The sequence below is a fragment of the Rhipicephalus microplus genome, chromosome 3, assembly GCF_043290135.1.
Source record: "Rhipicephalus microplus isolate Deutch F79 chromosome 3, USDA_Rmic, whole genome shotgun sequence".
Classification (NCBI taxonomy): Eukaryota; Metazoa; Arthropoda; class Arachnida; order Ixodida; family Ixodidae; genus Rhipicephalus; species Rhipicephalus microplus.
In genome coordinates, this window is record NC_134702.1 from 291,895,146 (window position 1) to 291,967,234 (window position 72,089).

Sequence of the window (72,089 nt, forward strand, 5' to 3'; positions counted from 1 at the left end):
AAGCAACACACCACTCCCGGGAGGGCTCGAAACTCCAACCTTTCGGTCAACAGCCGATCGCGCTAGCCCATTGCGCCACGGAGACAGTCTCTCTCCCTTCTCACCACCATCAGAACATAACTTCAAAGCCATCAGCCCAAAGAAAAAAAAGCACTGCACCACCACCGTGTGGGCTCGAACCTCCAAACTTTTGGTTAACAGCCGATCGCGCTAGCCAATGGCGCCACGGAGACAGTCGTGCTTCACTCTCACCACCAACAGAGCATATCTTCAAAGCTATCAGCGCAAAGAAAAAAGCAAAACACCACTCCCGGGAGGGCTCGAACCTCCAACTTTTCGGTTAACAGCCGATCGCGCTGGCCAATTGCGCCACGGAGAAAGTCCTGCTCCACTCTCACCACAGTCAGACCATTTCTTCAGAGCTATCACCCCAAAGAAAAAAAAAGCGCCGCACCACCACCGGGTGGGCTCGAACCTCCAACATTTCGGTTAACAGCCGATCGTGCTAGCCAATTGCCCCACGGTGACAGTCGTGCTCCACTCTCACCACCATCAGAACATATCTTCAAAGCTATCAGCCCATAGAAAAAAAAGCGCCGCACCACCACCGGGTGGGCTCGAACCTCCAACTTTTCGGTTAACAGCCGATTGCGCTAGCCAATTGCGCCACGGGGACCGTCCTGCTCCACTCTCACCACCGTCAGACCATTTCTTCAGAGCTATCACCCCAAAGAAAAAAAAAGCGCCGCACCACCACCGGGTGGGCTCGAACCTCCAACCTTTCGGGTAACAGCCGATCGCGCTAGCCAATTGCCCCACGGAGACAGTCGTGCTCCACTCTCACCACCGTCAGAACATTTCTTCAGAGCTATCACCCCAAAGAAAAAAAGCGCCGCACCACCACCGGTTGGGCTAGAACCTCCAACCTTTCGGTTAACAGCCGATCGCGCTAGCCAATTGCGCCACGAAGACAGTCCTGCTCCACTCTCACCACCATCAGAACATATCTTCAAAGCTATTACCGCAAAGAAAAAAGCAACACACCACTCCCGGGAGGGCTCAAAACTCCAACCTTTCGGTTAACAGCCGATCGCGCTAGCCCATTGCGCCACGGAGACAGTCTTGCTCCACTCTCACCACCATCATAACATATCTTCAAAGCTACCATCGCAAAGTAAAAAGCAACACACCACTCCCGGGAGGGATCGAAACTCCAACCTTTCGGTCAACAGCCGATCGCGCTAGCCCATTGCGCCACGGAGACAGTCTTGCTCATCTCTCACCACCATCAGATCATATCATCAAAGCTATCAGCCCGAAGAAAAAAAAGCACCGCACCACCACCGGGTGGGATCGAACCTCCAACTTTTCGGTTAACAGCCGATCGCGCTGGCCAATTGCGCCACGGAGACAGTCCTGCTCCACTCTCACCACAATTAGAACATATCTTCAAAGCTATCAGCCCAAAGAAAAAAAAGCGCCGCACCACCACCGGGTGGGCTGGAACCTCCAACCTTTCGGTTAACAGCAGATCGCGCTAGCCAATTGCGCCACGGAGACAATCGTGCTCCACTCTCACCACCATCAGAACATATCTTCAAAGCTATCAGCCCAAAGAAAAAAAAGCGCCGCACCACCGCCGGGTGGGCTCCAAACTCCTACCTTTCGGTTAACAGCCGATCGCGCTAGCCAATTGCGCCACGGAGACAGTCCTGCTTCACTCTCACCACCATCAGAACATATCTTCAAAGCTATCAGCCCAAAGAAAAAAAAGCGCCATACCACCACCGGGTGGGCTCGAACCTCCGACCTTTTGGTTAACACCGATCGCGCTCGCCAATTGCGCCATGGAGACAGTCCTGCTCCAGTCTCACCACCATCAGAAGACATCTTCAAAGCTATCAGCCCAAAGAAAAAAAGCACCGCACCACCACCGGGTGGGCTCGAACCTCCAACTTTTCGGTTAACAGCCGATCACGCTAGCCAATTGCGCCACAGAGACAGTCCTGCTCCACTCTCACCACCATCAGAACATATCTTCAAAGCTATCAACCCACAGAAAAAAGAGCGCCGCACAACCACCGGGTAGGCTCCAACCTCCGAATTTTTGGTTAACAGCCGATCGCGCTAGCCAATTGTGCCACGGAGACAGTCCTGCTCCACTCTCACCACCATAAAAACATATCTTCAAAGCTATCAGCCCGAAGAAAAAAAAGCGCCGCACCACCACTGGGTGGGCTCGAACCGCCGACCTTTTGGTTAACAGCCGATCGCGCTAGCCATTGCGCCACGGAGACAATCCTGCTCCACTCTCACCACCATCAGAACATATCTTCAAAGCTATCAGCCCAAAGAAAAAAAAGCGACGCACCACCACAGGGTGGGCTCGAACCACCAACTTTCCGGTTAACAGCCGATCACGCTAGCCAATTGCGCCACGGAGACAGTCCTGCTCCACACTCACAACCATCAGAACATATCTTCAAAGCTATCAGCCCAAAGCAAAAAAAGCGCCACACAACCACCAGGTAGGCTCGAACCTCCAACTATTCGGTTAACAGCCGATCGCGCTAGCCAATTGCGCCACGGAGACAGTCCTGCTCCACTCTCACCACCATAAAAGATATCTTCAAAGCTATCAGCCCGAAGAAAAAAGCAACACACCACTCCCGGGAGGGCTCGAAACTCCAACCTTTCGGTCAACAGCCGATCGCGCTAGCCCATTGCGCCACGGAGACAGTCTTGCTCATCTCTCACCACCATCAGATCATATCATCAAAGCTATCAGCCCAAAGAAAAAAAAGCACCGCACCACCACCGGGTGGGCTCGAACCTCCAACTTTTCGGTTAACAGCCGATCGCGCTAGCCAATTGCGCCATGGAGACTGTCTTGCTCCGCTCTCACCACCATCAGAACATATCTTCAAAGCTATCATCGCAAAGAAAAAAGCAACACACCACTCCCGGGAGGGCTCGAAACTCCAACCTTTCGGTCAACAGCCGATCGCGCTAGCCCATTGCGCCACGGAGACAGTCGTGCTCCACTCTCACCACCGTCAGAACATTTCTTCAGAGCTATCACCCCAAAGAAAAAAAGCGCCGCACCACCACCGGTTGGGCTAGAACCTCCAACCTTTCGGTTAACAGCCGATCGCGCTAGCCAATTGCGCCACGAAGACAGTCCTGCTCCACTCTCACCACCATCAGAACATATCTTCAAAGCTATTACCGCAAAGAAAAAAGCAACACACCACTCCCGGGAGGGCTCAAAACTCCAACCTTTCGGTTAACAGCCGATCGCGCTAGCCCATTGCGCCACGGAGACAGTCTTGCTCCACTCTCACCACCATCATAACATATCTTCAAAGCTATCATCGCAAAGTAAAAAGCAACACACCACTCCCGGGAGGGCTCGAAACTCCAACCTTTCGGTCAACAGCCGATCGCGCTAGCCCATTGCGCCACGGAGACAGTCTTGCTCATCTCTCACCACCATCAGATCATATCATCAAAGCTATCAGCCCGAAGAAAAAAAAGCACCGCACCACCACCGGGTGGGATCGAACCTCCAACTTTTCGGTTAACAGCCGATCGCGCTGGCCAATTGCGCCACGGAGACAGTCCTGCTCCACTCTCACCACAATTAGAACATATCTTCAAAGCTATCAGCCCAAAGAAAAAAAAGCGCCGCACCACCACCGGGTGGGCTGGAACCTCCAACCTTTCGGTTAACAGCAGATCGCGCTAGCCAATTGCGCCACGGAGACAATCGTGCTCCACTCTCACCACCATCAGAACATATCTTCAAAGCTATCAGCCCAAAGAAAAAAAAGCGCCGCACCACCGCCGGGTGGGCTCCAAACTCCTACCTTTCGGTTAACAGCCGATCGCGCTAGCCAATTGCGCCACGGAGACAGTCCTGCTTCACTCTCACCACCATCAGAACATATCTTCAAAGCTATCAGCCCAAAGAAAAAAAAGCGCCATACCACCACCGGGTGGGCTCGAACCTCCGACCTTTTGGTTAACACCGATCGCGCTCGCCAATTGCGCCATGGAGACAGTCCTGCTCCAGTCTCACCACCATCAGAAGACATCTTCAAAGCTATCAGCCCAAAGAAAAAAAGCACCGCACCACCACCGGGTGGGCTCGAACCTCCAACTTTTCGGTTAACAGCCGATCACGCTAGCCAATTGCGCCACAGAGACAGTCCTGCTCCACTCTCACCACCATCAGAACATATCTTCAAAGCTATCAACCCACAGAAAAAAGAGCGCCGCACAACCACCGGGTAGGCTCCAACCTCCGAATTTTTGGTTAACAGCCGATCGCGCTAGCCAATTGTGCCACGGAGACAGTCCTGCTCCACTCTCACCACCATAAAAACATATCTTCAAAGCTATCAGCCCGAAGAAAAAAAAGCGCCGCACCACCACTGGGTGGGCTCGAACCGCCGACCTTTTGGTTAACAGCCGATCGCGCTAGCCATTGCGCCACGGAGACAATCCTGCTCCACTCTCACCACCATCAGAACATATATTCAAAGCTATCAGCCCAAAGAAAAAAAAGCGACGCACCACCACAGGGTGGGCTCGAACCACCAACTTTCCGGTTAACAGCCGATCACGCTAGCCAATTGCGCCACGGAGACAGTCCTGCTCCACACTCACAACCATCAGAACATATCTTCAAAGCTATCAGCCCAAAGCAAAAAAAGCGCCACACAACCACCAGGTAGGCTCGAACCTCCAACTTTTCGGTTAACAGCCGATCGCGCTAGCCAATTGCGCCACGGAGACAGTCCTGCTCCACTCTCACCACCATAAAAGATATCTTCAAAGCTATCAGCCCGAAGAAAAAAGCAACACACCACTCCCGGGAGGGCTCGAAACTCCAACCTTTCGGTCAACAGCCGATCGCGCTAGCCCATTGCGCCACGGAGACAGTCTTGCTCATCTCTCACCACCATCAGATCATATCATCAAAGCTATCAGCCCAAAGAAAAAAAAGCACCGCACCACCACCGGGTGGGCTCGAACCTCCAACTTTTCGGTTAACAGCCGATCGCGCTAGCCAATTGCGCCATGGAGACTGTCTTGCTCCGCTCTCACCACCATCAGAACATATCTTCAAAGCTATCATCGCAAAGAAAAAAGCAACACACCACTCCCGGGAGGGCTCGAAACTCCAACCTTTCGGTCAACAGCCGATCGCGCTAGCCCATTGCGCCACGGAGACAGTCTTGCTCATCTCTCACCACCATCAGATCATAACATCAAAGCTATCAGCCCAAAGAAAAAAAAGCACCGCACCACCACCGGGTGGGCTCGAACCTCCAACTTTTCGGTTAACAGCCGATCGTGCTAGCCAATTGCGCCATGGAGACTGTCTTGCTCCGCTCTCACCACCATCAGAACATATCTTCAAAGCTATCATCGCAAAGAAAAAAGCAACACACCACTCCCGGGAGGGCTCGAAACTCCAACCTTTCGGTCAACAGCCGATCGCGCTAGCCCATTGCGCCACGGAGACAGTCTTGCTCATCTCTCACCACCATCAGATCATATCATCAAAGCTATCAGCCCAAAGAAAAAAAAGCACCGCACCACCACCGGGTGGGCTCGAACCTCCAACTTTTCGGTTAACAGCCGATCGCGCTGGCCAATTGCGCCACGGAGACAGTCCTGCTCCACTCTCACCACAATTAGAACATATCTTCAAAGCTATCAGCCCAAAGAAAAAAAAAGCGCCGCACCACCACCGGGTGGGCTGGAACCTCCAACCTTTCGGTTAACAGCCGATCGCGCTAGCCAATTGCGCCACGAAGACAGTCCTGCTCCACTCTCACCACCATCAGAACATATCTTCAAAGCTATTACCGCAAAGAAAAAAGCAACACACCACTCCCGGGAGGGCTCAAAACTCCAACCTTTCGGTTAACAGCCGATCGCGCTAGCCCATTGCGCCACGGAGACAGTCTTGCTCCACTCTCACCACCATCATAACATATCTTCAAAGCTATCATTGCAAAGTAAAAAGCAACACACCACTCCCAGGAGGGCTCGAAACTCCAACCTTTCGGTCAACAGCCGATCGCGCTAGCCCATTGCGCCACGGAGACAGTCTTGCTCATCTCTCACCACCATCAGATCATATCATCAAAGCTATCAGCCCGAAGAAAAAAAAGCACCGCACCACCACCGGGTGGGATCGAACCTCCAACTTTTCGGTTAACAGCCGATCGCGCTGGCCAATTGCGCCACGGAGACAGTCCTGCTCCACTCTCACCACAATTAGAACATATCTTCAAAGCTATCAGCCCAAAGAAAAAAAAAGCGCCGCACCACCACCGGGTGGGCTGGAACCTCCAACCTTTCGGTTAACAGCAGATCGCGCTAGCCAATTGCGCCACGGAGACAATCGTGCTCCACTCTCACCACCATCAGAACATATCTTCAAAGCTATCAGCCCAAAGAAAAAAAAGCGCCGCACCACCGCCGGGTGGGCTCCAAACTCCTACCTTTCGGTTAACAGCCGATCGCGCTAGCCAATTGCGCCACGGAGACAGTCCTGCTTCACTCTCACCACCATCAGAACATATCTTCAAAGCTATCAGCCCAAAGAAAAAAAAGCGCCATACCACCACCGGGTGGGCTCGAACCTCCGACCTTCTGGTTAACACCGATCGCGCTCGCCAATTGCGCCATGGAGACAGTCCTGCTCCAGTCTCACCACCATCACAAGACATCTTCAAAGCTATCAGCCCAAAGAAAAAAAGCACCGCACCACCACCGGGTGGGCTCGAACCTCCAACTTTTCGGTTAACAGCCGATCACGCTAGCCAATTGCGCCACAGAGACAGTCCTGCTCCACTCTCACCACCATCAGAACATATCTTCAAAGCTATCAACCCACAGAAAAAAGAGCGCCGCACAACCACCGGGTAGGCTCCAACCTCCGAATTTTTGGTTAACAGCCGATCGCGCCAGCCAATTGTGCCACGGAGACAGTCTTGCTCATCTCTCACCACCATCAGATCATATCATCAAAGCTATCAGCCCGAAGAAAAAAAAGCACCGCACCACCACCGGGTGGGATCGAACCTCCAACTTTTCGGTTAACAGCCGATCGCGCTGGCCAATTGCGCCACGGAGACAGTCCTGCTCCACTCTCACCACAATTAGAACATATCTTCAAAGCTATCAGCCCAAAGAAAAAAAAAGCGCCGCACCACCACAGGGTGGGCTCGAACTTCCAACTTTCCGGTTAACAGCCGATCGCGCAAGCCAATTTTGCCATGAACACAGTCCTGCTCCACTCTCACCACCATCAGAACATATCTTCAAAGCTATCAGCCCAAAGAAAAAAAAGCGCCGCACAACCACCGGGTAGGCTCGAACCTCCAACTTTTCGGTTAACAGCCGATCGCGCTAGCCAATTGCGCCACGGAGACAGTCCTGCTCCACTCTCACCACCATAAGAACATATCTTCAAAGCTATCAGCCCGAAGAAAAAAGCAACACACCACTCCCGGGAGGGCTCGAAACTCCAACCTTTCGGTCAACAGCCGATCGCGCTAGCCCATTGCGCCACGGAGACAGTCTTGCTCATCTCTCACCACCATCAGATCATATCATCAAAGCTATCAGCCCAAAGAAAAAAAAGCACCGCACCACCACCTGGTGGGCTCGAACCTCCAACTTTTCGGTTAACAGCCGATCGCGCTAGCCAATTGCGCCATGGAGACTGTCTTGCTCCGCTCTCACCACAATTAGAACATATCTTCAAAGCTATCAGCCCAAAGAAAAAAAAAGCGCCGCACCACCACCGGGTGGGCTGGAACCTCCAACCTTTCGGTTAACAGCAGATCGCGCTAGCCAATTGCGCCACGGAGACAATCGTGCTCCACTCTCACCACCATCAGAACATATCTTCAAAGCTATCAGCGCAAAGAAAAAAAAGCGCCGCACCACCACTGGGTGGGCTCGAACCTCCAACCTTTCGGTTAACAGCCGATCGCGCAAGCCAATTTTGCCATGAAGACAGTCCTGCTCCACTCTCACCACCATCAGAACATATCTTCAAAGCTATCAGCCCAAAGAAAAAAAAGCGCCATACCACCACAGGGTGGGCTCGAACCTCCGACCTTTTGGTTAACAGCCGATCGCGCTAGCCAAGTGCGCCACGGAGACAGTCCTGCTCCACACTCACCACCATCAGAACATATCTTCAAAGCTATCAGCCCACAGAAAAAAAAGCGCCGCACAACCACCGGGTAGGCTCGAACCTCCAACTTTTCGGTTAACAGCCGATCGCGCTAGCCAATTGCGCCACGGAGACAGTCCTGCTCCACTCTCACCACCATAAGAACATATCTTCAAAGCTATCAGCCCGAAGAAAAAAGCAACACACCACTCCCGGGAGGGCTCGAAACTCCAACCTTTCGGTCAACAGCCGATCGCGCTAGCCCATTGCGCCACGGAGACAGTCTTGCTCATCTCTCACCACCATCAGATCATATCATCAAAGCTATCAGCCCAAAGAAAAAAAAGCACCGCACCACCACCGGGTGGGCTCGAACCTCCAACTTTTCGGTTAACAGCCGATCGCGCTAGCCAATTGCGCCATGGAGACTGTCTTGCTCCGCTCTCACCACCATCAGAACATATCTTCAAAGCTATCATCGCAAAGAAAAAAGCAACACACCACTCCCGGGAGGGCTCTAAACTCCAACCTTTCGGTCAACAGCCGATCGCGCTAGCCCATTGCGCCACGGAGACAGTCTTGCTCATCTCTCACCACCATCAGATCATATCATCAAAGCTATCAGCCCAAAGAAAAAAAAGCACCGCACCACCACCGGGTGGGCTCGAACCTCCAACTTTTCGGTTAACAGCCGATCGCGCTAGCCAATTGCGCCATGGAGACTGTCTTGCTCCGCTCTCACCACCATCAGAACATATCTTCAAAGCTATCATCGCAAAGAAAAAAGCAACACACCACTCCCGGGAGGGCTCGAAACTCCAACCTTTCGGTCAACAGCCGATCGCGCTAGCCCATTGCGCCACGGAGACAGTCTTGCTCATCTCTCACCACCATCAGATCATATCATCAAAGCTATCAGCCCAAAGAAAAAAAAGCACCGCACCACCACCGGGTGGGCTCGAACCTCCAACTTTTCGGTTAACAGCCGATCGCGCTGGCCAATTGCGCCACGGAGACAGTCCTGCTCCACTCTCACCACAATTAGAACATATCTTCAAAGCTATCAGCCCAAAGAAAAAAAAAGCGCCGCACCACCACCGGGTGGGCTGGAACCTCCAACCTTTCGGTTAACAGCCGATCGCGCTAGCCAATTGCGCCACGAAGACAGTCCTGCTCCACTCTCACCACCATCAGAACATATCTTCAAAGCTATTACCGAAAAGAATAAAGCAACACACCACTCCCGGGAGGGCTCAAAACTCCAACCTTTCGGTTAACAGCCGATCGCGCTAGCCCATTGCGCCACGGAGACAGTCTTGCTCCACTCTCACCACCATCATAACATATCTTCAAAGCTATCATCGCAAAGTAAAAAGCAACACACCACTCCCAGGAGGGCTCGAAACTCCAACCTTTCGGTCAACAGCCGATCGCGCTAGCCCATTGCGCCACGGAGACAGTCTTGCTCATCTCTCACCACCATCAGATCATATCATCAAAGCTATCAGCCCGAAGAAAAAAAAGCACCGCACCACCACCGGGTGGGATCGAACCTCCAACTTTTCGGTTAGCAGCCGATCGCGCTGGCCAATTGCGCCACGGAGACAGTCCTGCTCCACTCTCACCACAATTAGAACATATCTTCAAAGCTATCAGCCCAAAGAAAAAAAAGCGCCGCACCACCACCGGGTGGGCTGGAACCTCCAACCTTTCGGTTAACAGCAGATCGCGCTAGCCAATTGCGCCACGGAGACAATCGTGCTCCACTCTCACCACCATCAGAACATATCTTCAAAGCTATCAGCCCAAAGAAAAAAAAGCGCCGCACCACCGCCGGGTGGGCTCCAAACTCCTACCTTTCGGTTAACAGCCGATCGCGCTAGCCAATTGCGCCACGGAGACAGTCCTGCTTCACTCTCACCACCATCAGAACATATCTTCAAAGCTATCAGCCCAAAGAAAAAAAAGCGCCATACCACCACCGGGTGGGCTCGAACCTCCGACCTTTTGGTTAACACCGATCGCGCTCGCCAATTGCGCCATGGAGACAGTCCTGCTCCAGTCTCACCACAATCACAAGACATCTTCAAAGCTATCAGCCCAAAGGAAAAAAGCACCGCACCACCACCGGGTGGGCTCGAACCTCCAACTTTTCGGTTAACAGCCGATCACGCTAGCCAATTGCGCCACAGAGACAGTCCTGCTCCACTCTCACCACCATCAGAACATATCTTCAAAGCTATCAACCCACAGAAAAAAGAGCGCCGCACAACCACCGGGTAGGCTCCAACCTCCGAATTTTTGGTTAACAGCCGATCGCGCTAGCCAATTGTGCCACGGAGACAGTCCTGCTCCACTCTCACCACCATAAAAACATATCTTCAAAGCTATCAGCCCAAAGAAAAAAAAGCGCCGCACCACCACTGGGTGGGCTCGAACCGCCGACCTTTTGGTTAACAGCCGATCGCGCTAGTCATTGCGCCACGGAGACAATCCTGCTCCACTCTCACCACCATCAGAACATATCTTCAAAGCTATCAGCCCAAAGAAAAAAAAGCGACGCACCACCACAGGGTGGGCTCGAACCTCCAACTTTCCGGTTAACAGCCGATCACGCTAGCCAATTGCGCCACGGAGACAGTCCTGCTCCACACTCACCACCATCAGAACATATCTTCAAAGCTATCAGCCCACAGAAAAAAAAGCGCCGCACAACCACCGGGTAGGCTCGAACCTCGAACTTTTCGGTTAACAGCCGATCGCGCTGGCCAATTGCGCCACGGAGAAAGTCCTGCTCCACTCTAACCACCGTCAGACCATTTCTTCAGAGCTATCACCCCAAAGAAAAAAAAAGCGCCGCACCACCACCGGGTGGGCTCGAACCTCCAACATTTCGGTTAACAGCCGATCGTGCTAGCCAATTGCCCCACGGTGACAGTCGTGCTCCACTCTCACCACCATCAGAACATATCTTCAAAGCTATCAGCCCATAGAAAAAAAAGCGCCGCACCACCACCGGGTGGGCTCGAACCTCCAACTTTTCGGTTAACAGCCGATTGCGCTAGCCAATTGCGCCACGGGGACCGTCCTGCTCCACTCTCACCACCGTCAGACCATTTCTTCAGAGCTATCACCCCAAAGAAAAAAAAAGCGCCGCACCACCACCGGGTGGGCTCGAACCTCCAACCTTTCGGGTAACAGCCGATCGCGCTAGCCAATTGCCCCACGGAGACAGTCGTGCTCCACTCTCACCACCGTCAGAACATTTCTTCAGAGCTATCACCCCAAAGAAAAAAAGCGCCGCACCACCACCGGTTGGGCTAGAACCTCCAACCTTTCGGTTAACAGCCGATCGCGCTAGCCAATTGCGCCACGAAGACAGTCCTGCTCCACTCTCACCACCATCAGAACATATCTTCAAAGCTATTACCGCAAAGTAAAAAGCAACACACCACTCCCGGGAGGGCTCGAAACTCCAACCTTTCGGTCAACAGCCGATCGCGCTAGCCCATTGCGCCACGGAGACAGTCTTGCTCATCTCTCACCACCATCAGATCATATCATCAAAGCTATCAGCCCGAAGAAAAAAAAGCACCGCACCACCACCGGGTGGGATCGAACCTCCAACTTTTCGGTTAACAGCCGATCGCGCTGGCCAATTGCGCCACGGAGACAGTCCTGCTCCACTCTCACCACAATTAGAACATATCTTCAAAGCTATCAGCCCAAAGAAAAAAAAAGCGCCGCACCACCACCGGGTGGGCTGGAACCTCCAACCTTTCGGTTAACAGCAGATCGCGCTAGCCAATTGCGCCACGGAGACAATCGTGCTCCACTCTCACCACCATCAGAACATATCTTCAAAGCTATCAGCCCAAAGAAAAAAAAGCGCCGCACCACCGCCGGGTGGGCTCCAAACTCCTACCTTTCGGTTAACAGCCGATCGCGCTAGCCAATTGCGCCACGGAGACAGTCCTGCTTCACTCTCACCACCATCAGAACATATCTTCAAAGCTATCAGCCCAAAGAAAAAAAAGCGCCATACCACCACCGGGTGGGCTCGAACCTCCGACCTTTTGGTTAACACCGATCGCGCTCGCCAATTGCGCCATGGAGACAGTCCTGCTCCAGTCTCACCACCATCAGAAGACATCTTCAAAGCTATCAGCCCAAAGCAAAAAAGCACCGCACCACCACCGGGTGGGCTCGAACCTCCAACTTTTCGGTTAACAGCCGATCACGCTAGCCAATTGCGCCACAGAGACAGTCCTGCTCCACTCTCACCACCATCAGAACATATCTTCAAAGCTATCAACCCACAGAAAAAAGAGCGCCGCACAACCACCGGGTAGGCTCCAACCTCCGAATTTTTGGTTAACAGCCGATCGCGCTAGCCAATTGTGCCACGGAGACAGTCCTGCTCCACTCTCACCACCATAAAAACATATCTTCAAAGCTATCAGCCCAAAGAAAAAAAAGCGCCGCACCACCACTGGGTGGGCTCGAACCGCCGACCTTTTGGTTAACAGCCGATCGCGCTAGCCATTGCGCCACGGAGACAATCCTGCTCCACTCTCACCACCATCAGAACATATCTTCAAAGCTATCAGCCCAAAGAAAAAAAAGCGACGCACCACCACAGGGTGGGCTCGAACCTCCAACTTTCCGGTTAACAGCCGATCACGCTAGCCAATTGCGCCACGGAGACAGTCCTGCTCCACACTCACAACCATCAGAACATATCTTCAAAGCTATCAGCCCACAGAAAAAAAAGCGCCGCACAACCACCGGGTAGGCTCGAACCTCCAACTTTTCGGTTAACAGCCGATCGCGCTAGCCAATTGCGCCACGGAGACAGTCCTGCTCCACTCTCACCACCATAAAAGATATCTTCAAAGCTATCAGCCCGAAGAAAAAAGCAACACACCACTCCCGGGAGGGCTCGAAACTCCAACCTTTCGGTCAACAGCCGATCGCGCTAGCCCATTGCGCCACGGAGACAGTCTTGCTCATCTCTCACCACCATCAGATCATATCATCAAAGCTATCAGCCCAAAGAAAAAAAAAGCACCGCACCACCACCGGGTGGGCTCGAACCTCCAACTTTTCGGTTAACAGCCGATCGCGCTAGCCAATTGCGCCATGGAGACTGTCTTGCTCCGCTCTCACCACCATCAGAACATATCTTCAAAGCTATCATCGCAAAGACAAAAGCAACACACCACTCCCGGGAGGGCTCGAAACTCCAACCTTTCGGTCAACAGCCGATCGCGCTAGCCCATTGCGCCACGGAGACAGTCTTGCTCATCTCTCACCACCATCAGATCATATCATCAAAGCTATCAGCCCAAAGAAAAAAAAGCACCGCACCACCACCGGGTGGGCTCGAACCTCCAACTTTTCGGTTAACAGCCGATCGCGCTGGCCAATTGCGCCACGGAGACAGTCCTGCTCCACTCTCACCACAATTAGAACATATCTTCAAAGCTATCAGCCCAAAGAAAAAAAAAGCGCCGCACCACCACCGGGTGGGCTGGAACCTCCAACCTTTCGGTTAACAGCCGATGGCGCTAGCCAATTGCGCCACGAAGACAGTCCTGCTCCACTCTCACCACAATTAGAACATATCTTCAAAGCTATCAGCCCAAAGAAAAAAAAAGCGCCGCACCACCACCGGGTGGGCTGGAACCTCCAACCTTTCGGTTAACAGCCGATCGCGCTAGCCCATTGCGCCACGGAGACAGTCTTGCTCCACTCTCACCACCATCATAACATATCTTCAAAGCTATCATCGCAAAGTAAAAAGCAACACACCACTCCCAGGAGGGCTCGAAACTCCAACCTTTCGGTCAACAGCCGATCGCGCTAGCCCATTGCGCCACGGAGACAGTCTTGCTCATCTCTCACCACCATCAGATCATATCATCAAAGCTATCAGCCCGAAGAAAAAAAAGCACCGCACCACCACCGGGTGGGATCGAACCTCCAACTTTTCGGTTAACAGCCGATCGCGCTGGCCAATTGCGCCACGGAGACAGTCCTGCTCCACTCTCACCACAATTAGAACATATCTTCAAAGCTATCAGCCCAAAGAAAAAAAAAGCGCCGCACCACCACCGGGTGGGCTGGAACCTCCAACCTTTCGGTTAACAGCAGATCGCGCTAGCCAATTGCGCCACGGAGACAATCGTGCTCCACTCTCACCACCATCAGAACATATCTTCAAAGCTATCAGCCCAAAGAAAAAAAAGCGCCGCACCACCGCCGGGTGGGCTCCAAACTCCTACCTTTCGGTTAACAGCCGATCGCGCTAGCCAATTGCGCCACGGAGACAGTCCTGCTTCACTCTCACCACCATCAGAACATATCTACAAAGCTATCAGCCCAAAGAAAAAAAAGCGCCATACCACCACCGGGTGGGCTCGAACCTCCGACCTTTTGGTTAACACCGATCGCGCTCGCCAATTGCGCCATGGAGACAGTCCTGCTCCAGTCTCCCCACCATCACAAGACATCTTCAAAGCTATCAGCCCAAAGAAAAAAAGCACCGCACCACCACCGGGTGGGCTCGAACCTCCAACTTTTCGGTTAACAGCCGATCACGCTAGCCAATTGCGCCACAGAGACAGTCCTGCTCCACTCTCACCACCATCAGAACATATCTTCAAAGCTATCAACCCACAGAAAAAAGAGCGCCGCACAACCACCGGGTAGGCTCCAACCTCCGAATTTTTGGTTAACAGCCGATCGCGCTAGCCAATTGTGCCACGGAGACAGTCCTGCTCCACTCTCACCACCATAAAAACATATCTTCAAAGCTATCAGCCCAAAGAAAAAAAGCGCCGCACCACCACTGGGTGGGCTCGAACCGCCGACCTTTTGGTTAACAGCCGATCGCGCTAGCCATTGCGCCACGGAGACAATCCTGCTCCACTCTCACCACCATCAGAACATATCTTCAAAGCTATCAGCCCAAAGAAAAAAAAGCGACGCACCACCACAGGGTGGGCTCGAACCTCCAACTTTCCGGTTAACAGCCGATCACGCTAGCCAATTGCGCCACGGAGACAGTCCTGCTCCACACTCACCACCATCAGAACATATATTCAAAGCTATCAGCCCACAGAAAAAAAAGCGCCGCACAACCACCGGGTAGGCTCGAACCTCCAACTTTTCGGTTAACAGCCGATCGCGCTAGCCAATTGCGCCACGGAGACGGTCCTGCTCCACTCTCACCACCATAAGAACATATCTTCAAAGCTATCAGCCCGAAGAAAAAAGCAACACACCACTCCCGGGAGGGCTCGAAACTCCAACCTTTCGGTCAACAGCCGATCGCGCTAGCCCATTGCGCCACGGAGACAGTCTTGCTCATCTCTCACCACCATCAGATCATATCATCAAAGCTATCAGCCCAAAGAAAAAAAAGCACCGCACCACCACCGGGTGGGCTCGAACCTCCAACTTTTCGGTTAACAGCCGATCGCGCTAGCCAATTGCGCCATGGAGACTGTCTTGCTCCGCTCTCACCACCATCAGAACATATCTTCAAAGCTATCATCGCAAAGAAAAAAGCAACACACCACTCCCGGGAGGGCTCGAAACTCCAACCTTTCGGTCAACAGCCGATCGCGCTAGCCCATTGCGCCACGGAGACAGTCTTGCTCATCTCTCACCACCATCAGATCATATCATCAAAGCTATCAGCCCAAAGAAAAAAAAGCACCGCACCACCACCGGGTGGGCTCGAACCTCCAACTTTTCGGTTAACAGCCGATCAAGCTAGCCAATTGCGCCATGGAGACTGTCTTGCTCCGCTCTCACCACCATCAGAACATATCTTCAAAGCTATCATCGCAAAGAAAAAAGCAACACACCACTCCCGGGAGGGCTCGAAACTCCAACCTTTCGGTCAACAGCCGATCGCGCTAGCCCATTGCGCCACGGAGACAGTCTTGCTCATCTCTCACCACCATCAGATCATATCATCAAAGCTATCAGCCCAAAGAAAAAAAAGCACCGCACCACCACCGGGTGGGCTCGAACCTCCAACTTCTCGGTTAACAGCCGATCGCGCTGGCCAATTGCGCCACGGAGACAGTCCTGCTCCACTCTCACCACAATTAGAACATATCTTCAAAGCTATCAGCCCAAAGAAAAAAAAAGCGCCGCACCACCACCGGGTGGGCTGGAACCTCCAACCTTTCGGTTAACAGCAGATCGCGCTAGCCAATTGCGCCACGGAGACAATCGTGCTCCACTCTCACCACCATCAGAACATATCTTCAAAGCTATCAGCGCAAAGAAAAAAAAGCGCCGCACCACCACTGGGTGGGCTCGAACCTCCAACCTTTCGGTTAACAGCCGATCGCGCAAGCCAATTTTGCCATGAAGACAGTCCTGCTCCACTCTCACCACCACCAGAACATATCTTCAAAGCTATCAGCCCAAAGAAAAAAAAGCGCCATACCACCACAGGGTGGGCTCGAACCTCCGACCTTTTGGTTAACAGCCGATCGCGCTAGCCAAGTGCGCCACGGAGACAGTCCTGCTCCACACTCACCACCATCAGAACATATCTTCAAAGCTATCAGCCCACAGAAAAAAAAGCGCCGCACAACCACCGGGTAGGCTTGAACCTCCAACTTTTCGGTTAACAGCCGATCGCGCTAGCCAATTGCGCCACGGAGACAGTCCTGCTCCACTCTCACCACCTTAAGAACATATCTTCAAAGCTATCAGCCCGAAGAAAAAAGCAACACACCACTCCCGGGAGGGCTCGAAACTCCAACCTTTCGGTCAACAGCCGATCGCGCTAGCCCATTGCGCCACGGAGACAGTCTTGCTCATCTCTCACCACCATCAGATCATATCATCAAAGCTATCAGCCCAAAGAAAAAAAAAAGCACCGCACCACCACCGGGTGGGCTCGAACCTCCAACTTTTCGGTTAACAGCCGAACGCGCTAGCCAATTGCGCCATGGAGACTGTCTTGCTCCGCTCTCACCACCATCAGAACATATCTTCAAAGCTATCATCGCAAAGAAAAAAGCAACACACCACTCCCGGGAGGGCTCGAAACTCCAACCTTTCGGTCAACAGCCGATCGCGCTAGCCCATTGCGCCACGGAGACAGTCTTGCTCATCTCTCACCACCATCAGATCATATCATCAAAGCTATCAGCCCAAAGAAAAAAAAGCACCGCACCACCACCGGGTGGGCTCGAACCTCCAACTTTTCGGTTAACAGCCGATCGCGCTAGCCAATTGCGCCATGGAGACTGTCTTGCTCCGCTCTCACCACCATCAGAACATATCTTCAAAGCTATCATCGCAAAGAAAAAAGCAACACACCACTCCCGGGAGGGCTCGAAACTCCAACCTTTCGGTCAACAGCCGATCGCGCTAGCCCATTGCGCCACGGAGACAGTCTTGCTCATCTCTCACCACCATCAGATCATATCATCAAAGCTATCAGCCCAAAGAAAAAAAAGCACCGCACCACCACCGGGTGGGCTCGAACCTCCAACTTTTCGGTTAACAGCCGATCGCGCTGGCCAATTGCGCCACGGAGACAGTCCTGCTCCACTCTCACCACAATTAGAACATATCTTCAAAGCTATCAGCCCAAAGAAAAAAAAAGCGCCGCACCACCACCGGGTGGGCTGGAACCTACAACCTTTCGGTTAACAGCCGATCGCGCTAGCCAATTGCGCCACGAAGACAGTCCTGCTCCACTCTCACCACCATCAGAACATATCTTCAAAGCTATTACCGAAAAGAAAAAAGCAACACACCACTCCCGGGAGGGCTCAAAACTCCAACCTTTCGGTTAACAGCCGATCGCGCTAGCCCATTGCGCCACGGAGACAGTCTTGCTCCACTCTCACCACCATCATAACATATCTTCAAAGCTATCATCGCAAAGTAAAAAGCAACACACCACTCCCAGGAGGGCTCGAAACTCCAACCTTTCGGTCAACAGCCGATCGCGCTAGCCCATTGCGCCACGGAGACAGTCTTGCTCATCTCTCACCACCATCAGATCATATCATCAAAGCTATCAGCCCGAAGAAAAAAAAGCACCGCACCACCACCGGGTGGGATCGAACCTCCAACTTTTCGGTTAACAGCCGATCGCGCTGGCCAATTGCGCCACGGAGACAGTCCTGCTCCACTCTCACCACAATTAGAACATATCTTCAAAGCTATCAGCCCAAAGAAAAAAAAAGCGCCGCACCACCACCGGGTGGGCTGGAACCTCCAACCTTTCGGTTAACAGCAGATCGCGCTAGCCAATTGCGCCACGGAGACAATCGTGCTCCACTCTCACCACCATCAGAACATATCTTCAAAGCTATCAGCCAAAAGAAAAAAAAGCGCCGCACCACCGCCGGGTGGGCTCCAAACTCCTACCTTTCGGTTAACAGCCGATCGCGCTAGCCAATTGCGCCACGGAGACAGTCCTGCTTCACTCTCACCACCATCAGAACATATCTTCAAAGCTATCAGCCCAAAGAAAAAAAAGCGCCATACCACCACCGGGTGGGCTCGAACCTCCGACCTTTTGGTTAACACCGATCGCGCTCGCCAATTGCGCCATGGAGACAGTCCTGCTCCAGTCTTACCACAATCACAAGACATCTTCAAAGCTATCAGCCCAAAGAAAAAAAGCACCGCACCACCACCGGGTGGGCTCGAACCTCCAACTTTTCGGTTAACAGCCGATCACGCTAGCCAATTGCGCCACAGAGACAGTCCTGCTCCACTCTCACCACCATCAGAACATATCTTCAAAGCTATCAACCCACAGAAAAAAGAGCGCCGCACAACCACCGGGTAGGCTCCAACCTCCGAATTTTTGGTTAACAGCCGATCGCGCTAGCCAATTGTGCCACGGAGACAGTCCTGCTCCACTCTCACCACCATAAAAACATATCTTCAAAGCTATCAGCCCAAAGAAAAAAAAGCGCCGCACCACCACTGGGTGGGCTCGAACCGCCGACCTTTTGGTTAACAGCCGATCGCGCTAGCCATTGCGCCACGGAGACAATCCTGCTCCACTCTCACCACCATCAGAACATATCTTCAAAGCTATCAGCCCAAAGAAAAAAAAGCGACGCACCACCACAGGGTGAGCTCGAACCTCCAACTTTCCGGTTAACAGCCGATCACGCTAGCCAATTGCGCCACGGAGACAGTCCTGCTCCACACTCACCACCATCAGAACATATCTTCAAAGCTATCAGCCCACAGAAAAAAAAGCGCCGCACAACCACCGGGTAGGCTCGAACCTCGAACTTTTCGGTTAACAGCCGATCGCGCTAGCCAACTGCGCCACGGAGACAGTCCTGCTCCACTCTCACCACCATAAGAACATATCTTCAAAGCTATCAGTCCGAAGAAAAAAAGCAACACACCACTCCCGGGAGGGCTCGAAACTCCAACCTTTCGGTCAACAGCCGATCGCGCTAGCCCATTGCGCCACGGAGACAGTCTTGCTCATCTCTCACCACCATCAGATCATATCATCAAAGCTATCAGCCCAAAGAAAAAAAAAGCACCGCACCACCACCAGGTGGGCTCGAACCTCCAACTTTTCGGTTAACAGCCGATCGCGCTAGCCAATTGCGCCATGGAGACTGTCTTGCTCCGCTCTCACCACCATCAGAACATATCTTCAAAGCTATCATCGCAAAGAAAAAAGCAACACACCACTCCCGGGAGGGCTCGAAACTCCAACCTTTCGGTCAACAGCCGATCGCGCTAGCCCATTGCGCCACGGAGACAGTCTTGCTCATCTCTCACCACCATCAGATCATATCATCAAAGCTATCAGCCCAAAGAAAAAAAAGCACCGCACCACCACCGGGTGGGCTCGAACCTCCAACTTTTCGGTTAACAGCCGATCGCGCTAGCCAATTGCGCCATGGAGACTGTCTTGCTCCGCTCTCACCACCATCAGAACATATCTTCAAAGCTATCATCGCAAAGAAAAAAGCAACACACCACTCCCGGGAGGGCTCGAAACTCCAACCTTTCGGTCAACAGCCGATCGCGCTAGCCCATTGCGCCACGGAGACAGTCTTGCTCATCTCTCACCACCATCAGATCATATCATCAAAGCTATCAGCCCAAAGAAAAAAAAAGCGCCGCACCACCACCGGGTGGGCTGGAACCTCCAACCTTTCGGTTAACAGCAGATCGCGCTAGCCAATTGCGCCACGGAGACAATCGTGCTCCACTCTCACCACCATCAGAACATATCTTCAAAGCTATCAGCGCAAAGAAAAAAAAGCGCCGCACCACCACTGGGTGGGCTCGAACCTCCAACCTTTCGGTTAACAGCCGATCGCGCAAGCCAATTTTGCCATGAAGACAGTCCTGCTCCACTCTCACCACCATCAGAACATATCTTCAAAGCTATCAGCCCAAAGAAAAAAAAGCGCCATACCACCACAGGGTGGGCTCGAACCTCCGACCTTTTGGTTAACAGCCGATCGCGCTAGCCAAGTGCGCCATGGAGACAGTCCTGCTCCACTCTCACCACCATCAGAACATATCTTCAAAGCTATCAGCCCAAAGAAAAAAAGCACCGCACCACCACCGGGTGGGCTCGAACCTCCAATTTTTCGGTTAACAGCCGATCACGCTAGCCAATTGCGCCACGGAGACAGTCCTGCTCCACTCTCACCACCATCAGAACATATCTTCAAAGCTATCAGCCCACAGAAACAAAAGCGCCACACAACCACCGGGTAGGCTTGAACCTCCGACTTTTCGGTTAACAGCCGATCGCGCTAGCCAATTGTGCCACGGAGACAGTTCTGCTCCACTCTCACCACCATAAGAACATATCTTCAAAGCTATCAGCCCAAAGAAAAAAAAGCGCCGCACCACCACTGGGTGGGCTCGAACCTCCGACCTTTTGGTTAACAGCCGATCGCGCTAGCCAATTGCGTCACGGAGACAGTCCTGCTCCACTCTCACCACCATCAGAACATATTTTCAAAGCTATCAGCCCAAAGAAAAAAAAGCGCCGCACCACCACCGGGTGGGCTCGAACCTCCAACTTTCCGGTTAACAGCCGATCAAGCTAGCCAATTGCGCCACGGAGATAGTCCTGCTCCACTCTCACCACCATCAGAACATATCTTCAAAGCTATCAGCCCACAGAAAAAAAGCGCCGCACATCCACCGGGTAGGCTCGAACCTCCAAATTTTCGGTTAACAGCCGATCGCGCTAGCCAATTGCGCCACGGAGACAGGCCTGCTCCACTCTCACCACCATAAGAACATATCATCAAAGCTATCAGCCCGAAGAAAAAAAAGCGCCACACCACCACTGGGTGGGCTCGAACCTCCGACCTTTTGGTTAACAGCCGATCGCGCTAGCCAATTGCGCCAAGGAGACAGTCCTGCTCCACTCTCACCACCGTCAGAACATTTCTTCAGAGCTATCAGCCCAAAGAAAAAAAAAAGCGCTGCACCACCACCGGGTGGGCTCGAACCTCCAACCTTACGGTTAACAGCCGATCGCGCTAGCCCATTGCGCCATGGAGACAGTCTTGCTCCACTCTCACCACCATCAGAACATATCTTCAAAGCTATCAGCGCAAAGAAAAAAGCAACATACCACTCCCGGGAGGGCTCGAAACTCCAACCTTTCGGTCAACAGCCGATCGCGCTAGCCCATTGCGCCACGGAGACAGTCTCTCTCCCTTCTCACCACCATCAGAACATAACTTCAAAGCCATCAGCCCAAAGAAAAAAAAGCACCGCACCACCACTGTGTGGGCCCGAACCTCCAAACTTTTGGTTAACAGCCGATCGCGCTAGCCAATTGCGCCACGGAGAAAGTCGTGCTTCACTCTCACCACCAACAGAGCATATCTTCAAAGCTATCAGCGCAAAGAAAAAAGCAAAACACCACTCCCGGGAGGGCTCGAACCTCCAACTTTTTGGTTAACAGCCGATCGCGCTGGCCAATTGCGCCACGGAGAAAGTCCTGCTCCACTCTCACCACCGTCAGACCATTTCTTCAGAGCTATCACCCCAAAGAAAAAAAAGCGCCGCACCACCACCGGGTGGGCTCGAACCTCCAACATTTCGGTTAACAGCCGATCGTGCTAGCCAATTGCCCCACGGTGACAGTCGTGCTCCACTCTCACCACCATCAGAACATATCTTCAAAGCTATCAGCCCATAGAAAAAAGCGCCGCACCACCACCGGTTGGGCTAGAACCTCCAACCTTTCGGTTAACAGCCGATCGCGCTAGCCAATTGCGCCACGAAGACAGTCCTGCTCCACTCTCACCACCATCAGAACATATCTTCAAAGCTATTACCGCAAAGAAAAAAGCAACACACCACTCCCGGGAGGGCTCAAAACTCCAACCTTTCGGTTAACAGCCCATCGCGCTAGCCCATTGCGCCACGGAGACAGTCTTGCTCCACTCTCACCACCATCAGAACATATCTTCAAAGCTATCATCGCAAAGTAAAAAGCAACACACCACTCCCGGGAGGGCTCGAAACTCCAACCTTTCGGTCAACAGCCGATCGCGCTAGCCCATTGCGCCACGGAGAAAGTCTTGCTCATCTCTCACCACAATCAGATCATATCATCAAAGCTATCAGCCCAAAGAAAAAAAAGCGCCGCACAACCACCGAGTAGGCTCGAACCTCCAACTTTTCGGTTAACAGCCGATCGCGCTAGCCAATTGCGCCACAGAGACAGTCCTGCTCCACTCTCACCACCATAAGAACATATCTTCAAAGCTATCAGCCCGAAGAAAAAAGCAACACACCACTCCCGGGAGGGCTCGAAACTCCAACCCTTCGGTCAACAGCCGATCGCGCTAGCCCATTGCGCCACGGAGACAGTCTTGCTCATCTCTCACCACCATCAGATCATATCATCAAAGCTATCAGCCCAAAGAAAAAAAAGCACCGCACCACCACCGGGTGGGCTCGAACCTCCAACTTTTCGGTTAACAGCCGATCGCGCTAGCCAATTGCGCCATGGAGACAGTCTTGCTCTGCTCTCACCACCATCAGAACATATCTTCAAAGCTATCATCGCAAAGAAAAAAGCAACACACCACTCCCGGGAGGGCTCGAAACTCCAACCTTTCGGTCAACAGCCGATCGCGCTAGCACATTGCGCCACGGAGACAGTCTTGCTCATCTCTCACCACTATCAGATCATATCATCAAAGCTATCAGCCCAAAGAAAAAAAAGCACCGCACCACCACCGGGTGGGCTGGAACCTCCAACCTTTCGGTTAACAGCAGATCGCGCTAGCCAATTGCGCCACGGAGACAATCGTGCTCCACTCTCACCACCATCAGAACATATCTTTAAAGCTATCAGCGCAAAGAAAAAAAAGCGCCGCACCACCACTGGGTGGGCTCGAACCTCCAACCTTTCGGTTAACAGCCGATCACGCGAGCCAATTTTGCCATGGAGACAGTCCTGCTCCACTCTCACCACCATCAGAACATATCTTCAAAGCTATCAGCCCAAAGAAAAAAAAGCGTCATACCACCACAGGGTGGGCTCGAACCTCCGACCTTTTGGTTAACAGCCGATCGCGCTAGCCAAGTGCGCCATGGAGACAGTCCTGCTCCACTCTCACCACCATCAGAACATATCTTCAAAGCAATCAGCCCAAAGAAAAAAAAGCACTGCACCACCACCGGGTTGGCTCGAACCTCCGACTTTTCGGTTAACAGCCGATCGCGCTAGCCAATTGCGCCACGGAGACAGTCCTGCTCCACTCTCACCACCATAAGAACATATCTTCAAAGCTATCAGCCCAAAGAAAAAAAAGCGCCGCACCACCACTGGGCGGGCTCGAACCTCCGACCTTTTGGTTAACAGCCGATCGCGCTAGCCAATTGCGCCACGGAGACAGTCCTGCTCCACTCTCACCACCATCAGAACATATTTTCAAAGCTATCAGCCCAAAGAAAAAAAAGCGCCGCACCACCACCGGGTGGGCTCGAACCTCCAACTTTCCGGTTAACAGCCGATCAAGCTAGCCAATTGCGCCACGGAGATAGTCCTGCTCCACTCTCACCACCATCAGAACATATCTTCAAAGCTATCAGCCCACAGAAAAAAAAGCGCCGCACAACCATAGGGTAGGCTCGAACCTCCAACTTTTCGGTTAACAGCCGATCGCGCTAGCCAATTGCGCCACGGAGACAGACCTGCTCCACTCTCACCACCATAAGAACATATCATCAAAGCTATCAGCCCGAAGAAAAAAAAGCGCCACACCACCACTGGGTGGGCTCGAACCTCCGACCTTTTGGTTAACAGCCGATCGCGCTAGCCAATCGCGCCACGGAGACAGTCCTGCTCCACTCTCACCACCATCAGAACATACCTTCAAAGCTATCAGCCCACAGAAAAAAAAGCGCCACATAACCACCGGGTAGGCTCGAACCTCCGACTTTTCGGTTAACAGCCGATCGCGCTAGCCCAGTGCGCCACGGAGACAGTCTTGCTCGACTCTCACCACCATCAGAACATATCTTCAAAGCTATTACCGCAAAGAAAAAAGCAACACACCACTCCCGGGAGGGCTCAAAACTCCAACCTTTCGGTTAACAGCCGATCGCGCTAGCCCATTGCGCCACGGAGACAGTCTTGCTCCACTCTCACCACCATCATAACATATCTTCAAAGCTATCATCGCAAAGTAAAAAGCAACACACCACTCCCGGGAGGGCTCGAAACTCCAACCTTTCGGTCAACAGCCGATCGCGCTAGCCCATTGCGCCACGGAGACAGTCTTGCTCATCTTTCACCACCATCAGATCATATCATCAAAGCTATCAGCCCGAAGAAAAAAAAGCACCGCACCACCACCGGGTGGGATCGAACCTCCAACTTTTCGGTTAACAGCCGATCGCGCTGGCCAACTGCGCCACGGAGACAATCGTGCTCCACTCTCACCACCATCAGAACATATCTTCAAAGCTATCAGCCCAAAGAAAATAAAGCGCCGCACCACCGCCGGATGGGCTCCAAACTCCAACCTTTCGGTTAACAGCCGATCGCGCTAGCCAATTGCGCCACGGAGACAGTCCTGCTTCACTCTCACCACCATCAGAACATATCTTCAAAGCTATCAGCCCAAAGAAAAAAAAGCGCCATACCACCACCGGGTGGGCTCGAACCTCCGACCTTTTGGTTAACACCGATCGCGCTCGCCAATTGCGCCATGGAGACAGTCCTGCTCCACTCTCACCACCATCAGAAGACATCTTCAAAGCTATCAGCCCAAAGAAAAAAAGCACCGCAACACCACCGGGTGGGCTCGAACCTCCAACTTTTCGGTTAACAGCCGATCACGCTAGCCAATTGCGCCACAGAGACAGTCCTGCTCCACTCTCACCACCATCAGAACATATCTTCAAAGCTATCAACCCACAGAAAAAAAAGCGCCGCACAACCACCGGGTAGGCTCCAACCTCCGAATTTTCGGTTAACAGCCGATCGCGCTAGCCAATTGTGCCATGGAGACAGTCCTGCTCCACTCTCACCACCATAAAAACATATCTTCAAAGCTATCAGCCCAAAGAAAAAAAAGCGCCGCACCACCACTGGGTGGGCTCGAACCGCCGACCTTTTGGTTAACAGCCGATCGCGCTAGCCATTGCGCCACGGAGACAATCCTGCTCCACTCTCACCACCATCAGAACATATCTTCAAAGCTATCAGCCCAAAGAAAAAAAAGCGACGCACCACCACAGGGTGGGCTCGAACCTCCAACTTTCCGGTTAACAGCCGATCACGCTAGCCAATTGCGCCACGGAGACAGTCCCGCTCCACACTCACCACCATCAGAACATATCTTCAAAGCTATCAGCCCACAGAAAAAAAAGCGCCGCACAACCACCGGGTAGGCTCGAACCTCCAACTTTTCGGTTAACAGCCGATCGCGCTAGCCAATTGCGCCACGGAGACAGTCCTGCTCCACTCTCACCACCATAAGAACATATCTTCAAAGCTATCAGCCCGAAGAAAAAAGCAACACACCACTCCCGGGAGGGCTCAAAACTCCAACCTTTCGGTCAACAGCCGATCGCGCTAGCCCATTGCGCCACGGAGACAGTCTTGCTCATCTCTCACCACCATCAGATCATATCATCAAAGCTATCAGCCCAAAGAAAAAAAAGCACCGCACCACCACCGGGTGGGCTCGAACCTCCAACTTTTCGGTTAACAGCCGATCGCGCTAGCCAATTGCGCCATGGAGACAGTCTTGCTCCGCTCTCACCACTATCAGAACATATCTTCAAAGCTATCATCGCAAAGAAAAAAGCAACACACCACTCCCGGGAGGGCTCGAAACTCCAACCTTTCGGTTAACAGCCGATCGCGCTAGCCAATTGCGCCACGGAGACAGTCCTGCTTCACTCTCACCACCATCAGAACATATCTTCAAAGCTATCAGCCCAAAGAAAAAAAAGCGCCATACCACCACCGGGTGGGCTCGAACCTCCGACCTTTTGGTTAACACCGATCGCGCTCGCCAATTGCGCCATGGAGACAGTCCTGCTCCACTCTCACCACCATCAGAAGACATCTTCAAAGCTATCAGCCCAAAGAAAAAAAGCACCGCAACACCACCGGGTGGGCTCGAACCTCCAACTTTTCGGTTAACAGCCGATCACGCTAGCCAATTGCGCCACAGAGACAGTCCTGCTCCACTCTCACCACCATCAGAACATATCTTCAAAGCTATCAACCCACAGAAAAAAAAGCGCCGCACAACCACCGGGTAGGCTCCAACCTCCGAATTTTCGGTTAACAGCCGATCGCGCTAGCCAATTGTGCCACGGAGACAGTCCTGCTCCACTCTCACCACCATAAAAACATATCTTCAAAGCTATCAGCCCAAAGAAAAAAAAGCGCCGCACCACCACTGGGTGGGCTCGAACCGCCGACCTTTTGGTTAACAGCCGATCGCGCTAGCCATTGCGCCACGGAGACAATCCTGCTCCACTCTCACCACCATCAGAACATATCTTCAAAGCTATCAGCCCAAAGAAAAAAAAGCGACGCACCACCACAGGGTGGGCTCGAACCTCCAACTTTCCGGTTAACAGCCGATCACGCTAGCCAATTGCGCCACGGAGACAGTCCTGCTCCACACTCACCACCATCAGAACATATCTTCAAAGCTATCAGCCCACAGAAAAAAAAGCGCCGCACAACCACCGGGTAGGCTCGAACCTCCAACTTTCCGGTTAACAGCCGATCACGCTAGCCAATTGCGCCACGGAGACAGTCCTGCTCCACACTCACCACCATCAGAACATATCTTCAAAGCTATCAGCCCACAGAAAAAAAAGCGCCGCACAACCACCGGGTAGGCTCGAACCTCCAACTTTTCGGTTAACAGCCGATCGCGCTAGCCAATTGCGCCACGGAGACAGTCCTGCTCCACTCTCACCACCATAAGAACATATCTTCAAAGCTATCAGCCCGAAGAAAAAAGCCACACACCACTCCCGGGAGGGCTCGAAACTCCAACCTTTCGGTCAACAGCCGATCGCGCTAGCCCATTGCGCCACGGAGACAGTCTTGCTCATCTCTCACCACCATCAGATCATATCATCAAAGCTATCAGCCCAAAGAAAAAAAAGCACCGCACCACCACCGGGTGGGCTCGAACCTCCAACTTTTTGGTTAACAGCCGATCGCGCTAGCCAATTGCGCCATGGAGACAGTCTTGCTCCGCTCTCACCACTATCAGAACATATCTTCAAAGCTATGATCGCAAAGAAAAAAGCAACACACCACTCCCGGGAGGGCTCGAAACTCCAACCTTTCGGTTAACAGCCGATCGCGCTAGCCAATTGCGCCACGGAGACAGTCCTGCTTCACTCTCACCACCATCAGAACATATCTTCTAAGCTATCAGCCCAAAGAAAAAAAAGCGCCATACCACCACCGGGTGGGCTCGAACCTCCGACCTTTTGGTTAACACCGATCGAAATCGCCAATTACGCCATGGAGACAGTCCTGCTCCACTCTCACCACCATCAGAAGACATCTTCAAAGCTATCAGCCCAAAGAAAAAAAGCACCGCAACACCACCGGGTGGGCTCGAACCTCCAACTTTTCGGTTAACAGCCGATCACGCTAGCCAATTGCGCCACAGAGACAGTCCTGCTCCACTCTCACCACCATCAGAACATATCTTCAAAGCTATCCACCCACAGAAAAAAAAGCGCCGCACAACCACCGGGTAGGCTCCAACCTCCGAATTTTCGGTTAACAGCCGATTGCGCTAGCCAATTGTGCCACGGAGACAGTCCTGCTCCACTCTCACCACCATAAAAACATATCTTCAAAGCTATCAGCCCAAAGAAAAAAAAGCGCCGCACCACCACTGGGTGGGCTCGAACCGCCGACCTTTTGGTTAACAGCCGATCGCGCTAGCCATTGCGCCACGGAGACAATCCTGCTCCACTCTCACCACCATCAGAACATATCTTCAAAGCTATCAGCCCAAAGAAAAAAAAGCGACGCACCACCACAGGGTGGGCTCGAACCTCCAACTTTCCGGTTAACAGCCGATCACGCTAGCCAATTGCGCCACGGAGACAGTCCTGCTCCACACTCACCACCATCAGAACATATCTTCAAAGCTATCAGCCCACAGAAAAAAAAGCGCCGCACAACCACCGGGTAGGCTCGAACCTCCAACTTTTCGGTTAACAGCCGATCGCGCTAGCCAATTGCGCCACGGAGACAGTCCTGCTCCACTCTCACCACCATAAGAACATATCTTCAAAGCTATCAGCCCGAAGAAAAAAGCAACACACCACTCCCGGGAGGGCTCGAAACTCCAACCTTTCGATCAACAGCCGATCGCGCTAGCCCATTGCGCCACGGAGACAGTCTTGCTCATCTCTCACCACCATCAGATCATATCGTCAAAGCTATCAGCCCAAAGAAAAAAAAGCACCGCACCACCACCGGGTGGGCTCGAACCTCCAACTTTTCGGTTAACAGCCGATCGCGCTAGCCAATTGCGCCATGGAGACAGTCTTGCTCCGCTCTCACCACTATCAGAACATATCTTCAAAGCTATCATCGCAAAGAAAAAAGCAACACACCACTCCCGGGAGGGCTCGAAACTCCAACCTTTCGGTCAACAGCCGATCGCGCTAGCCCATTGCGCCACGGAGACAGTCTTGCTCATCTCTCACCACCATCAGATCATATCATCATAGCTATCAGCCCAAAGAAAAAAAAGCACCGCACCACCACCGGGTGGGCTCGAACCTCCAACTTTTCGGTTAACAGCCGATCGCGCTGGCCAATTGCGCCACGGAGACAGTCCTGCTCCACTCTCACCACAATTAGAACATATCTTCAAAGCTATCAGCCCAAAAAAAAAAGCGCCGCACCACCACCGGGTGGGCTGGAACCTCCAACCTTTCGGTTAACAGCAGATCGCGCTAGTCAATTGCGCCACGGAGACAATCGTGCTCCACTCTCACCACCATCAGAACATATCTTCAAAGCTATCAGCGCAAAGAAAAAAAAGCGCCGCACCACCACTGGGTGGGCTCGAACCTCCAACCTTTCGGTTAACAGCCGATCGCGCAAGCCAATTTTGCCATGAAGACAGTCCTGCTCCACTCTCACCACCATCAGAAGATATCTTCAAAGCTATCAGCCCAAAGAAAAAAAAGCGCCATACCACCACAGGTTGGGCTCGAACCTCCGACCTTTTGGTTAACAGCCGATCGCGCTAGCCAAGTGCGCCATGGAGACAGTCCTGCTTCACTCTCACCACCATCAGAACATATCTTCAAAGCTATCAGCCCAAAGAAAAAAAGCACCGCACCACCACCGGTGGGCTCGAACCTCCAACTTTTCGGTTAACAGCCGATCACGCTAGCCAATTGCGCCACGGAGACAGTCCTGCTCCACTCTCACCACCATCAGAACATATCTTCAAAGCTATCAGCCCACAGAAACAAAAGCGCCACACAACCACCGGGTAGGCTCGAACCTCCGACTTTTCGGTTAACAGCCGATCGCGCTAGCCAATTGTGCCACGGAGACAGTCCTGCTCCACTCTCACCACCATAAGAACATATCTTCAAAGCTATCAGCCCAAAGAAAAAAAAGCGCCGCACCACCACTGGGTGGGCTCGAACCTCCGACCTTTTGGTTAACAGCCGATCGCGCTAGCCAATTGCGCCACAGAGACAGTCCTGCGCCACTCTCACCACCATCAGAACATATTTTCAAAGCTATCAGCCCAAAGAAAAAAAAGCGCCGCACCACCACCGGGTGGGCTCGAACCTCCTACTTTCCGGTTAACAGCCGATCAAGCTAGCCATTTGCGCCACGGACATTGTCCTGCTCCACTCTCACCACCATCAGAACATATCTTCAAAGCTATCAACCCTTAGAAAAAAAAGCGCCGCACATCCACCGGGTAGGCTCGAACCTCCAACTTTTCGGTTAACAGCCGATCGCGCTAGCCAATTGCGCCACGGAGACAGACCTGCTTCACTCTCACCACCATAAGAACATATCATCAAAGCTATCAGCCCGAAGAAAAAAAAGCGCCACACCACCACTGGGTGGGCTCGAACCTCCGACCTTTTGGTTAACAGCCGATCGCGCTAGCCCATTGCGCCACGGAGACAGTCTTGCTCATCTCTCACCACCATCAGATCATATCATCAAAGCTATCAGCCCAAAGAAAAAAAAGCACCGCACCACCACCGGGTGGGCTGGAACCTCCAACCTTTCGGTTAACAGCAGATCGCGCTAGCCAATTTTGCCATGGAGACAGTCCTGCTCCACTCTCACCACCATCAGAACATATCTTCAAAGCTATCAGCCCAAAGAAAAAAAAGCGTCATACCACCACAGGGTGGGCTCGAACCTCCGACCTTTTGGTTAACAGCCGATCGCGCTAGCCAAGTGCGCCATGGAGACAGTCCTGCTCCACTCTCACCACCATCAGAACATATCTTCAAAGCAATCAGCCCAAAGAAAAAAAAGCACTGCACCACCACCGGGTTGGCTCGAACCTCCGACTTTTCGGTTAACAGCCGATCGCGCTAGCCAATTGCGCCACGGAGACAGTCCTGCTCCACTCTCACCACCATAAGAACATATCTTCAAAGCTATCAGCCCAAAGAAAAAAAAGCGCCGCACCACCACTGGGCGGGCTCGAACCTCCGACCTTTTGGTTAACAGCCGATCGCGCTAGCCAATTGCGCCACGGAGACAGTCCTGCTCCACTCTCACCACCATCAGAACATATTTTCAAAGCTATCAGCCCAAAGAAAAAAAAGCGCCGCACCACCACCGGGTGGGCTCGAACCTCCAACTTTCCGGTTAACAGCCGATCAAGCTAGCCAATTGCGCCACGGAGATAGTCCTGCTCCACTCTCACCACCATCAGAACATATCTTCAAAGCTATCAGCCCAAAGAAAAAAAAGCGTCATACCACCACAGGGTGGGCTCGAACCTCCGACCTTTTGGTTAACAGCCGATCGCGCTAGCCAAGTGCGCCACGGAGACAGTCCTGCTCCACTCTCACCACAATTAGAACATATCTTCAAAGCTATCAGCCCAAAAAAAAAGCGCCGCACCACCACCGGGTGGGCTGGAACCTCCAACCTTTCGGTTAACAGCAGATCGCGCTAGTCAATTGCGCCACGGAGACAATCGTGCTCCACTCTCACCACCATCAGAACATATCTTCAAAGCTATCAGCGCAAAGAAAAAAAAGCGCCGCACCACCACTGGGTGGGCTCGAACCTCCAACCTTTCGGTTAACAGCCGATCGCGCAAGCCAATTTTGCCATGAAGACAGTCCTGCTCCACTCTCACCACCATCAGAAGATATCTTCAAAGCTATCAGCCCAAAGAAAAAAAAGCGCCATACCACCACAGGTTGGGCTCGAACCTCCGACCTTTTGGTTAACAGCCGATCGCGCTAGCCAAGTGCGCCATGGAGACAGTCCTGCTTCACTCTCACCACCATCAGAACATATCTTCAAAGCTATCAGCCCAAAGAAAAAAAGCACCGCACCACCACCGGTGGGCTCGAACCTCCAACTTTTAGGTTAACAGCCGATCACGCTAGCCAATTGCGCCACGGAGACAGTCCTGCTCCACTCTCACCACCATCAGAACATATCTTCAAAGCTATCAGCCCACAGAAACAAAAGCGCCACACAACCACCGGGTAGGCTCGAACCTCCGACTTTTCGGTTAACAGCCGATCGCGCTAGCCAATTGTGCCACGGAGACAGTCCTGCTCCACTCTCACCACCATAAGAACATATCTTCAAAGCTATCAGCCCAAAGAAAAAAAAGCGCCGCACCACCACTGGGTGGGCTCGAACCTCCGACCTTTTGGTTAACAGCCGATCGCGCTAGCCAATTGCGCCACAGAGACAGTCCTGCGCCACTCTCACCACCATCAGAACATATTTTCAAAGCTATCAGCCCAAAGAAAAAAAAGCGCCGCACCACCACCGGGTGGGCTCGAACCTCCAACTTTCCGGTTAACAGCCGATCAAGCTAGCCATTTGCGCCACGGACATAGTCCTGCTCCACTCTCACCACCATCAGAACATATCTTCAAAGCTATCAACCCTTAGAAAAAAAAGCGCCGCACATCCACCGGGTAGGCTCGAACCTCCAACTTTTCGGTTAACAGCCGATCGCGCTAGCCAATTGCGCCACGGAGACAGACCTGCTTCACTCTCACCACCATAAGAACATATCATCAAAGCTATCAGCCCGAAGAAAAAAAAGCGCCACACCACCACTGGGTGGGCTCGAACCTCCGACCTTTTGGTTAACAGCCGATCGCGCTAGCCCATTGCGCCACGGAGACAGTCTTGCTCATCTCTCACCACCATCAGATCATATCATCAAAGCTATCAGCCCAAAGAAAAAAAAGCACCGCACCACCACCGGGTGGGCTGGAACCTCCAACCTTTCGGTTAACAGCAGATCGCGCTAGCCAATTTTGCCATGGAGACAGTCCTGCTCCACTCTCACCACCATCAGAACATATCTTCAAAGCTATCAGCCCAAAGAAAAAAAAGCGTCATACCACCACAGGGTGGGCTCGAACCTCCGACCTTTTGGTTAACAGCCGATCGCGCTAGCCAAGTGCGCCATGGAGACAGTCCTGCTCCACTCTCACCACCATCAGAACATATCTTCAAAGCAATCAGCCCAAAGAAAAAAAAGCACTGCACCACCACCGGGTTGGCTCGAACCTCCGACTTTTCGGTTAACAGCCGATCGCGCTAGCCAATTGCGCCACGGAGACAGTCCTGCTCCACTCTCACCACCATAAGAACATATCTTCAAAGCTATCAGCCCAAAGAAAAAAAAGCGCAGCACCACCACTGGGCGGGCTCGAACCTCCGACCTTTTGGTTAACAGCCGATCGCGCTAGCCAATTGCGCCACGGAGACAGTCCTGCTCCACTCTCACCACCATCAGAACATATTTTCAAAGCTATCAGCCCAAAGAAAAAAAAGCGCCGCACCACCACCGGGTGGGCTCGAACCTCCAACTTTCCGGTTAACAGCCGATCAAGCTAGCCAATTGCGCCACGGAGATAGTCCTGCTCCACTCTCACCACCATCAGAACATATCTTCAAAGCTATCAGCCCAAAGAAAAAAAAGCGTCATACCACCACAGGGTGGGCTCGAACCTCCGACCTTTTGGTTAACAGCCGATCGCGCTAGCCAAGTGCGCCATGGAGACAGTCCTGCTCCACTCTCACCACCATCAGAACATATCTTCAAAGCAATCAGCCCAAAGAAAAAAAAGCACTGCACCACCACCGGGTTGGCTCGAACCTCCGACTTTTCGGTTAACAGCCGATCGCGCTAGCCAATTGCGCCACGGAGACAGTCCTGCTCCACTCTCACCACCATAAGAACATATCTTCAAAGCTATCAGCCCAAAGAAAAAAAAGCGCCGCACCACCACTGGGCGGGCTCGAACCTCCGACCTTTTGGTTAACAGCCGATCGCGCTAGCCAATTGCGCCACGGAGACAGTCCTGCTCCACTCTCACCACCATCAGAACATATTTTCAAAGCTATCAGCCCAAAGAAAAAAAAGCGCCGCACCACCACCGGGTGGGCTCGAACCTCCAACTTTCCGGTTAACAGCCGATCAAGCTAGCCAATTGCGCCACGGAGATAGTCCTGCTCCACTCTCACCACCATCAGAACATATCTTCAAAGCTATCAGCCCACAGAAAAAAAAGCGCCGCACAACCATAGGGTAGGCTCGAACCTCCAACTTTTCGGTTAACAGCCGATCGCGCTAGCCAATTGCGCCACGGAGACAGTCCTGCTCCACTCTCACCACCATCAGAACATACCTTCAAAGCTATCAGCCCACAGAAAAAAAAGCGCCACATAACCACCGGGTAGGCTCGAACTTCCGACTTTTCGGTTAACAGCCGATCGCGCTAGCCCAGTGCGCCACGGAGACAGTCTTGCTCGACTCTCACCACCATCAGAACATATCTTCAAAGCTATTACCGCAAAGAAAAAAGCAACACACCACTCCCGGGAGGGCTCAAAACTCCAACCTTTCGGTTAACAGCCGATCGCGCTAGCCCATTGCGCCACGGAGACAGTCTTGCTCCACTCTCACCACCATCATAACATATCTTCAAAGCTATCATCGCAAAGTAAAAAGCAACACACCACTCCCGGGAGGGCTCGAAACTCCAACCTTTCGGTCAACAGCCGATCGCGCTAGCCCATTGCGCCACGGAGACAGTCTTGCTCATCTTTCACCACCATCAGATCATATCATCAAAGCTATCAGCCCGAAGAAAAAAAAGCACCGCACCACCACCGGGTGGGATCGAACCTCCAACTTTTCGGTTAACAGCCGATCGCGCTGGCCAACTGCGCCACGGAGACAATCGTGCTCCACTCTCACCACCATCAGAACATATCTTCAAAGCTATCAGCCCAAAGAAAATAAAGCGCCGCACCACCGCCGGGTGGGCTCCAAACTCCAACCTTTCGGTTAACAGCCGATCGCGCTAGCCAATTGCGCCACGGAGACAGTCCTGCTTCACTCTCACCACCATCAGAACATATCTTCAAAGCTATCAGCCCAAAGAAAAAAAAGCGCCATACCACCACCGGGTGGGCTCGAACCTCCGACCTTTTGGTTAACACCGATCGCGCTCGCCAATTGCGCCATGGAGACAGTCCTGCTCCACTCTCACCACCATCAGAAGACATCTTCAAAGCTATCAGCCCAAAGAAAAAAAGCACCGCAACACCACCGGGTGGGCTCGAACCGCCGACCTTTTGGTTAACAGCCGATCGCGCTAGCCATTGCGCCACGGAGACAATCCTGCTCCACTCTCACCACCATCAGAACATATCTTCAAAGCTATCAGCCCAAAGAAAAAAAAGCGACGCACCACCACAGGGTGGGCTCGAACCTCCAACTTTCCGGTTAACAGCCGATCACGCTAGCCAATTGCGCCTCGGAGACAGTCCTGCTCCACACTCACCACCATCAGAACATATCTTCAAAGCTATCAGCCCACAGAAAAAAAAGCGCCGCACAACCACCGGGTAGGCTCGAACCTCCAACTTTTCGGTTAACAGCCGATCGCGCTAGCCAATTGCGCCACGGAGACAGTCCTGCTCCACTCTCACCACCATAAGAACATATCTTCAAAGCTATCAGCCCGAAGAAAAAAGCAACACACCACTCCCGGGAGGGCTCGAAACTCCAACCTTTCGGTCAACAGCCGATCGCGCTAGCCCATTGCGCCACGGAGACAGTCTTGCTCATCTCTCACCACCATCAGATCATATCATCAAAGCTATCAGCCCAAAGAAAAAAAAGCACCGCACCACCACCGGGTGGGCTCGAACCTCCAACTTTTCGGTTAACAGCCGATCGCGCTAGCCAATTGCGCCATGGAGACAGTCTTGCTCCGCTCTCACCACTATCAGAACATATCTTCAAAGCTATCATCGCAAAGAAAAAAGCAACACACCACTCCCGGCAGGGCTCGAAACTCCAACCTTTCGGTTAACAGCCGATCGCGCTAGCCAATTGCGCCACGGAGACAGTCCTGCTTCACTCTCACCACCATCAGAACATATCTTCAAAGCTATCAGCCCAAAGAAAAAAAAGCGCCATACCACCACCGGGTGGGCTCGAACCTCCGACCTTTTGGTTAACACCGATCGCGCTCGCCAATTGCGCCATGGAGACAGTCCTGCTCCACTCTCACCACCATCAGAAGACATCTTCAAAGCTACCAGCCCAAAGAAAAAAAGCACCGCAACACCACCGGGTGGGCTCGAACCTCCAACTTTTCGGTTAACAGCCGATCACGCAAGCCAATTGCGCCACAGAGACAGTCCTGCTCCACTCTCACCACCATCAGAACATATCTTCAAAGCTATCAACCCACAGAAAAAAAAGCGCCGCACAACCACCGGGTAGGCTCCAACCTCCGAATTTTCGGTTAACAGCCGATCGCGCTAGCCAATTGTGCCACGGAGACAGTCCTGCTCCACTCTCACCACCATAAAAACATATCTTCAAAGCTATCAGCCCAAAGAAAAAAAAGCGCCGCACCACCACTGGGTGGGCTCGAACCGCCGACCTTTTGGTTAACAGCCGATCGCGCTAGCCATTGCGCCACGGAGACAATCCTGCTCCACTCTCACCACCATCAGAACATATCTTCAAAGCTATCAGCCCAAAGAAAAAAAAGCGACGCACCACCACAGGGTGGGCTCGAACCTCCAACTTTCCGGTTAACAGCCGATCACGCTAGCCAATTGCGCCACGGAGACAGTCCTGCTCCACACTCACCACCATCAGAACATATCTTCAAAGCTATCAGCCCACAGAAAAAAAAGCGCCGCACAACCACCGGGTAGGCTCGAACCTCCAACTTTTCGGTTAACAGCCGATCGCGCTAGCCAATTGCGCCACGGAGACAGTCCTGCTCCACTCTCACCACCATAAGAACATATCTTCAAAGCTATCAGCCCGAAGAAAAAAGCAACACACCACTCCCGGGAGGGCTCGAAACTCCAACCTTTCGATCAACAGCCGATCGCGCTAGCCCATTGCGCCACGGAGACAGTCTTGCTCATCTCTCACCACCATCAGATCATATCATCAAAGCTATCAGCCCAAAGAAAAAAAAGCACCGCACCACCACCGGGTGGGCTCGAACCTCCAACTTTTCGGTTAACAGCCGATCGCGCTAGCCAATTGCGCCATGGAGACAGTCTTGCTCCGCTCTCACCACTATCAGAACATATCTTCAAAGCTATCATCGCAAAGAAAAAAGCAACACACCACTCCCGGGAGGGCTCGAAACTCCAACCTTTCGGTCAACAGCCGATCGCGCTAGCCCATTGCGCCACGGAGACAGTCTTGCTCATCTCTCACCACCATCAGATCATATCATCAAAGCTATCAGCCCAAAGAAAAAAAAGCACCGCACCACCACCGGGTGGGCTCGAACCTCCAACTTTTCGGTTAACAGCCGATCGCGCTGGCCAATTGCGCCACGGAGACAGTCCTGCTCCACTCTCACCACAATTAGAACATATCTTCAAAGCTATCAGCCCAAAGAAAAAAAAGCGCCGCACCACCACCGGGTGGGCTGGAACCTCCAACCTTTCGGTTAACAGCAGATCGCGCTAGTCAATTGCGCCACGGAGACAATCGTGCTCCACTCTCACCACCATCAGAACATATCTTCAAAGCTATCAGCGCAAAGAAAAAAAAGCGCCGCACCACCACTGGGTGGGCTCGAACCTCCAACCTTTCGGTTAACAGCCGATCGCGCAAGCCAATTTTGCCATGAAGACAGTCCTGCTCCACTCTCACCACCATCAGAAGATATCTTCAAAGCTATCAGCCCAAAGAAAAAAAAGCGCCATACCACCACAGGGTGGGCTTGAACCTCCGACCTTTTGGTTAACAGCCGATCGCGCTAGCTAAGTGCGCCATGGAGACAGTCCTGCTTCACTCTCACCACCATCAGAACATATCTTCAAAGCTATCAGCCCAAAGAAAAAAAGCACCGCACCACCACCGGTGGGCTCGAACCTCCAACTTTTCGGTTAACAGCCGATCACGCTAGCCAATTGCGCCACGGAGACAGTCCTGCTCCACTCTCACCACCATCAGAACATATCTTCAAAGCTATCAGCCCACAGAAACAAAAGCGCCACACAACCACCGGGTAGGCTCGAACCTCCGACTTTTCGGTTAACAGCCGATCGCGCTAGCCAATTGTGCCACGGAGACAGTCCTGCTCCACTCTCACCACCATAAGAACATATCTTCAAAGCTATCAGCCCAAAGAAAAAAAAGCGCCGCACCACCACTGGGTGGGCTCGAACCTCCGACCTTTTGGTTAACAGCCGATCGCGCTAGCCAATTGCGCCACAGAGACAGTCCTGCGCCACTCTCACCACCATCAGAACATATTTTCAAAGCTATCAGCCCAAAGAAAAAAAAGCGCCGCACCACCACCGGGTGGGCTCGAACCTCCAACTTTCCGGTTAACAGCCGATCAAGCTAGCCATTTGCGCCACGGACATAGTCCTGCTCCACTCTCACCACCATCAGAACATATCTTCAAAGCTATCAACCCTTAGAAAAAAAAGCGCCGCACATCCACCGGGTAGGCTCGAACCTCCAACTTTTCGGTTAACAGCCGATCGCGCTAGCCAATTGTGCCACGGAGACAGACCTGCTTCACTCTCACCACCATAAGAACATATCATCAAAGCTATCAGCCCGAAGAAAAAAAAGCGCCACACCATCACTGGGTGGGCTCGAACCTCCGACCTTTTGGTTAACAGCCGATCGCGCTAGCCCATTGCGCCACGGAGACAGTCTTGCTCATCTCTCACCACCATCAGATCATATCATCAAAGCTATCAGCCCAAAGAAAAAAAAGCACCGCACCACCACCGGGTGGGCTGGAACCTCCAACCTTTCGGTTAACAGCAGATCGCGCTAGCCAATCGCGCCACGGAGACAATCGTGCTCCACTCTCACCACCATCAGAACATATCTTTAAAGCTATCAGCGCAAAGAAAAAAAAGCGCCGCACCACCACTGGGTGGGCTCGAACCTCCAACCTTTCGGTTAACAGCCGATCACGCAAGCCAATTTTGCCATGGAGACAGTCCTGCTCCACTCCCACCACCATCAGAACATATCTTCAAAGCTATCAGCCCAAAGAAAAAAAAGCGTCATACCACCACAGGGTGGGCTCGAACCTCCGACCTTTTGGTTAACAGCCGATCGCGCCAGCCAAGTGCGCCATGGAGACAGTCCTGCTCCGCTCTCACCACCATCAGAACATATCTTCAAAGCTATCAGCCCAAAGAAAAAAAAGCACTGCACCACCACCGGGTTGGCTCGAACCTCCGACTTTTCGGTTAACAGCCGATCGCGCTAGCCAATTGCGCCACGGAGACAGTCCTGCTCCACTCTCACCACCATAAGAACATATCTTCAAAGCTATCAGCCCAAAGAAAAAAAAGCGCCGCACCACCACTGGGCGGGCTCGAACCTCCGACCTTTTGGTTAACAGCCGATCGCGCTAGCCAATTGCGCCACGGAGACAGTCCTGCTCCACTCTCACCACCATCAGAACATATTTTCAAAGCTATCAGCCCAAAGAAAAAAAAGCGCCGCACCACCACCGGGTGGGCTCGAACCTCCAACTTTCCGGTTAACAGCCGATCAAGCTAGCCAATTGCGCCATGGAGATAGTCCTGCTCCACTCTCACCACCATCAGAACATATCTTCAAAGCTATCAGCCCACAGAAAAAAAAGCGCCGCACAACCATAGGGTAGGCTCGAACCTCCAACTTTTCGGTTAACAGCCGATCGCGCTAGCCAATTGCGCCACGGAGACAGACCTGCTCCACTCTCACCACCATAAGAACATATAATCAAAGCTATCAGCCCGAAGAAAAAAAAAGCGCCACACCACCACTGGGTGGGCTCGAACCTCCGACCTTTTGGTTAACAGCCGATCGCGCTAGCCAATCGCGCCACGGAGACAGTCCTGCTCCACTCTCACCACCATCAGAACATATCTTCAAAGCTATCAGCCCACAGAAAAAAAAGCGCCACATAACCACCGGGTAGGCTCGAACCTCCGACTTTTCGGTTAACAGCCGATCGCGCTAGCCCAGTGCGCCACGGAGACAGTCTTGCTCGACTCTCACCACCATCAGAACATATCTTCAAAGTAAGAATAGCAGACTGGGCTTGTTGGTTTAACATATTTGCAGCTTAAGGCGCGAAAACGACACGGACGAAGAGAGACAGTACACACACACGGAGCGCCACTTCCAACAAAGATTTATTTCGAAAGAGCACAGAACATATATAGACACCGCGCGCGCCGTCACCGTGCCTTAATGCGCAGCCGCATTTAAGTAGCGTAACTCCTTTGGCGATAAGGAAATGGAGGCTACGCTGACGCACAGATCACCTAATTCGATTATTCTCTTGGCCTCAATGATTAGTCTTACTGATTTATCAGGGCTTCGGGCGACTACCGCGCAGGCGCTAAAGTTAGGAACGCAATGACAATCCCGGCAGTGAATTGCGAGGTGGCCCTCTCTGCCATTTCTGACGTTGTTATTATGCTGTCTTAGCCTATCATTCAGGCATTGCTCGGTATGGCCTACGTACCATCTACCACACGAACAGGGGAACTCGTAGACCACACCCTTCTGACAAATTACATACTTGTTCTGGTGGTTCACATTGCAGGCCGGAGCTTTCCTGAGAAAGGGGTTAGTCAACTTGCAGAGCCTGGAAAGTTTTAACGGCGCAGAGAAGACCACCTTTACATCAACCTGTTCGGCAATCTTTTTCAGATTATGGGATACGCGGTGTATATAAGGAATCACAGCAAGCTTAACATTATCCTGGGGTGACCCTTCGCTTGTGTGGCAGTTCCGCGACTTCTTCAAAATCTTCTCCGCCACTGACACCAAAGTGTGCTGTGGATAGCCCGCCTGCTCAAGACGGTCAACCTGCTTGAGGAAACTGTCTGCTGCTCTGTGTGGGCAGGATTTCTTGAAAGCATTCAGCAGGCACATGTTGGCGATGCTACGTTTGACAAGCTTAGAATGGGACGAGCTAAAAGGTAATAATGGTTTGTTAGCACGAGGCTCATACTGCCAACATGTATGATGAGTTGTTACAAACAATCTAAGATCTAAAAACCTTATAGTCGAATCGACCGAAAGTTCGTGTGTCACTATTAAGGGCGATAAAACAAGCCTAAAAATTGTTAAGGTGTTAGTAACGACTTGGTCGGTGTCCATGAACTTTTTGTCTATGAGAACTAAAAAAAAAAAAAAAAAAAAAATCATCTACAAATCTAAAAACCCTGATGACACCGCTACCTTCGAGAAGGCTAGAAATGGTCCTGCCTGCGCGAGCTAAAAACCACATGCAAAGCTGTCGCCACATGCAAAGCTCGCATGCTGTCTTTCTGCAATCGTCACCGGATTTTGCCTGAGGACGTGAGGCTACTGTTCGGAGGCTTCAGCCCTTCAATGGGTCATGGGAAGCGCATCTGCAGCATCCTCAAGTCGGAATGGTCAAGGCAGGCACGCCTTTACCGAATACACCTTGAAGGCCAACTACACAGCTCATTGGGAGCGGAGCAAGCACAGCGGGCGTTTCGGCATTTCAGTCATCTGGCCAATCAGACAACCGAATCCCTCTGGCAGTGCACTTTGTCACTACTGCGAGCACATCATCGTCCAAAAGTGAAAACGGTACAAGTGAACAGAATCTACACCGAAGGAAACGTCACGTTACCAGAGGATATTTGCAAGGGTCTCGCCTTAGGGCCAAAGTTCGCCGTGCAGCCGCGGACCTCCGGTCCGGAGCTGCTCTCCTTGGTGCACAAGGTGTCTGGCCTAGCTCCCGCGAGTGAAATGGATAGATGTGTTTCTAGTGGTGTAGATGTACTTCTACGTGACCAACGGGAACCAAGGCGTCCTATTGTTCGTCGTTTGGCGTCCTACCTGAAAACGAACTCATACTGCGTTCTCCCTTCGGACAAGGAAGGTGGATTCGCCGTCTTCCCACGGGACCTTTACAAGGTGAAAGCGCTTGAAGCGTTGAGTTCTGTATTTCAATGCCGCGAGAACGTCCAGATCAACAAACTAAAAAGTGAAGCTAAAAAACTATGTGAGAGTATGAACCTTTCAAAGTTGGTTAGGGACGTCGCAAACAGCAAATCAGGCACTCTCGAGGTCTTCTTCAGTGCAAAGACTCATAAGGAGGGTTGCCCCCTCAGAGTAATCGTGTCAGAACGTAACACTTGGCAGAAATGCCTTGCCGTCTTCCTGCTCGATAAGTTCCGGCTTCTTAAGGTTGACGATCCCTATCGGGTGAAAGATTCCAGCGAAGTAGTAAACTTTCTTGCCGGGCAAGTAGGGGTAGCCCTCGACGCCTTTTCCATTGATCTGAAAGACTTGTATTATTCTATACCGAAAAATGCGTTGCTTCAGTGTGTTCAGGACAGCATTGACCAATACGGCCCCCTGTCATTTCAAAATGACGCAGGTATACCAGAGGGAAAATTCATGGCAATGCTAGAATTGTATTTGAGGTCGACTTTTGTAGAGTGGGACGGTAACCTATACCTGCAAAAGAGTGGCGTTTGTATAGGTTCCTGTTTAGCGCCATTTTTAAGTGACCTGTTTTTAGCTCGCGCAGGCAGGACCATTTCTAGCCTTCTCGAAGGTAGCGGTGTCATCAGGGTTTTTAGATTTGTAGATGATTTTTTAGTTCTCATAGACAAAAAGTTCATGGACACCGACCAAGTCGTTACTAACACCTTAACAATTTTTAGGCTTGTTTTATCGCCCTTAATAGTGACACACGAACTTTCGGTCGATTCGACTATAAGGTTTTTAGATCTTAGATTGTTTGTAACAACTGATCATACATGTTGGCAGTATGAGCCTCGTGCTAACAAACCATTATTACCTTTTAGCTCGTCCCATTCTAAGCTTGTCAAACGTAGCATCGCCAACATGTGCCTGCTGAATGCTTTCAAGAAATCCTGCCCACACAGAGCAGCAGACAGTTTCCTCAAGCAGGTTGACCGTCTTGAGCAGGCGGGCTATCCACAGCACACTTTGGTGTCAGTGGCGGAGAAGATTTTGAAGAAGTCGCGGAACTGCCACACAAGCGAAGGGTCACCCCAGGATAATGTTAAGCTTGCTGTGATTCCTTATATACACCGCGTATCCCATAATCTGAAAAAGATTGCCGAACAGGTTGATGTAAAGGTGGTCTTCTCTGCGCCGTTAAAACTTTCCAGGCTCTGCAAGTTGACTAACCCCTTTCTCAGGAAAGCTCCGGCCTGCAATGTGAACCACCAGAACAAGTATGTAATTTGTCAGAAGGGTGTGGTCTACGAGTTCCCCTGTTCGTGTGGTAGATGGTACGTAGGCCATACCGAGCAATGCCTGAATGATAGGCTAAGACAGCATAATAACAACGTCAGAAATGGCAGAGAGGGCCACCTCGCAATTCACTGCCGGGATTGTCATTGCGTTCCTAACTTTAGCGCCTGCGCGGTAGTCGCCCGAAGCCCTGATAAATCAGTAAGACTAATCATTGAGGCCAAGAGAATAATCGAATTAGGTGATCTGTGCGTCAGCGTAGCCTCCATTTCCTTATCGCCAAAGGAGTTACGCTACTTAAATGCGGCTGCGCATTAAGGCACGGTGACGGCGCGCGCGGTGTCTATATATGTTCTGTGCTCTTTCGAAATAAATCTTTGTTGGAAGTGGCGCTCCGTGTGTGTGTACTGTCTCTCTTCGTCCGTGTCGTTTTCGCGCCTTAAGCTGCAAATATCTTCAAAGCTATCAGCGCAAAGAAAAAAGCAACACACCACTCCCGGGAGAGCTCGAAACTCCAACCTTTCGGTCAACAGCCGATCGCGCTAGCCCATTGCGCCACGGAGACAGTCTTGCTCCCTTCTCACCACCATCAGAACATAACTTCAAAGCTATCAGCCCAAAGAAAAAAAAGCACCGCACCACCACCGTGTGGGCTCAAACCTCCAAACTTTTGGTTAACAGGCGATCGCGCTAGCCAATTGCGCCACGGAGAAAGTCCTGCTCCACTCTCGCCACCGTCAGACCATTTCTTCAGAGCTATCACCCCAAAGAAAAAAAAGCGCCGCACCACCACCGGGTGGGCTCGAACCTCCAACATTTCGGTTAACAGCCGATCGTGCTAGCCAATTGCCCCACGGTGACAGTCGTGCTCTACTCTCACCACCATCAGAACATATCCTCAAAGCTATCAGCCCATAGAAAAAAAAGCGCCGCACCACCACCGGGTGGGCTCGAACCTCCAACTTTTCGGTTAACAGCCGATTGCGCTAGCCAATTGCGCCACGGGGACCGTCCTGCTCCACTCTCACCACAGTCAGACCATTTCTTCAGAGCTATCACCCCAAAGAAAATAAAGCGCCGCACCACCACCGGGTGGGCTCGAACCTCCAACCTTTCGGGTAACAGCCGATCGCGCTAGTCAATTGCCCCACGGAGACAGTCGTGCTCCACTCTCACCACCGTCAGAACATTTCTTCAGAGCTATCACCCCAAAGAAAAAAAAAGCGCCGCACCACCACCGGTTGGGCTAGAACCTCCAACCTTTCGGTTAACAGCCGATCGCGCTAGCCAATTGCGCCACGAAGACAGTCCTGCTCCACTCTCACCACCATCAGAACATATCTTCAAAGGTATTACCGCAAAGAAAAAAGCAACACACCACTCCCGGGAGGGCTCAAAACTCCAACCTTTCGGTTAACAGCCGATCGCGCTAGCCCATTGCGCCACGGAGACAGTCTTGCTCCACTCTCACCACCATCATAACATATCTTCAAAGCTATCATCGCAAAGTAAAAAGCAACACACCACTCCCGGGAGGGCTCGAAACTCCAACCTTTCGGTCAACAGCCGATCGCGCTAGCCCATTGCGCCACGGAGACAGTCTTGCTCATCTTTCACCACCATCAGATCATATCATCAAAGCTATCAGCCCGAAGAAAAAAAAGCACCGCACCACCACCGGGTGGGATCGAACCTCCAACTTTTCGGTTAACAGCCGATCGCGCTGGCCAATTGCGCCACGGAGACAGTCCTGCTCCACTCTCACCACAATTAGAACATATCTTCAAAGCTATCAGCCCAAAGAAAAAAAAAGCGCCGCACCACCACCGGGTGGGCTGGAACCTCCAACCTTTCGGTTAACAGCAGATCGCGCTAGCCAATTGCGCCACGGAGACAATCGTGCTCCACTCTCACCACCATCAGAACATATCTTCAAAGCTATCAGCCCAAAGAAAAAAAAGCGCCGCACCACCGCCGGGTGGGCTCCAAACTCCTACCTTTCGGTTAACAGCCGATCGCGCTAGCCAATTGCGCCACGGAGACAGTCCTGCTTCACTCTCACCACCATCAGAACATATATTCAAAGCTATCAGCCCAAAGAAAAAAAAGCGCCATACCACCACCGGGTGGGCTCGAACCTCCGACCTTTTGGTTAACACCGATCGCGCTCGCCAATTGCGCCATGGAGACAGTCCTGCTCCACTCTCACCACCATCAGAAGACATCTTCAAAGCTATCAGCCCAAAGAAAAAAAGCACCGCACCACCACCGGGTGGGCTCGAACCTCCAACTTTTCGGTTAACAGCCGATCACGCTAGCCAATTGCGCCACAGAGACAGTCCTGCTCCACTCTCACCACCATCAGAACATATCTTCAAAGCTATCAACCCACAGAAAAAAAAGCGCCGCACAACCACCGGGTAGGCTCCAACCTCCGAATTTTCGGTTAACAGCCGATCGCGCTAGCCAATTGTGCCACGGAGACAGTCCTGCTCCACTCTCACCACCATAAAAACATATCTTCAATGCTATCAGCCCAAAGAAAAAAAAGCGCCGCACCACCACTGGGTGCGCTCGAACCGCCGACCTTTTGGTTAACAGCCGATCGCGCTAGCCATTGCGCCACGGAGACAATCCTGCTCCACTCTCACCACCATCAGAACATATCTTCAAAGCTATCAGCCCAAAGAAAAAAAAGCGACGCACCACCACAGGGTGGGCTCGAACCTCCAACTTTCCGGTTAACAGCCGATCACGCTAGCCAATTGCGCCACGAAGACAGTCCTGCTCCACACTCACCACAATCAGAACATATCTTCAAAGCTATCAGCCCACAGAAAAAAAAGCGCCGCACAACCACCGGGTAGGCTCGAACCTCCAACTTTTCGGTTAACAGCCGATCGCGCTAGCCAATTGCGCCACGGAGACAGTCCTGCTCCACTCTCACCACCATAAGAACATATCTTCAAAGCTATCAGCCCGAAGAAAAAAGCAACACACCACTCCCGGGAGGGCTCGAAACTCCAACCTTTCGGTCAACAGCCGATCGCGCTAGCCCATTGCGCCACGGAGACAGTCTTGCTCATCTCTCACCACCATCGGATCATATCATCAAAGCTATCAGCCCAAAGAAAAAAAAGCACCGCACCACCACCGGGTGGGCTAGAACCTCCAACTTTTCGGTTAACAGCCGATCGCGCTAGCCAATTGCGCCATGAAGACAGTCTTGCTCCGCTCTCACCACTATCAGAACATATCTTCAAAGCTATCATCGCAAAGAAAAAAGCAACACACCACTCCCGGGAGGGCTCGAAACTCCAACCTTTCGGTCAACAGCCGATCGCGCTAGCCCATTGCGCCACGGAGACAGTCTTGCTCATCTCTCACCACCATCAGATCATATCATCAAAGCTATCAGCCCAAAGAAAAAAAAGCACCGCACCACCACCGGGTGGGCTCGAACCTCCAACTTTTCGGTTAACAGCCGATCGCGCTGGCCAATTGCGCCACGGAGACAGTCCTGCTCCACTCTCACCACAATTAGAACATATCTTCAAAGCTATCAGCCCAAAGAAAAAAAAGCGCCGCACCACCACCGGGTGGGCTGGAACCTCCAACCTTTCGGTTAACAGCAGATCGCGCTAGCCAATTGCGCCACGGAGACAATCGTGCTCCACTCTCACCACCATCAGAACATATCTTCAAAGCTATCAGCGCAAAGAAAAAAAAGCGCCGCACCACCACTGGGTGGGCTCGAACCTCCAACCTTTCGGTTAACAGCCGATCGCGCAAGCCAATTTTGCCATGAAGACAGTCCTGCTCCACTCTCACCACCATCAGAACATATCTTCAAAGCTATCAGCCCAAAGAAAAAAAAGCGCCATACCACCACAGGGTGGGCTCGAACCTCCGACCTTTTGGTTAACAGCCGATCGCGCTAGCCAATTGTGCCACGGAGACAGACCTGCTTCACTCTCACCACCATAAGAACATATCATCAAAGCTATCAGCCCGAAGAAAAAAAAGCGCCACACCATCACTGGGTGGGCTCGAACCTCCGACCTTTTGGTTAACAGCCGATCGCGCTTGCCCATTGCGCCACGGAGACAGTCTTGCTCATCTCTCACCACCATCAGATCATATCATCAAAGCTATCAGCCCAAAGAAAAAAAAGCACCGCACCACCACCGGGTGGGCTGGAACCTCCAACCTTTCGGTTAACAGCAGATCGCGCTAGCCAATCGCGCCACGGAGACAATCGTGCTCCACTCTCACCACCATCAGAACATATCTTTAAAGCTATCAGCGCAAAGAAAAAAAAGCGCCGCACCACCACTGGGTGGGCTCGAACCTCCAACCTTTCGGTTAACAGCCGATCACGCAAGCCAATTTTGCCATGGAGACAGTCCTGCTCCACTCCCACCACCATCAGAACATATCTTCAAAGCTATCAGCCCAAAGAAAAAAAAGCGTCATACCACCACAGGGTGGGCTCGAACCTCCGACCTTTTGGTTAACAGCCGATCGCGCTAGCCAAGTGCGCCATGGAGACAGTCCTGCTCCGCTCTCACCACCATCAGAACATATCTTCAAAGCTATCAGCCCAAAGAAAAAAAAGCACTGCACCACCACCGGGTTGGCTCGAACCTCCGACTTTTCGGTTAACAGCCGATCGCGCTAGCCAATTGCGCCACGGAGACAGTCCTGCTCCACTCTCACCACCATAAGAACATATCTTCAAAGCTATCAGCCCAAAGAAAAAAAAGCGCCGCACCACCACTGGGCGGGCTCGAACCTCCGACCTTTTGGTTAACAGCCGATCGCGCTAGCCAATTGCGCCACGGAGACAGTCCTGCTCCACTCTCACCACCATCAGAACATATTTTCAAAGCTATCAGCCCAAAGAAAAAAAAGCGCCGCACCACCACCGGGTGGGCTCGAACCTCCAACTTTCCGGTTAACAGCCGATCAAGCTAGCCAATTGCGCCATGGAGATAGTCCTGCTCCACTCTCACCACCATCAGAACATATCTTCAAAGCTATCAGCCCACAGAAAAAAAAGCGCCGCACAACCATAGGGTAGGCTCGAACCTCCAACTTTTCGGTTAACAGCCGATCGCGCTAGCCAATTGCGCCACGGAGACAGACCTGCTCCACTCTCACCACCATAAGAACATATAATCAAAGCTATCAGCCCGAAGAAAAAAAAAGCGCCACACCACCACTGGGTGGGCTCGAACCTCCGACCTTTTGGTTAACAGCCGATCGCGCTAGCCAATCGCGCCACGGAGACAGTCCTGCTCCACTCTCACCACCATCAGAACATATCTTCAAAGCTATCAGCCCACAGAAAAAAAAGCGCCACATAACCACCGGGTAGGCTCGAACCTCCGACTTTTCGGTTAACAGCCGATCGCGCTAGCCCAGTGCGCCACGGAGACAGTCTTGCTCGACTCTCACCACCATCAGAACATATCTTCAAAGCTATCAGCGCAAAGAAAAAAGCAACACACCACTCCCGGGAGAGCTCGAAACTCCAACCTTTCGGTCAACAGCCGATCGCGCTAGCCCATTGCGCCACGGAGACAGTCTTGCTCCCTTCTCACCACCATCAGAACATAACTTCAAAGCTATCAGCCCAAAGAAAAAAAAGCACCGCACCACCACCGTGTGGGCTCGAACCTCCAAACTTTTGGTTAACAGGCGATCGCGCTAGCCAATTGCGCCACGGAGACAGTCGTGCTTCACTCTCACCACCATCAGAACATATCTTCAAAGCTATCAGCGCAAAGAAAAAAGCAAAACACCACTCCCGGGAGGGCTCGAACCTCCAACTTTTCGGTTAACAGCCGATCGCGCTGGCCAATTGCGCCACGGAGAAAGTCCTGCTCCACTCTCGCCACCGTCAGACCATTTCTTCAGAGCTATCACCCCAAAGAAAAAAAAGCGCCGCACCACCACCGGGTGGGCTCGAACCTCCAACATTTCGGTTAACAGCCGATCGTGCTAGCCAATTGCCCCACGGTGACAGTCGTGCTCTACTCTCACCACCATCAGAACATATCCTCAAAGCTATCAGCCCATAGAAAAAAAAGCGCCGCACCACCACCGGGTGGGCTCGAACCTCCAACTTTTCGGTTAACAGCCGATTGCGCTAGCCAATTGCGCCACGGGGACCGTCCTGATCCACTCTCACCACCGTCAGACCATTTCTTCAGAGCTATCACCCCAAAGAAAATAAAGCGCCGCACCACCACCGGGTGGGCTCGAACCTCCAACCTTTCGGGTAACAGCCGATCGCGCTAGTCAATTGCCCCACGGAGACAGTCGTGCTCCACTCTCACCACCGTCAGAACATTTCTTCAGAGCTATCACCCCAAAGAAAAAAAAGCGCCGCACCACCACCGGTTGGGCTAGAACCTCCAACCTTTCGGTTAACAGCCGATCGCGCTAGCCAATTGCGCCACGAAGACAGTCCTGCTCCACTCTCACCACCATCAGAACATATCTTCAAAGGTATTACCGCAAAGAAAAAAGCAACACACCACTCCCGGGAGGGCTCAAAACTCCAACCTTTCGGTTAACAGCCGATCGCGCTAGCCCATTGCGCCACGGAGACAGTCTTGCTCCACTCTCACCACCATCATAACATATCTTCAAAGCTATCATCGCAAAGTAAAAAGCAACACACCACTCCCGGGAGGGCTCGAAACTCCAACCTTTCGGTCAACAGCCGATCGCGCTAGCCCATTGCGCCACGGAGACAGTCTTGCTCATCTTTCACCACCATCAGATCATATCATCAAAGCTATCAGCCCGAAGAAAAAAAAGCACCGCACCACCACCGGGTGGGATCGAACCTCCAACTTTTCGGTTAACAGCCGATCGCGCTGGCCAATTGCGCCACGGAGACAGTCCTGCTCCACTCTCACCACAATTAGAACATATCTTCAAAGCTATCAGCCCAAAGAAAAAAAAAGCGCCGCACCACCACCGGGTGGGCTGGAACCTCCAACCTTTCGGTTAACAGCAGATCGCGCTAGCCAATTGCGCCACGGAGACAATCGTGCTCCACTCTCACCACCATCAGAACATATCTTCAAAGCTATCAGCCCAAAGAAAAAAAAGCGCCGCACCACCGCCGGGTGGGCTCCAAACTCCTACCTTTCGGTTAACAGCCGATCGCGCTAGCCAATTGCGCCACGGAGACAGTCCTGCTTCACTCTCACCACCATCAGAACATATATTCAAAGCTATCAGCCCAAAGAAAAAAAAGCGCCATACCACCACCGGGTGGGCTCGAACCTCCGACCTTTTGGTTAACACCGATCGCGCTCGCCAATTGCGCCATGGAGACAGTCCTGCTCCACTCTCACCACCATCAGAAGACATCTTCAAAGCTATCAGCCCAAAGAAAAAAAGCACCGCACCACCACCGGGTGGGCTCGAACCTCCAACTTTTCGGTTAACAGCCGATCACGCTAGCCAATTGCGCCACAGAGACAGTCCTGCTCCACTCTCACCACCATCAGAACATATCTTCAAAGCTATCAACCCACAGAAAAAAAAGCGCCGCACAACCACCGGGTAGGCTCCAACCTCCGAATTTTCGGTTAACAGCCGATCGCGCTAGCCAATTGTGCCACGGAGACAGTCCTGCTCCACTCTCACCACCATAAAAACATATCTTCAATGCTATCAGCCCAAAGAAAAAAAAGCGCCGCACCACCACTGGGTGCGCTCGAACCGCCGACCTTTTGGTTAACAGCCGATCGCGCTAGCCATTGCGCCACGGAGACAATCCTGCTCCACTCTCACCACCATCAGAACATATCTTCAAAGCTATCAGCCCAAAGAAAAAAAAGCGACGCACCACCACAGGGTGGGCTCGAACCTCCAACTTTCCGGTTAACAGCTGATCACGCTAGCCAATTGCGCCACGAAGACAGTCCTGCTCCACACTCACCACAATCAGAACATATCTTCAAAGCTATCAGCCCACAGAAAAAAAAGCGCCGCACAACCACCGGGTAGGCTCGAACCTCCAACTTTTCGGTTAACAGCCGATCGCGCTAGCCAATTGCGCCACGGAGACAGTCCTGCTCCACTCTCACCACCATAAGAACATATCTTCAAAGCTATCAGCCCGAAGAAAAAAGCAACACACCACTCCCGGGAGGGCTCGAAACTCCAACCTTTCGGTCAACAGCCGATCGCGCTAGCCCATTGCGCCACGGAGACAGTCTTGCTCATCTCTCACCACCATCGGATCATATCATCAAAGCTATCAGCCCAAAGAAAAAAAAGCACCGCACCACCACCGGGTGGGCTCGAACCTCCAACTTTTCGGTTAACAGCCGATCGCGCTAGCCAATTGCGCCATGAAGACAGTCTTGCTCCGCTCTCACCACTATCAGAACATATCTTCAAAGCTATCATCGCAAAGAAAAAAGCAACACACCACTCCCGGGAGGGCTCGAAACTCCAACCTTTCGGTCAACAGCCGATCGCGCTAGCCCATTGCGCCACGGAGACAGTCTTGCTCATCTCTCACCACCATCAGATCATATCATCAAAGCTATCAGCCCAAAGAAAAAAAAGCACCGCACCACCACCGGGTGGGCTCGAACCTCCAACTTTTCGGTTAACAGCCGATCGCGCTGGCCAATTGCGCCACGGAGACAGTCCTGCTCCACTCTCACCACAATTAGAACATATCTTCAAAGCTATCAGCCCAAAGAAAAAAAAGCGCCGCACCACCACCGGGTGGGCTGGAACCTCCAACCTTTCGGTTAACAGCAGATCGCGCTAGCCAATTGCGCCACGGAGACAATCGTGCTCCACTCTCACCACCATCAGAACATATCTTCAAAGCTATCAGCGCAAAGAAAAAAAAGCGCCGCACCACCACTGGGTGGGCTCGAACCTCCAACCTTTCGGTTAACAGCCGATCGCGCAAGCCAATTTTGCCATGAAGACAGTCCTGCTCCACTCTCACCACCATCAGAACATATCTTCAAAGCTATCAGCCCAAAGAAAAAAAAGCGCCATACCACCACAGGGTGGGCTCGAACCTCCGACCTTTTGGTTAACAGCCGATCGCGCTAGCCAAGTGCGCCATGGAGACAGTCCTGCTTCACTCTCACCACCATCAGAACATATCTTCAAAGCTATCAGCCCAAAGAAAAAAAGCACCGCACCACCACCGGTGGGCTCGAACCTCCAACTTTTCGGTTAACAGCCGATCACGCTAGCCAATTGCGCCACGGAGACAGTCCTGCACCACTCTCACCACCATCAGAACATATCTTCAAAGCTATCAGCCCACAGAAACAAAAGCGCCACACAACCACCGGATAGGCTCGAACCTCCGACTTTTCGGTTAACAGCCGATCGCGCTAGCCAATTGTGCCACAGAGACAGTCCTGCTCCACTCTCACCACCATAAGAACATATCTTCAAAGCTATCAGCCCAAAGAAAAAAAAGCGCCGCACCACCACTGGGTGGGCTCGAACCTCCGACCTTTTGGTTAACAGCCGATCGCGCTAGCCAATTGCGCCACAGAGACAGTCCTGCGCCACTCTCACCACCATCAGAACATATTTTCAAAGCTATCAGCCCAAAGAAAAAAAAGCGCCGCACCACCATCGGGTGGGCTCGAACCTCCAACTTTCCGGTTAACAGCCGATCAAGCTAGCCATTTGCGCCACGGACATAGTCCTGCTCCACTCTCACCACCATCAGAACATATCTTCAAAGCTATCAACCCTTAGGAAAAAAAGCGCCGCACATCCACCGGGTAGGCTCGAACCTCCAACTTTTCGGTTAACAGCCGATCGCGCTAGCCAATTGCGCCACGGAGACAGACCTGCTCCACTCTCACCACCATAAGAACATATCATCAAAGCTATCAGCCCAAAGAAAAAAAAGCGCCACACCACCACTGGGTGGGCTCGAACCTCCGACCTTTTGGTTAACAGCCGATCGCGCTAGCCCATTGCGCCACGGAGACAGTCTTGCTCATCGCTCACCACCATCAGATCATATCATCAAAGCTATCAGCCCAAAGAAAAAAAAGCACCGCACCACCACCGGGTGGGCTCGAACCTCCAACTTTTCGGTTAACAGCCGATCGCGCTAGCGAATTGCGCCATGGAGACAGTCTTGCTCTGCTCTCACCACCATCAGAACATATCTTCAAAGCTATCATCGCAAAGAAAAAAGCAACACACCACTCCCGGGAGGGCTCGAAACTCCAACCTTTCGGTCAACAGCCGATCGCGCTAGCCCATTGCGCCACGGAAACAGTCTTGCTCATCTCTCACCACCATCAGATCATATCATCAAAGCTATCAGCCCAAGGAAAAAAAAGCACCGCACCACCACCGGGTGGGCTGGAACCTCCAACCTTTCGGTTAACAGCAGATCGCGCTAGCCAATTGCGCCACGGAGACAATCGTGCTCCACTCTCACCACCATCAGAACATATCTTTAAAGCTATCAGCGCAAAGAAAAAAAAGCGCCGCACCACCACTGGGTGGGCTCGAACCTCCAACCTTTCGGTTAACAGCCGATCACGCAAGCCAATTTTGCCATGGAGACAGTCCTGCTCCACTCTCACCACCATCAGAACATATCTTCAAAGCTATCAGCCCAAAGAAAAAAAAGCGTCATACCACCACAGGGTGGGCTCGAACCTCCGACCTTTTGGTTAACAACCGATCGCGCTAGCCAAGTGCGCCATGGAGACAATCCTGCTCCACTCTCACCACCATCAGAACATATCTTCAAAGCTATCAGCCCAAAGAAAAAAAAGCACTGCACCACCACCGGGTTGGCTCGAACCTCCGACTTTTCGGTTAACAGCCGATCGCGCTAGCCAATTGCGCCACGTAGACAGTCCTGCTCCACTCTCACCACCATAAGAACATATCTTCAAAGCTATCAGCCCAAAGAAAAAAAAAGCGCCGCACCACCACTGGGCGGGCTCGAACCTCCGACCTTTTGGTTAACAGCCGATCGCGCTAGCCAATTGCGCCACGGAGACAGTCCTGCTCCACTCTCACCACCATCAGAACATATTTTCAAAGCTATCAGCCCAAAGAAAAAAAAGCGCCGCACCACCACCGGGTGGGCTCGAACCTCCAACTTTCCGGTTAACAGCCGATCAAGCTAGCCAATTGCGCCACGGAGAGAGTCCTGCTCCACTCTCACCACCATCAGAACATATCTTCAAAGCTATCAGCCCACAGAAAAAAAAGCGCCGCACAACCATAGTGTAGGCTCGAACCTCCAACTTTTCGGTTAACAGCCGATCGCGCTAGCCAATTGCGCCACGGAGACAAATCTGCTCCACTCTCACCACCATAAGAACATATCATCAAAGCTATCATCGCAAAGTAAAAAGCAACACACCACTCCCGGGAGGGCTCGAAACTCCAACCTTTCGGTCAACAGCCGATCGCGCTAGCCCATTGCGCCACGGAGACAGTCTTGCTCATCTTTCACCACCATCAGATCATATCATCAAAGCTATCAGCCCGAAGAAAAAAAAGCACCGCACCACCACCGGGTGGGATCGAACCTCCAACTTTTCGGTTAACAGCCGATCGCGCTGGCCAATTGCGCCACGGAGACAGTCCTGCTCCACTCTCACCACAATTAGAACATATCTTCAAAGCTATCAGCCCAAAGAAAAAAAAAGCGGCGCACCACCACCGGGTGGGCTGGAACCTCCAACCTTTCGGTTAACAGCAGATCGCGCTAGCCAATTGCGCCACGGAGACAATCGTGCTCCACTCTCACCACCATCAGAACATATCTTCAAAGCTATCAGCCCAAAGAAAAAAAAAGCGCCGCACCACCGCCGGGTGGGCTCCAAACTCCTACCTTTCGGTTAACAGCCGATCGCGCTAGCCAATTGCGCCACGGAGACGGTCCTGCTTCACTCTCACCACCATCAGAACATATATTCAAAGCTATCAGCCCAAAGAAAAAAAAGCGCCATACCACCACCGGGTGGGCTCGAACCTCCGACCTTTTGGTTAACACTGATCGCGCTCGCCAATTGCGCCATGGAGACAGTCCTGCTCCACTCTCACCACCATCAGAAGACATCTTCAAAGCTATCAGCCCAAAGAAAAAAAGCACCGCACCACCACCGGGTGGGCTCGAACCTCCAACTTTTCGGTTAACAGCCGATCACGCTAGCCAATTGCGCCACAGAGACAGTCCTGCTCCACTCTCACCACCATCAGAACATATCTTCAAAGCTATCAACCCACAGAAAAAAAAGCGCCGCACAACCACCGGGTAGGCTCCAACCTCCGAATTTTCGGTTAACAGCCGATCGCGCTAGCCAATTGTGCCACGGAGACAGTCCTGCTCCACTCTCACCACCATAAAAACATATCTTCAATGCTATCAGCCCAAAGAAAAAAAAGCGCCGCACCACCACTGGGTGGGCTCGAACCGCCGACCTTTTGGTTAACAGCCGATCGCGCTAGCCATTGCGCCACGGAGACAATCCTGCTCCACTCTCACCACCATCAGAACATATCTTCAAAGCTATCAGCCCAAAGAAAAAAAAGCGACGCACCACCACAGGGTGGGCTCGAACCTCCAACTTTCCGGTTAACAGCCGATCACGCTAGCCAATTGCGCCACGAAGACAGTCCTGCTCCACACTCACCATCATCAGAACATATCTTCAAAGCTATCAGCCCACAGAAAAAAAAGCGCCGCACAACCACCGGGTAGGCTCGAACCTCCAACTTTTCGGTTAACAGCCGATCGCGCTAGCCAATTGCGCCACGGAGACAGACCTGCTCCACTCTCACCACCATAAGAACATATCATCAAAGCTATCAGCCCAAAGAAAAAAAAGCGCCACACCACCACTGGGTGGGCTCGAACCTCCGACCTTTTGGTTAACAGCCGATCGCGCTAGCCCATTGCGCCACGGAGACAGTCTTGCTCATCGCTCACCACCATCAGATCATATCATCAAAGCTATCAGCCCAAAGAAAAAAAAGCACCGCACCACCACCGGGTGGGCTCGAACCTCCAACTTTTCGGTTAACAGCCGATCGCGCTAGCCAATTGCGCCATGGAGACAGTCTTGCTCTGCTCTCACCACCATCAGAACATATCTTCAAAGCTATCAGCGCAAAGAAAAAAAAGCGCCGCACCACCACTGGGTGGGCTCGAACCTCCAACCTTTCGGTTAACAGCCGATCACGCAAGCCAATTTTGCCATGGAGACAGTCCTGCTCCACTCTCACCACCATCAGAACATATCTTCAAAGCTATCAGCCCAAAGAAAAAAAAGCGTCATACCACCACAGGGTGGGCTCGAACCTCCGACCTTTTGGTTAACAACCGATCGCGCTAGCCAAGTGCGCCATGGAGACAATCCTGCTCCACTCTCACCACCATCAGAACATATCTTCAAAGCTATCAGCCCAAAGAAAAAAAGCACTGCACCACCACCGGGTTGGCTCGAACCTCCGACTTTTCGGTTAACAGCCGATCGCGCTAGCCAATTGCGCCACTTAGACAGTCCTGCTCCACTCTCACCACCATAAGAACATATCTTCAAAGCTATCAGCCCAAAGAAAAAAAAAGCGCCGCACCACCACTGGGCGGGCTCGAACCTCCGACCTTTTGGTTAACAGCCGATCGCGCTAGCCAATTGCGCCACGGAGACAGTCCTGCTCCACTCTCACCACCATCAGAACATATTTTCAAAGCTATCAGCCCAAAGAAAAAAAAGCGCCGCACCACCACCGGGTGGGCTCGAACCTCCAACTTTCCGGTTAACAGCCGATCAAGCTAGCCAATTGCGCCACGGAGATAGTCCTGCTCCACTCTCACCACCATCAGAACATATCTTCAAAGCTATCAGCCCACAGAAAAAAAAGCGCCGCACAACCATAGTGTAGGCTCGAACCTCCAACTTTTCGGTTAACAGCCGATCGCGCTAGCCAATTGCGCCACGGAGACAAATCTGCTCCACTCTCACCACCATAAGAACATATCATCAAAGCTATCAGCCCGAAGAAAAAAAAGCGCCACACCACCACTGGGTGGGCTCGAACCTCCGACCTTTTGGTTAACAGCCGATCGCGCTAGCCAATCGCGCCACGGAGACAGTCCTGCTCCACTCTCACCGCCATCAGAACATATCTTCAAAGCTATCAGCCCACAGAAAAAAAAGCGCCACATAACCACCGGGTAGGCTCGAACCTCCGACTTTTCGGTTAACAGCCGATCGCGCTATCCCAGTGCGCCACGGAGACAGTCTTGCTCGACTCTCACCACCATCAGAACATATCTTCAAAGCTATCAGCGCAAAGAAAAAAGCAACACACCACTCCCGGGAGAGCTCGAAACTCCAACCTTTCGGTCAACAGCCGATCGCGCTAGCCCATTGCGCCACGGAGACAGTCTTGCTCCCTTCTCACCACCATCAGAACATAACTTCAAAGCTATCAGCCCAAAGAAAAAAAAGCACCGCACCACCACCGTGTGGGCTCGAACCTCCAAACTTTTGGTTAACAGCCGATCGCGCTAGCCAATTGCGCCACGGAGACAGTCGTGCTTCACTCTCACCACCATCAGAACATATCTTCAAAGCTATCAGCGCAAAGAAAAAAGCAAAACACCACTCCCGGGAGGGCTCGAACCTCCAACTTTTCGGTTAACAGCCGATCGCGCTGGCCAATTGCGCCACGGAGAAAGTCCTGCTCCACTCTCACCACCGTCAGACCATTTCTTCAGAGCTATCACCCCAAAGAAAAAAAAAGCGCCGCTCCACCACCGGGTGGGCTCGAACCTCCAACATTTCGGTTAACAGCCGATCGTGCTAGCCAATTGCCCCACGGTGACAGTCGTGCTCTACTCTCACCACCATCAGAACATATCTTCAAAGCTATCAGCCCATAGAAAAAAAAGCGCCGCACCACCACCGGGTGGGCTCGAACCTCCAACTTTTCGTTTAACAGCCGATTGCGCTAGCCAATTGCGCCACGGGGACCGTCCTGCTCCACTCTCACCACCGTCAGACCATTTCTTCAGAGCTATCACCCCAAAGAAAAAAAAAGCGCCGCACCACCACCGGGTGGGCTCGAACCTCCAACCTTTCGGGTAACAGCCGATCGCGCTAGCCAATTGCCCCACGGAGACAGTCGTGCTCCACTCTCACCACCGTCAGAACATTTGTTCAGAGCTATCACCCCAAAGAAAAAAAAAGCGCCGCACCACCACCGGTTGGGCTAGAACCTCCAACCTTTCGGTTAACAGCCGATCGCGCTAGCCAATTGCGCCACGAAGACAGTCCTGCTCCACTCTCACCACCATCAGAACATATCTTCAAAGCTATTACCGCAAAGAAAAAAGCAACACACCACTCCCGGGAGGGCTCAAAACTCCAACCTTTCGGTTAAACGCCGATCGCGCTAGCCCATTGCGCCACGGAGACAGTCTTGCTCCACTCTCACCACCATCATAACATATCTTCAAAGCTATCATCGCAAAGTAAAAAGCAACACACCACTCCCGGGAGGGCTCGAAACTCCAACCTTTCGGTCAACAGCCGATCGCGCTAGCCCATTGCGCCACGGAGACAGTCTTGCTCATCTTTCACCACCATCAGATCATATCATCAAAGCTATCAGCCCGAAGAAAAAAAAGCACCGCACCACCACCGGGTGGGATCGAACCTCCAACTTTTCGGTTAACAGCCGATCGCGCTGGCCAATTGCGCCACGGAGACAGTCCTGCTCCACTCTCACCACAATTAGAACATATCTTCAAAGCTATCAGCCCAAAGAAAAAAAAAGCGCCGCACCACCACCGGGTGGGCTGGAACCTCCAACCTTTCGGTTAACAGCAGATCGCGCTAGCCAATTGCGCCACGGAGACAATCGTGCTCCACTCTCACCACCATCAGAACATATCTTCAAAGCTATCAGCCCAAAGAAAAAAAAGCGCCGCACCACCGCCGGGTGGGCTCCAAACTCCTACTTTTCGGTTAACAGCCGATCGCGCTAGCCAATTGCGCCACGGAGACAGTCTTGCTTCACTCTCACCACCATCAGAACATATCTTCAAAGCTATCAGCCCAAAGAAAAAAAAGCGCCATACCACCAACGGGTGGGCTCGAACCTCCGACCTTTTGGTTAACACCGATCGCGCTCGCCAATTGCGCCATGGAGACAGTCCTGCTCCACTCTCACCACCATCAGAAGACATCTTCAAAGCTATCAGCCCAAAGAAAAAAAGCACCGCACCACCACCGGGTGGGCTCTAACCTCCAACTTTTCGGTTAACAGCCGATCACGCTAGCCAATTGCGCCACAGAGACAGTCCTGCTCCACTCTCACCACCATCAGAACATATCTTCAAAGCTATCAACCCACAGAAAAAAAAGCGCCCCACAACCACCGGGTAGGCTCCAACCTCCGAATTTTCGGTTAACAGCCGATCGCGCTAGCCAATTGTGCCACGGAGACAGTCCTGCTCCACTCTCACCACCATAAAAACATATCTTCAGCTATCAGCCCAAAGAAAAAAAAGCGCCGCACCACCACTGGGTGGGCTCGAACCGCCGACCTTTTGGTTAACAGCCGATCGCGCTAGCCATTGCGCCACGGAGACAATCCTGCTCCACTCTCACCACCATCAGAACATATCTTCAAAGCTATCAGCCCAAAGAAAAAAAAGCGACGCACCACCACAGGGTGGGCTCGAACCTCCAACTTTCCGGTTAACAGCCGATCACGCTAGCCAATTGCGCCACGGAGACAGTCCTGCTCCACTCTCACCACCATAAGAACATATCTTCAAAGCTATCAGCCCGAAGAAAAAAGCAACACACCACTCCCGGGAGGGCTCGAAACTCCACCCTTTCGGTCAACAGCCGATCGCGCTAGCCCATTGCGCCACGGAGACAGTCTTGCTCATCTCTCACCACCATCAGATCATATCATCAAAGCTATCAGCCCAAAGAAAAAAAAGCACCGCACCACCACCGGGTGGGCTCGAACCTCCAACTTTTCGGTTAACAGCCGATCGCGCTGGCCAATTGCGCCACGGAGACAGTCCTGCTCCACTCTCACCACAATTAGAACATATCTTCAAAGCTATCAGCCCAAAGAAAAAAAAGCGCCGCACCACCACCGGGTGGGCTGGAACCTCCAACCTTTCGGTTAACAGCATATCGCGCTAGCCAATTGCGCCACGGAGACAATCGTGCTCCACTCTCACCACCATCAGAACATATCTTCAAAGCTATCAGCGCAAAGAAAAAAAGCGCCGCGCCACCACTGGGTGGGCTCGAACCTCCAACCTTTCGGTTAACAGCCGATCGCGCAAGCCAATTTTGCCATGAAGACAGTCCTGCTCCACTCTCACCACCATCAGAACATATCTTCAAAGCTATCAGCCCAAAGAAAAAAAAGCGCCATACCACCACAGGGTGGGCTCGAACCTCCGACCTTTTGGTTAACAGCCGATCGCGCTAGCCAAGTGCGCCATGGAGACAGTCCTGCTTCACTCTCACCACCATCAGAACATATCTTCAAAGATATCAGCCCAAAGAAAAAAAGCGCCGCACCACCACCGGGTGGGCTCGAACCTCCAACATTTCGGATAACAGCCGATCGTGCTAGCCAATTGCCCCACGGTGACAGTCGTGCTCTACTCTCACCACCATCAGAACATATCTTCAAAGCTATCAGCCCATAGAAAAAAAAGCGCCGCACCACCACCGGGTGGGCTCGAACCTCCAACTTTTCGGTTAACAGCCGATTGCGCTAGCCGATTGCGCCACGGGGACCGTCCTGCTCCACTCTCACCACCGTCAGACCATTTCTTCAGAGCTATCACCCCAAAGAAAAAAAAAGCGCCGCACCACCACTGGGTGGGCTCGAACCTCCGACCTTTTGGTTAACAGCCGATCGCGCTAGCCAATTGCGCCACAGAGACAGTCCTGCGCCACTCTCACCACCATCAGAACATATTTTCAAAGCTATCAGCCCAAAGAAAAAAAAGCGCCGCACCACCACCGGGTAGGCTCGAACCTCCAACTTTTCGGTTAACAGCCGATCGCGCTAGCCAATTGCGCCACGGAGACAGAACTGCTCCACTCTCACCACCATAAGAACATATCATCAAAGCTATCAGCCCGAAGAAAAAAAAGCGCCACACCACCACTGGGTGGGCTCGAACCTCCGACCTTTTGGTTAACAGCCGATCGCGCTAGCCCATTGCGCCACGGAGACAGTCCCTCTACTCTCACCACCGTCAGAACATTTCTTCAGAGCTATCAGCCCAAAGAAAAAAAAGCGCAGCACCACCACCGGGTGGGCTCGAACCTCCAACCTTACGGTTAACAGCCGATCGCGCAAGCCCATTGCGCCACGGAGACAGTCTTGCTCCACTCTCACCACCATCAGAACATATCTTCAAAGCTATCAGCGCAAAGAAAAAAGCAACACACCACTCCCGGGAGGGCTCGAAACTCCAACCTTTCGGTCAACAGCCGATCGCGCTAGCCCATTGCGCCACGGAGACAGTCTCTCTCCCTTCTCACCACCATCAGAACATAACTTCAAAGCCATCAGCCCAAAGAAAAAAAAGCACCGCACCACCACCGTGTGGGCTCGAACCTCCAAACTTTTGGTTAACTGCCGATCGCGCTAGCCAATTGCGCCACGGAGACAGTCGTGCTTCACTCTCACCACCATCAGAGCATATCTTCAAAGCTATCAGCGCAAAGAAAAAAGCAAAACACCACTCCCGGGAGGGCTCGAACCTCCAACTTTTCGGTTAACAGCTGATCGCGCTGGCCAAATGCGCCACGGAGAAAGTCCTGCTCCACTCTCACCACCGTCAGACCATTTCTTCAGAGCTATCACCCCAAAGAAAAAAAAGTGCCGCACCACCACCGGGTGGGCTCGAACCTCCAACATTTCGGTTAACAGCCGATCGTGCTAGCCAATTGCCCCACGGTGACAGTCGTGCTCCACTCTCACCACCATCAGAACATATCTTCAAAGCTATAAGCCCATAGAAAAAAAGCGCCGCACCACCACCGGGTGGGCTCGAACCTCCAACTTTTCGGTTAACAGCCGATTGCGCTAGCCAATTGCGCCACGGGGACCGTCCTGCTCCACTCTCACCACCGTCAGACCATTTCTTCAGAGCTATCACCCCAAAGAAAAAAAAAGCGCCGCACCACCACCGGTTGGGCTAGAACCTCCAACCTTTCGGTTAACAGCCGATCGCGCTAGCCAATTGCGCCACGAAGACAGTCCTGCTCCACTCTCACCACCATCAGAACATATCTTCAAAGCTATTACCGCAAAGAAAAAAGCAACACACCACTCCCGGGAGGGCTCAAAACTCCAACCTTTCGGTTAACAGCCGATCGCGCTAGCCCATTGCGCCACGGAGACAGTCTTGCTCCACTCTCACCACCATCAGAACATATCTTCAAAGCTATCATCGCAAAGTAAAAAGCAACACACCACTCCCGGGAGGGCTCGAAACTCCAACCTTTCGGTCAACAGCCGATCGCGCTAGCCCATTGCGCCACGGAGACAGTCTTGCTCATCTCTCACCACCATCAGATCATATCATCAAAGCTATCAGCCCAAAGAAAAAAAAGCACCGCACCACCACCGGGTGGGATCGAACCTCCAACTTTTCGGTTAACAGCCGATTGCGCTGGCCAATTGCGCCACGCAGACAGTCCTGCTCCACTCTCACCACAATTAGAACATATCTTCAAAGATATTAGCCCAAAGAAAAAAAGCGCCGCACCACCACCGGGTGGGCTCGAACCTCCAACATTTCGGATAACAGCCGATCGTGCTAGCCAATTGCCCCACGGTGACAGTCGTGCTCTACTCTCACCACCATCAGAACATATCTTCAAAGCTATCAGCCCATAGAAAAAAAAGCGCCGCACCACCACCGGGTGGGCTCGAACCTCCAACTTTTCGGTTAACAGCCGATTGCGCTAGCCGATTGCGCCACGGGGACCGTCCTGCTCCACTCTCACCACCGTCAGACCATTTCTTCAGAGCTATCACCCCAAAGAAAAAAAAAGCGCCGCACCACCACCGGGTGGGCTCGAACCTCCAACTTTTCGAGTAACAGCCCATCGCGCTAGCCAATTGCCCCACGGAGACAGTCGTGCTCCACTCTCGCCACCGTCAGAACATTTCTTCAGAGCTATCACCCCAAAGAAAAAAAAAGCGCCGCACCACCACCGGTTGGGCTAGAACCTCCAACCTTTCGGTTAACAGCCAATCGCGCTAGCCAATTGCGCCACGAAGACAGTCCTGCTCCACTCTCACCACCATCAGAACATATCTTCAAAGCTATTACCGCAAAGAAAAAAGCAACACACCACTCCCGGGAGGGCTCAAAACTCCAACCTTTCGGTTAACAGCCGATCGCGCTAGCCCATTGCGCCACGGAGACAGCCTTGCTCCACTCTCACCACCATCATAACATATCTTCAAAGCTATCATCGCAAAGTAAAAAGCAACACACCACTCCCGGGAGGGCTCGAACCTCCAACTTTTCGGTTTACAGCCGATCACGCTAGCCAATTGCGCCACGGAGACAGTCCTGCTCCACTCTCACCACCATCAGAACATATCTTCAAAGCTATCAACCCACAGAAAAAAAGCGCCGCACAACCACCGGGTAGGCTCCAACCTCTGAATTTTCGGTTAACAGCCGATCGCGCTAGCCAATTGCGCCACGGAGACAGTTCTGCTCCACTCTCACCACCATAAGAACATATCTTCAAAGCTATTACCGCAAAGAAAAAAGCAACACACCACTCCCGGGAGGGCTCAAAACTCCAACCTTTCGGTTAACAGCCGATCGCGCTAGCCCATTGCGCCACGGAGACAGTCTTGCTCCACTCTCACGACCATCAGAACATATCTTCAAAGCTATCATCGCAAAGTAAAAAGCAACACACCACTCCCGGGAGGGCTCGAAACTCCAACCTTTCGGTCAACAGCCGATCGCGCTAGCCCATTGCGCCACGGAGACCGTCTTGCTCATCTCTCACCACCATCAGATCATATCATCAAAGCTATCAGCCCAAAGAAAAAAAAGCACCGCACCACCACCGGGTGGGATCGAACCTCCAACTTTTCGGTTAACAGCCGATCGCGCTAGCCCATTGCGCCACGGAGACAGTCTTGCTCCACTCTCACCACCATCAGAACATATCTTCAAAGCTATCAGCGCAAAGAAAAAAGCAACACACCACTCCCGGGAGGGCTCAAAACTCCAACCTTTCGGTTAACAGCCGATCGCGCTGGCCAATTGCGCCACGGAGAAAGTCCTGCTCCACTCTCACCACCGTCAGACCATTTCTTCAGAGCTATCACCCCAAAGAAAAAAAAAGCGCCGCATCACCACCGGGTGGGCTCGAACCTCCAACATTTCGGTTAACAGCCGATCGTGCTAGCCAATTGCCCCACGGTGACAGTCGTGCTCCACTCTCACCACCATCAGAACATATCTTCAAAGCTATCAGCCCATAGAAAAAAAGCGCCGCACCACCACCGGGTGGGCTCGAACCTCCAACTTTTCGGTTAACAGCCGATTGCGCTAGCCAATTGCGCCACGGTGACTGTCCTGCTCCACTCTCACCACCGTCAGACCATTTCTTCAGAGCTATCACCCCAAAGAAAAAAAAGCGCCGCACCACCACCGGGTGGGCTCGAACCTCCAACCTTTCGGGTAACAGCCGATCGCGCTAGCCAATTGCCCCACGGAGACAGTCGTGCTCCACTCTCACCACCGTCAGAACATTTCTCAGAGCTATCACCCCAAAGAAAAAAAAAGCGCCGCACCACCACCGGTTGGGCTAGAACCTCCAACCTTTCGGTTAACAGCCGATCGCGCTAGCCAATTGCGCCACGAAGACAGTCCTGCTCCACTCTCACCACCATCAGAACATATCTTCAAAGCTATTACCGCAAAGAAAAAAGCAACACACCACTCCCGGGAGGGCTCAAAACTCCAACCTTTCGGTTAACAGCCGATCGCGCTAGCCCATTGCGCCACGGAGACAGTCTTGCTCCACTCTCACCACCATCAGAACATATCTTCAAAGCTATCATCGCAAAGTAAAAAGCAACACACCACTCCCGGGAGGGCTCGAAACTCCAACCTTTCGGTCAACAGCCGATCGCGCTAGCCCATTGCGCCACGGAGACCGTCTTGCTCATCTCTCACCACCATCAGATCATATCATCAAAGCTATCAGCCCAAAGAAAAAAAAGCACCGCACCACCACCGGGTGGGATCGAACCTCCAACTTTTCGGTTAACAGCCGATCGCGCTGGCCAATTGCGCCACGGAGACAGTCCTGCTCCACTCTCACCACAATTAGAACATATCTTCAAAGCTATCAGCCCAAAGAAAAAAAAAGCGCCGCACCACCACCGGGTGGGCTGGAACCTCCAACCTTTAGGTTAACAGGAGATCGCGCTAGCCAATTGCGCCACGGAGACAATCGTGCTCCACTCTCACCACCATCAGAACATATCTTCAAAGCTATCAGCGGAAAGAAAAAAAAAGCGCCGCACCACCACTGGGTGGGCTCGAACCTCCAACCTTTCGGTTAACAGCCGATCGCGCAAGCCAATTTTGCCATGGAGACAGTCCTGCTCCATTCTCACCACCATCAGAACATATCTACAAAGGTATCAGCCCAAAAAAAAGCGCCGCACCACCACTGGGTGGGCTCGAACCCCCGACTTTTCGGTTAACAGCCGATCGCGCTAGCCAATTGCGCCACGGAGACAGTCCTGCTCCACTCTCACCACCATCAGATCATATCTTCAAAGCTATCAGCCCAAAGAAAAAAAACCACAGCACCACCACCGGGTGGGCTCGAACATCCAACCTTTCGGTTAACAGCCAATCGCGCTAGCCAATTGCGCCACGGAGACAGTCCTGCTCCACTCTCACCACCATCAGATCATATCTTCAAAGCTATCAGCACAAAGAAAAAAAGCGCCGCACCACCCCCGGGTGGGCTCGAACCTCCAACCTTTCGGTTAACAGCCGATCGCGCTAGCCAACTGCGCCACGGAGACAGTCGTGCTCCACTCTCACCACCATCAGAACATATCTTCAAAGCTATCAGCGCAACGAAAAAAGCAACACACCAATCCCGGGAGGGATCGAAACTCCAACCTTTCGGTTAACAGCCGATCGCGCTAGCCAATTGCACCACGGAGACAGTCCTGCTCTACTCTCACCACCATCAGAACATATCTTCAAAGCTATCAGCCCAAAGAAAAAAAAGCGCCTCACCACCGCCGGGTGGGCTCGAAACTTCTACCTTTCGGTTAACAGCCGATCGCGCTAGCCAATTGCGCCACGGAGACAGTCCTGCTTCACTCTCACCACCATCAGAACATATCTTCCAAGCTATCAGCCCAAAGAAAAAAAAAGCGCCATACCACCACTGGGTGGGCTCGAACCTCCGACCTTTTGGTTAACACCGATCGCGCTCGCCAATTGTGCCATGGAGACAGTCCTGTTCCACTCTCACCACCATCAGAAGATATCTTCAAAGCTATCAACCCAAAGAAACAAAGCACCGCACCACCACCGGGTGGGCTCGAACCTCCAACTTTTCGGTTAACAGCCGATCACGCTAGCCAATTGCGCCACGGAGACAGTCCTGCTCCACTCTCACCACCATCAGAACATATTTTCAAAGCTATCAACCCACAGAAAAAAAAGCGCCGCACAACCACCGGGTAGGCTCCAACCTCTGAATTTTCGGTTAACAGCCGATCGCGCTAGCCAATTGCGCCACGGTGACAGTCCTGCTCCACTCTCACCACCATAAGAACATATCTTCAAAGCTATCAGCCCAAAGAAAAAAAAGCGCCGCACCACCACTGGGTGGGCTCGAACCTCCGACCTTTTGGTTAACAGCCGATCGCGCTAGCCATTGCGCCACGGAGACAATCCTGCTCCACTCTCACCACCATCAGAACATATCTTCAAAGCTATCAGCCCAAAGAAAAAAAGCGACGCACCACCACCGGGTGGGCTCGAACCTCCAACTTTCCGGTTAACAGCCGATCACGCAAGCCAATTGCGCCACGGAGACAGTCCTGCTCCACTCTTACCACCATCAGAACATATCTTCAAAGCTATCAGCCCACAGAAAAAAAAGCGCCGCACTACCACCGGGTAGGCTCGAACCTCCAAATTTTCGGTTAACCGCCGATCGCGCTAGCCAATTGCGCCACGGAGACAGTCCTGCTCCACTCTCACCACCATAAGAACATATCTTCAAAGCTATCAGCCCAAAGAAAAGAAAGCACCGCACCACCACCGGGTGGGCTCGAACCTCCAACTTTTCGGTTAACAGCCGATCGCGCTGGCCAATTGCGCCACGGAGACAGTCCAGCTCAACTCTCACCACAATTAGAACATATCTTCAAAGCTATCAGCCCAAAGAAAAAAAGCGCCGCACCACCACCGGGTGGGCTCAAACCTCCAACCTTTCGGGTAACAGCAGATCGCGCTAGCCAATTGCGCCACGAAGACTGTCCTGCTCCACTCTCACCACCATCAGAACATATCTTCAAAGCTATTACCGCAAAGAAAAAAGCAACACACCACTCCCGGGAGGGCTCAAAACTCCAACCTTTCGGTTAACAGCCGATCGCGCTAGCCCATTGCGCCACGGAGACAGTCTTGCTCCACTCTCACCACCATCAGAACATATCTTCAAAGCTATCATCGCAAAGTAAAAAGCAACACACCACTCCCGGGAGGGCTCGAAACTCCAACCTTTCGGTCAACAGCCGATCGCGCTAGCCCATTGCGCCACGGAGACAGTCTTTCTCATCTCTCACCACCATAAGAACATATCTTCAAAGCTATCAACCCTTAGAAAAAAAAGCGCCGCACATCCACCGGGTAGGCTCGAACCTCCAACTTTTCGGTTAACAGCCGATCGCGCTAGCCAATTGCGCCACGGAGACAGACCTGCTCCACTCTCACCACCATAAGAACATTTCATCAAAGCTATCAGCCCGAAGAAAAAAAAGCGCCACACCACCACTGGGTGGGCTCGAACCTCCGACCTTTTGGTTAACAGCCGATCGCGCTAGCCAATTGCGCCACGGAGACAGTCCCTCTACTCTCACCACCGTCAGAACATTTCTTCAGAGCTATCAGCCCAAAGAAAAAAAAAGCGCTGCACCACCACCGGGTGGGCTCGAACCTCCAACCTTACGGTTAACAGCCGATCGCGCTAGCCCATTGCGCCACGGAGACAGTCTTGCTCCACTCTCACCACCATCAGAACATATCTTCAAAGCTATCAGCGCAAAGAAAGAAGCAACACACCACTCCCGGGAGGGCTCGAAACTCCAACCTTTCGGTCAACAGCCGATCGCGCTAGCCCATTGCGCCACGGAGACAGTCTCTCTCCCTTCTCACCACCATCAGAACATAACTTCAAAGCCATCAGCCCAAAGAAAAAAAACCACCGCACCACCACCGTGTGGGCTCGAACCTCCAAACTTTTGGTTAACTGCCGATCGCGCTAGCCAATTGCGCCACGGAGACAGTCGTGCTTCACTCTCACCACCATCAGAGCATATCTTCAAAGCTATCAGCGCAAAGAAAAAAGCAAAACACCACTCCCGGGAGGGCTCGAACCTCCAACTTTTCGGTTAACAGCTGATCGCGCTGGCCAATTGCGCCACGGAGAAAGCCCTGCTCCACTCTCACCACCGTCAGACCATTTCTTCAGAGCTATCACCCCAAAGAAAAAAAAGCGCCGCACCACCACCGGGTGGGCTCGAACCTCCAACATTTCGGTTAACAGCCGATCGTGCTAGCCAATTGCCCCACGGTGACAGTCGTGCTCCACTCTCACCACCATCAGAACATATCTTCAAAGCTATCAGCCCATAGAAAAAAAGCGCCGCACCACCACCGGGTGGGCTCGAACCTCCAACTTTTCGGTTAACAGCCGATTGCGCTAGCCAATTGCGCCACAGTGACCGTCCTGCTCCACTCTCACCACCGTCAGACCATTTCTTCAGAGCTATCACCCCAAAGAAAAAAAAGCGCCGCACCACCACCGGGTGGACTCGAACCTCCAACCTTTCGGGTAACAGCCGATCGCGCTAGCCAATTGCCCCACGGAGACAGTCGTGCTCCACTCTCACCACCGTCAGAACATTTCTCAGAGCTATCACCCCAAAGAAAAAAAAAAGCGCCGCACCACCACCGGTTGGGCTAGAACCTCCAACCTTTCGGTTAACAGCCGATCGCGCTAGCCAATTGCGCCACGAAGACAGTCCTGCTCCACTCTCACCACCATCAGAACATATCTTCAAAGCTATTACCGCAAAGAAAAAAGCAACACACCACTCCCGGGAGGGCTCAAAACTCCAACCTTTCGGTTAACAGCCGATCGCGCTAGCCCATTGCGCCTCGGAGACAGTCTTGCCAATCTCTCACCACCATCAGATCATATCATCAAAGCTATCAGCCCAAAGAAAAAAAAGCACCGCACCACCACCGGGTGGGATCGAACCTCCAACTTTTCGGTTAACAGCCGATTGCGCTGGCCAATTGCGCCACGGTGACAGTCGTGCTCTACTCTCACCACCATCAGAACATATCTTCAAAGCTATCAGCCCATAGAAAAAAAAGCGCCGCACCACCACCGGGTGGGCTCGAACCTCCAACTTTTCGGTTAACAGCCGATTGCGCTAGCCGATTGCGCCACGGGGACCGTCCTGCTCCACTCTCACCACCGTCAGACCATTTCTTCAGAGCTATCACCCCAAAGAAAAAAAAGCGCCGCACCACCACCGGGTGGGCTCGAACCTCCAACCTTTCGAGTAACAGCCGATCGCGCTAGCCAATTGCCCCACGGAGACAGTCGTGCTCCACTCTCACCACAATTAGAACATATCTTCAAAGCTATCAGCCGAAAGAAAAAAAAGCGCCACACCACCACCGGGTGGGCTGGAACCTCCGACCTTTTGGTTAACAGCCGATCGCGCTGGCCAATTGCGCCACGGAGACAGTCCCTCTACTCTCACCACCGTCAGAACATTTCTTCAGAGCTATCAGCCCAAAGAAAAAAAAAGCGCTGCACCACCACCGGGTGGGCTCGAACCTCCCACCTTACGGTTAACAGCCGATCGTGCTAGCCCATTGCGCCACGGAGACAGTCTTCCTCCACTCTCACCACCATCAGAACATATCTTCAAAGCTATCAGCGCAAAGAAAAAGCAACACACCACTCCCGGGAGGGCTCAAAACTCCAACCTTTCGGTTAACAGCCGATCGCGCTGGCCAATTGCGCCACGGAGGAAGTCCTGCTCCACTCTCACCACCGTCAGACCATTTCTTCAGAGCTATCACCCCAAAGAAAAAAAAAGCGCCGCATCACCACCGGGTGGGCTCGAACCTCCAACATTTCGGTTAACAGCCGATCGTGCTAGCCAATTGCCCCACGGTGACAGTCGTGCTCCACTCTCACCACCATCAGAACATATCTTCAAAGCTATCAGCCCATAGAAAAAAAGCGCCGCACCACCACCGGGTGGGCTCGAACCTCCAACTTTTCGGTTAACAGCCGATTGCGCTAGCCAATTGCGCCACGGTGACCGTCCTGCTCCACTCTCACCACCGTCAGACCATTTCTTCAGAGCTATCACCCCAAAGAAAAAAAAAGCGCCGCACCACCACCGGGTGGGCTCGAACCTCCAACCTTTCGGGTAACAGCCGATCGCGCTAGCCAATTGCCCCACGGAGACAGTCGTGCTCCACTCTCACCACCGTCAGAACATTTCTCAGAGCTATCACCCCAAAGAAAAAAAAAGCGCCGCACCACCACCGGTTGGGCTAGAACCTCCAACCTTTCGGTTAACAGCCGATCGCGCTAGCCAATTGCGCCACGAAGACAGTCCTGCTCCACTCTCACCACCATCAGAACATATCTTCAAAGCTATTACCGCAAAGAAAAAAGCAACACACCACTCCCGGGAGGGCTCAAAACTCCAACCTTTCGGTTAACAGCCGATCGCGCTAGCCCATTGCGCCACGGAGACAGTCTTGCTCCACTCTCACCACCATCAGAACATATCTTCAAAGCTATCATCGCAAAGTAATAAGCAACACACCACTCCCGGGAGGGCTCGAAACTCCAACCTTTCGGTCAACAGCCGATCGCGCTAGCCCATTGCGCCACGGAGACAGTCTTGCTCATCTCTCACCACCATCATAACATATCTTCAAAGCTATCAGCCCAAAG